Source organism: Hemitrygon akajei, unplaced genomic scaffold (assembly GCF_048418815.1).
Source record: "Hemitrygon akajei unplaced genomic scaffold, sHemAka1.3 Scf000047, whole genome shotgun sequence".
Classification (NCBI taxonomy): domain Eukaryota; kingdom Metazoa; phylum Chordata; class Chondrichthyes; order Myliobatiformes; family Dasyatidae; genus Hemitrygon; species Hemitrygon akajei.
Window position 1 is genome coordinate 3633279 of NW_027331933.1, and position 72089 is coordinate 3705367.

General features: G+C 45.1%; 1 non-coding gene across 1 annotated transcript; it reads left to right on the plus strand.

Moving 5' to 3' along the window:
• The first annotated feature begins 1281 nt into the window (after positions 1-1281).
• trnai-uau (transfer RNA isoleucine (anticodon UAU)) lies at positions 1282-1375 on the plus strand. Its single transcript has 2 exons — positions 1282-1319; positions 1340-1375. It is a non-coding gene; the product is annotated as a tRNA-Ile (tRNA).
• The last annotated feature ends 70714 nt before the right edge of the window (positions 1376-72089 follow it).

Below are 72089 nucleotides of genomic sequence, written 5' to 3' on the forward strand. Positions count from 1 at the left end.
CACGTGTGGAGTTTGGGAAATTATTTTTTTCTCAATCTTACTGAACCGATCTACCAAGGCAGACTGACTGTCCTGATCCATTAGCCAGCGGGTCGGTGACTAGCAATCTCTCACTTGGTGCCCCAGATTTAACAACATTGATGATATATTATTGAAGGGACCTCGAGTGCAAAAGGTAAGAGAAGGTTCACATGATCTGGCTGTGAAAATGAAGCACTGCGAGCGGATAATCAACTATAATGAAAATTCAAATGTTCAGCCGTAATCTGGCGTCTGGACAGACAGAGTAACAACGCACAGAGAAAGATTCAAGAGAGGATGCAGATTAACATCAAGTACCCTTCAGAGCTCCAGCGTCATTTTTCCAACATAACAAAGACTGCCAGCCAAGTCTCGACACTACATTCCACCGGAGAATGGATAGATTCCACGGTTCCTTCAAGAATCAGACTGCAATTGTCCCCTGTCACCTTCGCTCATGGAAAGTCTGTACTTAAAGTTCGCCTACTGAGTACTGAGTGCTCACTTGTTCTCCCCATCCATAGCTCTCATCCGCATGATCATATAGTTCCTCATCTCCCCATCTCCCCATCTCCCCATCTCCCCATCTCTACATCCGGCAGAGTAGCGACACGTCCCTGCCCATACCAGACGTGATGCAGCCTGTCAGAATGCTCTCCAGAAGTTGTTTGAGTCTATTCGTTAATCTCCTAATGAAGTACTGGATAGCCGCTGTCTTGCCTTCTTTATAACTGCATCGATATGTCGGGAGCAGGTTAAGTCCTCAGAGATCTTAACACACAGGGACCTGAAACGGCTCACTCTCTCCACTTCTGATCCCTCTATGAGGATTGGTATCTCTCTCCTTCCTGAAGTACACAATAAGCTCTTTCGTCTTACCGACGTTCAGTGCAAGGTTTTTGCTGCGACACCACTCAACTACTTGACATACCTCTCCCCTGTTCGCCCTCTCGTCTCCATCTGAGATTCGACCAACAATGTTTGCATTATCAGTAAATTTATAGGTGGTATTTGATGTGTACATTTGTTGACTCGATATGCACACGGATGTAAGGAAGATCGAGTGACATTGACAGGGTAGGAAGCCAGATTAGAGTTTGAGTGCATTTGATTTGCTTTTTAGCTGGAATGAAAATACATTGTGGGCCGAACGGCCTTTTCACGGGCTGTATATTTTTAGGTTCTATGCACGATGATATCTGTAATTTTCTTCTAGATTTTCTTTCTATATGGAAAAAAAACACGCGTTTGCAGCTCTGGGCTCTCGTGGCGCAATTGGTTAGCGCGCGGTACTTATATGGCAGTACGCGGCGGAGAAATGCCGAGGCTGTGAGTTCGATCCTCACCTAGAGCACTCGTGATTTTTAATGCTTGCTGTGTCCGGGTGACTAGGCGTCTCTCAAGCTGAGCATTCCACTGGAATGTTACATTTGATTTTGTGCCTCTGAGACACCCCGCTTATTATTGTAATTAACTTCGAATCGATGCACCTTTGATTTTGATCTGAGCAGGAGAGTGTGAGTTTACACCCAGGGCTGAGTGCTCAGTCCACTGCTGTTCACTCTGCCGTCCCATGACTGTGCTGCAACACACAGCTCGAATCATATCATCAAGTTCGCCGATGACACGACCATGGTGGGTCGCATCACAAAGAACGACGAGTCAGCTTACAGAGAGGAGTTGCAACGGCTAACGGTCTGGTGCAGAGCCAACAACCTGTCTCTGAGTGTGAACAAAACAAAAGAGATAGTTGTTGACTTCAGGAGGGCACAGAGTGACCACTTCCCGCTGAACATTAACGGCTCCTCGGTAGAGATCGTGAAGAGCACCAAATTTCTTGGTGTTCACCTGACGGAGAATCTCACCTGGTCCCTCAACACCAGCTTCATAGCAAAGAAAGCCCAGCAGCATCTCTACTTTCTGCGAAGGCTGAGAAAAGTCCATATCCCACCATCCATCATTATCACATTCTACAGGGGTTGTATTGAGAGCATCCTGAGCAGCTGCATCACTGCCCGGTTCGGAAATTGCACCATCTCGAATCGCAAGACCCTGCACCGGATAGTGAGATCAGCTGAGAAGATCATCGGGGTCTCTCTTCCCGCCATTACGGACACTTACACCACACGCTGCATCCGCAAATCAAACAACATTATGAAGGACCCCAAGCACCCCTCATACAAACTCTTCTCCCTCCTGCCGTCTGGGAAAAGACAGCGAAGCCTACGGGCTCTCATGATCAGACTGTGTAACAGTTTCCTCCCCCAAGGCAATACCCGGAGCCTGGACTGACACCAACCTACTGCTCCCTACTGTGCGTACTTTCTTGTTTATTATTTATTGTACTGCCTGCACTGGTTTGTGCACTTTATGCAGTCCTGGGTAGGTCTGTAGTCTCGTGTAGCTTTCGAGTTTTTTTACGTAGTTCAGTGTAGTTTTTGTGTTGTTTCATGTTGCAACATGGTCCAAGAAAACGCTGTCTCGTTTTTACTGTGTACTGTACCAGCAGTTATGGTCGAAATGGCAATAAAAAGTGACCTGACTTCAATTGACAACATACACATTAATTTAAGAAACCCACCCTGACAATCTGGTTCCTCACTTCTCCCTCTGTTGTCTGTTTCTCTCTATCCACACGCACGGTCCGCTACTGAACAGAATAAAACTCAATGCAGTACGTAGGAACATATATTTACTGATAATAAATGTACGTTGAACTTTGAAGAACCAAAGCAACAGGAAAATGTATTCGATATTTTTTTCTCTCCCTGTGGATCTAACTGGATTCTGTCTGGCAGTGTAATCGATATTTGAAAATAAAAATGACAGTGGAAAGCCGAATAAAAAAGAGGCGGCTGTAATGACCGTTCATCACGAGGGGAGTAAAGAATGGACCATGGAGACAGGAGGAACTTCAGATACGAATATCTGAAATAAAAAAAAAAATGCTGCAGGAGCTCAGCGGGTCAGGCAGTTAACGTGTGCGAGGGTAATGGACAGTGAATGACAGTGAACGAGGGTAATGACAGTGAAGAGTCCAAACTCTTCCCAGAAGTTTTTAAATCTAAACTGAGGTGAAAGAGGGACGATGGCCTGTGGGAGGAGTGAATTCCCTCTGGATATCGCTGCTGCCCAACCCTGTTCACTTTATCATCCTGAAGGTAAATCCCCCAAAACTTCCCTCCAAGTCTCTGTTTTCTGAGGATATACCTGAGGTCCCTCTTTCACTTTAGACAGGAACATCAAAAAATAAGTGCAGCTGTTGGTTATTCAGCCCATCAAACCTGTCCTGCCAGTCGATACTACTAATGAATGTTTGCTCTCTCACAACTTCTCTCGTGTTCCAGGTCCACATTCTTGTAAATCCCCCAGTCTTTGAAAATGTATCGCCTTCCTCATTATGTACCGCCAGTGATCTAATCACAGCAAACCTCTAAGGGACAGAAATCCAGCCATTCACAGTTTTCTGTGGGAAGAAATTGCGATCGCTGTCAGTTGCAAATCAGCCCCATTATGTCCACTTGTTGAAAGCTCTCTTGCAAATGGAAACATATCCCTTGGGTGGGGTAAGTGGAGATTACACGGAATCCGCGTGATCGCAGGTGTTTAACCTGGATGTCCCAGTTTCCCACAACATCCCAGTATATATGTGTGATTTAGGTTTATTTTAATGTCTCTTTACATGTAGGTGAGCGGTAGAATGCGGATGAGAGCAAGTGGTAACTTCAGGGGAATATAAATGGCTGGGGCACATTTTGCTTAAAATAGTCCTTGATGGCTAGCATGGAGTTAATGTGTTGAAAAGCCAATTTCCACGCTGTTTATTTCTCTGACTCCCTCTCAACATTAACCCTGTTGTGTCCTCTCAGCTTTTGTCTGGTTCAAATAGATCACACCTCATTCTTTAATCTCTAGCTATTCATGATAGGGCAGCACCTTTGATCCAGGAATTCGCTGAGCTAATATCTTCTGGACTGTCAACATGTACATATTCTCTCTGAAATAAGGGATTCAGAACTGTACACAGTGGTCGAGGTGTGGCTGTGCGAACACTTGGCACCGTTGTATTTCTAATCTCCAGCCCTGTTGTAATAAATACCATTGTGCCATTTGCCGCTTGATGCACCATCACACTAACTATTCTATATCTCACACGCAGGAACATCTTACGTGTAAACTCCTGGAGACGATTCCTCTTCCCTCACATTTTCCACCATTGACCTCCATGTGCAGACTTTCCATTTACTCTTTCTATCTATCAGTGTGCAAGTCCAAATTTGTGCATTGCAACCGGCCCTTTCGAGTTATCAGCAAACTTGGAAACAAACGTTGACACACGCTTACAAGTGGGAAAACAGACGATGACTGTGTCGGGTACGGGCCGACTCGAAGCGAAGAGACCCGAGCTCGAGTGCGTATGGAAGTAACAGAGTGAGGAGTGACCCAAGGTTTTGAAGATTTATGAAACAGGGCAGATAGAAATGGCCTGTTGTCGGAGCCGTGGGCAAGAGAGTGCCCGGCTCTGTTTGCTGCTCCGCGGGGTTTGCACGTCTCTGTGCTGGCCTGAGACTGTGACCTGCAGCTTGTGTACTTCTCGCCCTGGTGCAGTGATGCCTGACTTTCCAACCTTTAGTTTTGCATATTGTGTGCGTGTTTTTATTTTTGTTCGAGATCTCTCTCTCTCTCTCTCTCTCTCTCTCTCTCCATAGTCGGTGTTTGACACTCTCAATGAGCTTTATTGCGTTTCTTTGCCCCGTGGCTGCCCGTGAGGAGACGAATCTCAAGGTTGTATCGAGTCTGAACAATTTGATAATAAATCTACTTTGAACTCTGTTGTGCGCACCAGACAGAATTTGGACAGATTGGTTAAATTCGATCTCACAGAACTAAATCAAAGTGCATTTGCTTTAACTTTTAGTGTGGAAGAAATTAATCTGTAATATACACAAGAGGCTGGAGGAACTCAGCACATCAGGCAAGATCTATGAAAGTGAACCAACACTCTTCAGCTTTCCTTTTCCGATCCACGTTGTCTGCCGGACAGCTGAGCGCCCAGTTCAGCCCGGGTCAGTAGGACGGTCTGGACTATTACACCTACCACGAGGTGTTGCGCTGAGTCACACATTCCTGTGCAGTAACCTATGTAATTCCTTCTCGGCAATGAACCCATTACCCTTCTAATGGAAGCTCCCTGCGGGATAACTCTGCCGTTCTGTCTCATTCTGCTGACAAGAAAGGCGAACACTGAGAGCAAATGACATTTCAAACATTACTGCAGATAATCTTGTGTGGTCATTTCTGTGGGATGTAATCTTACCGAGTAGTCGCTTGTTTTTGCTGAGAAGCTGCAAGACTTCAATAGATCTCTGGGACTTCCTTGCGGGCTTCTACCGTCGCGATTTATTAAGAACTTCAGGAAGGACATTAAAAAAGATAAAGTTCGGTTTAAGCGGAACAGCCACTGTGGGAGCGGCCGGTTTTGGCGTAGAGAGCGTCAGAGATGCTTGGCTCAGTGTTTGACACCAGAGTCGTGAGCGAGAAGGGGCGGAGTCTCCAGGCAAGTTTCTGGAAGGCTTCGTTATTTCTTTGACTATCAGTGCAGATACAGTGCAATGTGAATGCGTCCAGAGTCAATGGTGTATTCCTCGTGTTCTTCATGAGACCTCCAGCCTCCCTGATAATAAGGTTTTCACGTACAGCACCCAGGTACAGCTCACTGCAAACCGTGTTAGGAGACCGAACGGCAAATCGTTTCGGGGAAGTGGGAGGGGGTTGTGACTCTGCTGGCAAAGGAAATGAAAGCAAAACCTTTGACTAGACTAGGATTGGAAGATGTAGAAGCCATCTGGATATATTTATGAAATAGCAAGTATTAAATTACATTATCGATGTTACATACATGCCTCCGGTCAGTGGCAAGGATATGACAATTACAGATTGAAAAGCCATGTTAAACGATCAATTTTACCATAATGACGGGAGATTTCAATATACAGGTTGACTCGGGAAAACAGGCTGGTGATGGGACGCCAGAGAAAGAATTTGTGGAATGCCGACGAGATGGATGTTAGAGCAGCTTGTGGTTGAGCAGGCTAAAGAACAGGCTGCTGTGGGTTGGATATTGCGTAATGAACCAGATTTGATCAGGGATGTTGAGGTTACTTCCTGAGGAGGCAGTGATCATAATAGCAATTCACCCTACATATTGAGAGGGAAAGCCTGACATTAGATATTATCAGCTTTTCAATGGTGTAAACGGAACTACAGACACATGAGAGCGAGTTGTCCAAAGTTAATTGCAAGGAGGGACGTGCGAGGATGACGGCAGAGCGACGATGCCTGGTGTTTCTGGGAGGAATTCTGAAGGTGCGGGGCAGATAAAGCCCAAGGGAGAGGTATTCTAAAGCAACCAGAGCTGACAGGGGATGTCAACGACAGCGCGAAAGCAAAAGATAATTCACAGAATGTCACAAAAAGTGGTGGGAATCTAGACGATCGGGGAGACATTAAAACCCAAAGTGGTGGCATCCGTCAGTCTTGTGGGACCATAGATCTGCGCCTGGAAAGTCTTGCTTCAGTCGTGCCGTCGCGGTGAGGCGACGCTGGAGTGTCCTCTCCAGGGCGCAGGGCTGGGCAAGGTTGAATGGAAGACCGTCAGTTGCCCAAGCTGCAGGTCTCCCCTCTCCACGCCACCGGTGTTGTCCAAGGGATGGGCAAAGGACGATGCAGCTTGGCACCGGTATCGTCACTGGAGTTGCCAGAACGAGGCTGAAGGCAACGTCGGATTGCCTTAGGTTCTCCAGCTCCGGATTTGTCCTCAGGTTTACCCTCGAAGCCTTTCCCATGAGCGGGTATGTCCGCAAGACAGCGGAGGTTTGAAATAAGTGTTTTCCCTCTCTTAGATGGGCTGCCTTCCCAGGCTGACGAGCTCCATCTACCTGTGAACCAAAAGAAGGCTTCTAAAAATGCAATAAGGAGAGGTAAATAAGATCAAATAAGAAGATACGCTAGTGATAATATATAAAAAGTATGCATTTTTCAGAAATATAAATATTACAATAGATGAGACAATGCACATCGGAACGCTGGAGAATGACTGGAGAGGTAGCAATGAGGGATTAAGAAATGGTTGACAAGCTTCAGTATCAGCGTTGTTCCTCACTTTGGTAGACACGGGCAAATGTAAGAGTCCTGAACGGTTGGAGGAAGTGGGGACAGTAAATGCTATTTCTAAGGTGAAAGACCTTGGAAGGCGGGTTGGTCTGTAGATGAGTAAGTCGCATACCAGATAGACTACATCCCATGGTTCGAAAGAGCTACTTGAAGGGATTGTAGCGATCCTTACGCAGATTGTAAGATTCTGAAATGTTTCTGGAGAACCGGAAAATCACAACTCTCATTCCACTCTTCAAGAAGGGATGGATCAAAAGACGGAAAATCTATACATTATTTGGCGGCCGACATGCAAATACTTGTTTGACAATCTGTTGGAATTCTGTAGGAAATAACAGTGAAGGTAGAAAAAGTAGAGTCAATGGATGTTGTACCCTTGGATTTTCATAAGGCCTTTGATAGGGTGCTGCATATGAGACCGCTAAACCAGAATAGAAACGTGGTCTTATAAGAAAGGTGATATGCTGAACGGCAGGGCACAAAGAGTGGGAATAAATGGGACTTTTCCTCTGATTGGTTGCCAGTAACTAGGAGTTATTCTGCACGGGATAGTGCAGGAAATATTTCTTTTCATGTTATAAGGCGATAAGACCATAAGATATAACAGCACAAGTAGGCCAATCGACCCATTAAGTCTGCTCCGCCATTCAATCTTGGGCTGACCTACTTCTTCCAGACATCTCCACTCCCGTGCCTTCTCCCCATACCCATTGATGCCTTGTATAATTAAGAAGCGATCAATCTCTGCCTTAAATACACCCAATGACTTGGCCTCCACACCCGCACGTGGCAACGAATTCCATAGATCTACCATTCTCTGCCTAAAGTAATTTCTCCGCATCTCTATTCTCAATGGACGTCCTTCAACCTTTAAGTCGTGCACTCGTCTTACCCTCCCCTACCATGGGAAATAACGTTGCAATATCTAATCTGGTCAGGCCATTTAGCATTGGGAAAGTTTCTATCAGATATCCCCCTTGTTTTCCTGAGCTCCGGGGAATACAGACCAAGAGCTGCCAGACGTTCCTCATACCTGGAATCATTCTCGTGAATCTTCTCTGAAACCTCTCGAATGTCAATATATCCTTTCTAAAATAATGACGCCAAAACTGCACACAATACCCCAAGTATGGTCTCACGAGTGAGACCATAAATCCGCAACATCACGTCTCTGCTATTATATTCTGCACCTCTAGAAATTCTATACCGTCATCTTCAAAACCGACTCAACCTAGAGAACCTTCAGGGTATCCTGCAGAAGGACACCAAAGTCCCGTTAAATCTCTGCGTTTTAAATGCTCTCCCCATCTGAATAATAGTCTGCGTATTTATCTCTTCCACCAAAGTGCAGGAACATACAATTACCAACGTTGTATTTCATTTGCCATTTTTCTGCCCATTCCCCTAAACTATCTAAGTCTCTCAGCAGGCTCTCTGTTCCTTCAGCACTACTCGCTACTTTACTCATCTTTCTTTCATTTGCAAATTTAGACACAAATCCATTAACCAATAGTCCAATTCATTGACATACATCGTCAAAAGCAGTGGTCCCAGCACTGACCTCTGTGGTTCTCCACTAGTAACCGGCAGCCAGTCAGAATAGGATCCTTTCATTCCCACTCTCTGTTTTCTGCCGATCAGTCAATGCTCCACCCATGCAGAAAACTTCCCTGTAATTCCATGGGCTCGTATCGTGCTAAGCAGCTTCATGTGCGCACCTTGTCAAAGGCCTTCTGGAAATCCAAGTACACCACATCTACTAAGTCTCCTTTGTCTACCGTGCTTGTCACTTTCTCAAAAGTTTGCGGTTTGTACATTAGACAGGATTTTCCCTTCAAGAAGCTCTGCTGGCTTTGGCCTGTCTTGTCATGTGCCTCCAGGTACTCCTGTAAGGTCATCCCTACCATGAGTTTCCAACCACTTCTCAACAACTGATGACAGGCTAACAGGTCTTTAGTTTCCTTTCTGCTGCCCCCACCCTTCTTAAAAAGCTGAGTAACATTTGCAATTTTCCGGTCACCTGGTACAGTGCCGGAATCTGTCGATTCTTGAAAAATCATCGTTAATGCTCCTGCAATCTCTCCACATGAAAGTATATTCCATCAAGTCCAGGAGAGTTATCCGCCCTCAAATCATTAAGGTTCCTGAGCATCTTCTCAGACATAATTTTCCCTGCACGTACATCACTTCCCTGAAACTCTTTAATGCCCGATATACCGTAGATGTCTTCTACTGAGAAGACTGATGCAAAATGAGCATTAGGTTGCTCTGACATCTCAGCGTCTCCCATTGCATTATCTCCAAAGTCAATTTCTATTGGTCCAATGTCTACCCACGAATCTCGTTTACCTTTAAAAAATATTTTAGAATCTTCTTGTATAATAATCCCAGCTTGTATTCATAATTCATCTTTCTTTCGTAATGATACTCTTACGTTCTCTCTGCAAGTTTTTAAAATCTCCCCAATCCTCTACCTTCCCAATAGCTCTGGCTTCCTTCTATGCCTTCTTTTGCTTTTAATTTAGCTCTGACTTCACTTGTCATCTTCTTCAATATGAAATTTTTTTCTTACTTGGAATACATCTGCTTTGCACTTCCGTCAACATTCGCAGAAACTCCAGCCATTGCTGCTCTGTTGTCCTTCCTGCTAGTGACACGATTTCTCTATCAACTGCTGTAAGTTGAAATCCACATTCCCGTTGCTGTTTAGAGGAGGTATGCAAATGCCATTAGGGTCTTTTTACCCTTTCCATTTCTTACCTCAACCCATAGAGTTTCCAATCCTACGTCATCCCTTTCTAATGCTTTAATATTATTTCTTATACACATTGTCACACGACCCATTTACCTACTAACCTAACTTTCCGATGCACCGTATATCCCTGGACGTTCAGCTCCCAATGGCGGCCACGCTTTTGCCAAATTTCAGGGATGGACACTGCGTCATACTTGCCAATCTGTAGCTGAATTTCAAGATCGTCCATTTAATTTCTTATGTTGCGTGCATTCAAATGTAACATTTTCAGTCCCGTATTTGTTGCTTTCTGTTTTAAATACCACGCCTCTATTGCCCTGTAACTCACAGTACCAGCTGTTATTATACCTCATCTCCTGCCTGTCCTATCTATCTTCTCTTTTACACGATTTCTTTGATTTATTTCTGTTTTCCCCTTCCTCTGCCTATCACTCTCGTTCCCATTCCCCTGCCAAATTAGTTTAAACCCTCCCGAACAGTTCTATTAAATCTGCCTGCAAGGATGTTGGACCCCTTTGGGGTCAGGTGTAGACCCTCCTTTACCTCCCCCAGAAGAACACACAGTGATCCAGGAAACCGAAGCCCTACCCCCTACATCACTTTCTCAGCCACGCATTAATTTGCCTAATCATGCTATCCTTGACTCGTTAGCAATCCTGAGATTACTACCCTGGTGTTCCTACTTTACAGCTTCCTACCCAACTCCCCGAATTCTGTCTTCAGGACTTCCTCCACTCTTTCTAGCTATGTCATTGGTACCGACGTGTACCAGGACTTCTGGCTGTTCGCCCTCTCCCTTCGTAATAGTCTGCACCCGATCGGAGACATCCCGTACCCTGGCACCTGGGAGGCAACACACCATGCGGGTATCTCTATCGGGCTGACAGAACCTCCTGACTGTCTCCCCCACCATGGAATCCCCTATGACTACCGCGTTTCTCATTTCCTTCTTTCCTTTCTGCACCATATGTCAATGATATCGGTGACGGACTTTGTGATTTTGTGATTTTGGACGATGCATTGTTCTGAGGAAGCAAGGAGTCTGTAGACGGACTAACACAGGAGAGGAGAACAGGCAAAGTAAGTGACAGATGGAATATAGAGCAGAGAAGTGTGTTGCCATGCTCTTTAATACAAAGAATAAAAGTGTAGATTTTTTTAAACAAGAATCAAATTAAGAAATCAGAAAAGCAAAAGGGCTGGAAATGAGAATATCTAAGAGTATCGATCACAAGTCCTGCACATTAATGCAATCGAGAGAGCTTGCCAGGAGTCCTACGGCACTAGTTGCTTCATTAAGTACAGTACATCATGTATGTCCAAAAACAGTGTAGCTGCCTCGACACTGTCCAGTCACACACTCTCCCGGGGCCAGACACAGAGTATAGCTCCTACCTCACCGTACTGTCACACTCCATGAAAATTCAGGACATATTACAGACCAGTCTCACTTGAAGTTGAAATGAATATTATATTATTTATGAATGGGATGCTGGAATGAATTGATACTGATGCACATGGTGGAAGGGATATCAATACAAACATAAATGTGCACAGATAGATAGACAGATAGATAGATAGATAGATAGATAGATAGATAGATAGATAGATACTTTATTCATCCCCATGGGGAAATTCAACTTTTTTCCAATGTCCCATACACTTGTTGTAGCAAAACTAATTACATACAATACTTAACTCAGTAAAAAATATGATATGCATCTAAATCACTATCTCAAAAAGCATTAATAATAGCTTTTAAAAAAGTTCTTAAGTCCTGGCGGTAGAATTGTAAAGCCTAATGGCATTGGGGAGTATTGACCTCTTCATCTGTCTGAGGAGCATTGCATCGATAGTAATCTGTCGCTGAAACTGCTTCTCTGTCTCTGGATGGTGCTATGTAGAGGATGTTCAGAGTTATCCATAATTGACCGTAGCCTACTCAGCGCCCTTCGCTCAGCTACCGATGTTAAACTCTCCAGTACTTTGCCCACGACAGAGCCCGCCTTCCTTACCAGCTTATTAAGACGTCAGGCGTCCCTCTTCTTAATGCTTCCTCCCCAACATGCCACCGCAAAGAAGAGGGCGCTCTCCACAACTGACCTATAGAACATCTTCAGCATCTCACTACAGACATTGAATGACGCCAACCTTCTAAGGAAGTACAGTCGACTCTGTGCCTTCCTGCACAAGGCATCTGTGTTGGCAGTCCAGTCTAGCTTCTCGTCTAACTGTACTCCCAGATACTTGTAGGTCTTAACCTGCTCCACACATTCTCCATTAATGATCACTGGCTCCATATGAGGCCTAGATCTCCTAAAGTCCACCACCATCTGCTTGGTCTTGGTGATATTGAGACGCAGGTAGTTTGAGTTGCACCATATCACAAAGTCCTGTATCAGTTTCCTATACTCCTCCTCCTGTCCATTCCTGACACACCCCACTATGGCCGTGTCATCAGCGAACTTTTGCACATGGCAGGACTCCGAGTTATATTGGAAGTCTGATGTGTACAGGGTGAACAGGACCGGAGAGAGTACGGTTCCCTGCGGCGCTCCTGTGCTGCTGACCACCGTGTCAGACCTACAGTCTCCCAACCGCACATACTGAGGTCTATCTGTCAAGTAGTCCACTATCCAGTCCACCATGTGAGAGACTACTCCCATCTCCGTTAGTTTGTGCCTTAAGATCTTGGGCTGGATGGTGTTAAAGGCACTAGAGAAGTCAAGGAATGTAATCCTCACAGCACAACTGACCCCATCTAGGTGAGAGAGTGATTTGTGCAGCAAATACGTGATAGCATCCTCCACTCCCACCTTCTCCTTATACGCAAACTGAAGAGGATCCTGGGCGTGCCTGGTTTGTGGCCTCAGATTCTGTATTATCAGCCGCTCCATGGTCTTCATCACGTGCGACGTCAAGGCAACAGGTCTGAAGTCATTCAACTCCTTTGGTTGTGGTTTCATCGGTACCGGGACAATACAGGATGTTTTCCACTGTCTGGGTACTCTTCTCTGCTCCAGGCCCATGTTGAAGATGCGCTGTAGTGGTTCTCCCAGCTCAGTCGCACAGGTGATACACGGTGAAGGTAGCGACACAGAGTTGCTGAGAGGAATGCATTCATGTAAATGCTGCTGGAACATAAAGGCGCTGTTTCTGAGTTTTATTTCGATCAGATTATGAATTTACGCAGTTATTCATTTAAATTAATCAATTTCATTATTTTTTTTATTTTCATTCAACATTTAAGCAGTTCTGTTGCCAAGCCACAGAAAGATACAGATCAGGTGCTTCTCAATTGTCTCTTTGTGGTTGAGCAACGAATAGCGTGCAGAATGAAGTCAGGCCGAACGGTCTGTTTGACATATGACTCTATTCCGAAGGATGTACTGCTCCATATAACCGTCATCATTCATCAGTGCACTGTCCATCTCAAAAAAATTAATATAAACCAACTGCAGACGACTCTTGTTCTAATAATACATCAGGAATACAAAAACTATTTTAAGAATATTTACTAGATTTGAGTAACAGCGGGAAAAATATAGAAAACAATATACACGGTCAGAAAGAATCAGAGTTTCACAGGTAAAGGACTGATACGATACACTGAACGCACGATCAGAGACTGCTGATACAGAATGAACCCCACACTCTCACACTGAACCAGAGAGTCACACCGACAGAAGCCCACACTCTCAGTCTGTATCAGGGACTGATTTCTACAAAAAGAACCCCACAACTCTCATATTGCACCCGAGACTTGTGGATAAAAATGAAAACGACTGGCAGATACAGAACGAAACCCATATTCTCACTCTGTAACAGAGACTGACAGATACAGAATGAAACCCACACTCTCACACTGTAACAGAGACTGACAGATACAGAATGAAACCCACTCTCTCACACTGTAACAGAGACTGACAGATACAGAATGAAACCCACACTCTCACACTGTATCAGAGACTGACAGATACAGAATGAAACCCACACTCTCACACTGTAGCAGAGACTGACAGACACAGAATTAAACCCACACTCTCACACTGTATCACAGACTGACAGATACAGAATGAAACCCACACTCTCACACTGTAACAGAGACTGACCGATACAGAATGAAACCCACACTCTCACCCTGTAGCACAGACTGGCAGATACAGAATGAAACCCGCACTCTCACACTGTAACAGAGACTGACAGATACAGAATGAAAACCACAGTCGAACAGTGTGTGTATCTGTGTGTGTGAGAGATTCAGTGTATCTGTGTTTGCATGTTTGTGTGCGAAAGGGTGCATCTGTGTGCGCGTGCGTGTATGTATGTATGTGTTTATGTGAGGGAGAGTGTATCTTTGCGTGTGTGTGTGTGTGTGTGTGTGTGTGTGTGTGTGTGTGTGTGTGTGTGTGTGTGTGTGTGTGTGTGTGTGTGTGTGTGTGTGTGCATGTGCGTGTGTGTGTGTGTACTGATAATACTTTTTAATATGGCTTTATTTGATGACGTGGCTTGATTTGACGGTCCTGCGAAAGGCACTCCAAAAGATATGCCAAAGCTTCGGACATTTTTATGTTATGAATGGAATCCGTACAGGGCAGAAAATATTTTATTAAATCATGCCGGCATTTGCACCATGGAGAAACCTGTTGATGGTGGGGTTGTAACCCACAGGACAGTGAATGGCAGCATTATCAGCCCATTATATTCCTACAGCTAACTGAACTCCATAGTATTTCAGTATCTAACTGTTCCTCAGGCGGATTCAACAGCGGCTTTGTCCGTCACTTCACCGTGTCATAATCCACAGCACGAAGAAGATTTTTTTATGCATATACATTATAAGATATACAGGAGTTACACACAGAGATACACATGCGCACACATAGATTAGAACCAAACACATAAACACACACACACACACACACACACACACACACACACACACACACACACACACACACACACACACACACACACACACACACACACACACACACATACTACAGATGTGGAGAAGGTAGTTTAAGAGATGGAGGGAACCGTGGACAGTTCTGAACATCGAAGGTGTCGAAAATAATCATTATACCGGGAAGGTGATCAAAATGACGTAAACATAGATGTCGTCCAGGGCTGAAGGAGAACTGGACAGAGTGTCTGTTTACACAACAAGTATGTTTTACATTTGGTGATACATAGTCGGACGGGGTGGGATGGGTTTGGTGTCTGAGCGGCCAAAGTGGAACCCCTGAAACAAGAAATGTGAAAGATATAAAATGAAAGTCTGCAGGAGGAGACTGAGAGGAGTTTTCATGTGTCCCTGGATCCAGAGCACACTGAGGGGAAACCGGATCTATTTGTAGATGAAACCGCAGGCGTGACAGGGAAAAAGTGCAGAAAATGCTGGAAACATCGATTCCGGATTGCTTGTGGAAAGAGAACCACAGTGAAAGTTTCAGTTTGGAAAATGGGAACAGTCGTGACCGCTGCCAATACAACTGTGGAATGTTGTAAATGAAGCCGCTCATTGCTCACTTACTGGTTTCATTGCACATTTTGGTCAAATTACACAGAGGGATCTGACTGAGGTAGTGTCAATGGTATTGACGTGTTGATGTTACACCCCCATAGCATTTGCACCTGAGACACTGCTGGTGATGTAATTTGTTTGTTCACTAACAATGGTGAGAGGTGGGATCTTACCACTGGAGATCGATCCCCTGTATAAATCAGAGCCTGTTGCTGTACGTCAGCCCAGAGTGTCTTGCCGAGCTGTGGAATTCAGAGCAATAGCGTTCACTGCGTCACTCAAATGGGATATCCAGTAATCTGGCGGTTGGAAGACATTTACTACCCTGTTATTTCAGCCGTTGGAATTCCCGGTAAGCAGCTGTCACTGCTGTAAACGGCAGAAACAGAGTTAATTCCGATATTCTAAAGAGTTTCTCTCGCTACCTGTTTCCACAGCCACCCGCCCAGTCCCCGCATTTCAGTCATGGGCGGAAGGAGCTGACAGTATTAATCCCATTGCTTTCGCAGCCGACAGCGCTCTATATTGGAGCCGAGATGCTGCCTTTGACTGAAATCCTCTCCGCTGTCTCGATATCATGTAATAATTGTGAATCGAAATGTCTACACAGGAGGACACCGGGCTACACTGCATCCGTGGGGAGCCAGCCGACCTTCTGTTCTGTCCGTATGAATCAACTGTGAATTGCCTGACTGGGTGATGGAACAACGCGAATGTCTCATTTATGTTAGAAATATGAGCAGAGGGAACCGCCGATGTGGATTTCATTTCATTCCTGTGCCGCTCAGACCAGTGACGTTGGTGTATCAGACCCATTCCTTACTTCGGTCAGGAAGCGTTTAACCAGCTGTCATCTGGTCGGTTTGGGAATTCACCCAGATTGAACCCATTTACAAAACTCGCGGAGAGTTCTCAGTCACGCCGATATTGCACACTGTCAGCGGGTTCATATGTTCTGGGTCCACTTTCCACCATTTGTAGCAGAGAAAAAACACAAGATGAAGTCTAATAATAATAATTTTGATCTATTGCCCTGACAGGTCAGTAATTTCGCTGCTCCTTTCCCTCTCTCTTACAGTTAACCTGGTGGCGATTATTATCTTGTCCCGAGGAAAGTGCGGTCTTTCCAAATGCATCACTCGCTACCTGCTGGGAATGGCAGCGGCCGATCTCCTGGTCGTTATCTCTGACCCTCTGCTGAAGTGGACTGTTTTCATATATTTTCGGTCTTCCTTCCTCTATTGGACTCCCATTTGTAGGGTTGTTCGTTGCCTGCTTTTATCAAGCACCGGGGTCTCTGTCTGGCTGACAGTCGCGTTCACCTGTGACAGATTTGTGGCCATTTGTTGTGAAAAGCTGAAAACAAAATATTGCACCGAAAGAACGGCGTCTGTGTTTATCGGGACAGTGAGTGTTCTGGGCTGTTCAGAAAGTGTCCCTTTCTACTTTACATTGGAGCCTTTGGTGATAATTGATGACGTTTTCTATGGCTGTGTCAGCAAAGAGAATTTCTATAGGTCCCCGTGGTGGGCCGCACTTCGTATGATTCATCGTATTTACATGCCTTGTCTCCCGTTTGTTCTGATTTTATTGTTCAATGCTCTGACAGTTAGACGGATTTTTTCCGCTAATAAAGTTCGGATGGGGCTCCGGGGCCGCAACAACGGAAAGAATGACAAGGACTCGGAGATGGAGAACCGAAGGAAATCGGTCGTTTTACTATTGAGTACAACCGGTAGGTTTATATTTCTGTGGTTGACAGTAGTGGTTTTTGATATCTACGTGCTGATTGCAAACATCCCTCGTTACTCGGACACGGATCCGATTTATATCGCAGAATCCACGGCGACGATGCTGCAGATCCTCAGCTCCTGCACCAACACATGTATTTACGCCGTGACTCAGAGCAAGTCCAGAGAGGAGCTCAAGAACGCGGTGAAATACCCGCTAAAACTGTTAACCAAATGCCTTTAAACATAGAGCCACTTGTTGGTTTCTGCCGGAGATTTCAGTCAAACACCATGTTTCCTCCATAATCTATCCACTTGCCGATATGTAGAACCAGGATAACAACTGAGCGCTCTGAAATACGCATGCGTTTTGTGATGATATATTTCACTCGATGTTTACCCCGTACGGGTGAAATGTGTCCTTCATCAAATATGTAATATGTAGCGCTCACCTCAGCTGTAATTCACCCCGATGGAGGGTCTATAGTCAGATCCTGCCCGTTTGATTTTAATAAACTCCCTTACATCTGACAGTGTTTTACTCTGGGTTGGTCCAGTTAGGAAGAATCCTCTCCCTTTTCTCCATTCTCTCCGTTGTTTCTGATTCTTCCTTTTCAGTGACGCTCACGGTGTTTTACTCCCAATATCTCTCACGTTGTCCTCGCTCACTCCTTTCCCCACGCCGGTGAGGGGAGCGTGATCAGACTGAAACATAGCGGAGGTGTGTGTGCGTGTGTGTGTGTGTGTGTGTGTGTGTGTGTGTGTGTGTGTGTGTGTGTGTGTGTGTGTGTGTGTGTGTGTGTGTGTGTGTGTGTGTGTGTGTGTGTGTGTGTGTGTGTGTGTGTGTGTGTGTGATCCCCGGACTGCTCCGCTTTGTCCTTTCCTTTCTGCCTCTTTATCTCCGTTCACATTCTGTGGTCCCGTGAAAATCTGTTTCCTCTGTTCCCTGTTTCTCTCTGTCCACAAGTCCGGTCCCGTTCTGAACAAAATCTAATCTCATTGCAGACGAGTGAGTTTCACCGTGAGGGAGACATGATCGGGCTGGAACAGAGTGTGTGTGCGTTCTTTTCCTTCTTTTTCAACTCCATCTCCATCTCCGACCTGCTCCCTCGTTGTCCCCGCATCTCTCCGGCTTTATATCTGTCCACATCCCGAGGCCCCGTCACAGTCTGATTCTTTCCCTCTGTTTCCCTCTGTTCTCTTTCTCTCTGACCACAACTTCCATCCGGTCGCGTACTGAGCAGAGGGAATCTCATTGCAGAAACATATATTTATATCGATCATCAATGTACGCTGAAATTTAATGAACGTCAAGAGCAACAGGAAAAAGTTTTTTGTTTATTTTTTTCTCTCTCGACTAACTAAGCTCCACCTGGAAGTTTTATCGATGTATGAAAAATAAATGAATGATACCGGAAATCCGAATTAAAATTACTTTAAAAGATGTTTTACCGCTTTCTGACGGAACATTACTCACTCTGTTCCATTTCCAGTTCCGTCTCACTGATGTCTGTCCTGCCACCGATCAGCGTTATACAACACTGGTGATTCTCCTCGCCCGGGGTTGACGGAAGCAAGATTCGACACGACAGATACCTTTTCGAGCGCAGAATAGATTTATGCATCTCACGCCAGTCAATACTAACTCAACGCTTTATCAGAAATAATGTTTCAAGTGATACGTAAGGATTATGTCCAATCTCTGGCCACCGTTAGCACAAAAGCAGCGTGAATCCCAAGCGACGTCATTCTAGTCTTGTCCAATTTATCTCCCAATCAGATTGAGTGGCTTAAAGACTACGACATAAATGCTTGGCAAGATTAAATGACAAGAGCTTCGCATTCCGGAGTTGGTAATGACCCGGGGTTAATTTTGCCTCGTGAAGGCAGCGCAGTTTCCAATGTTGTTGACTGTTGTCCAAGTCTAATCGCAAACTGGAGAACATCTGCAGACGCTGGAAATCAAAGTAATACCCACACAATCCTAAGGAGCTCAGCAAGCCGGGCAGAATCTATGCAAAAGAGTAAACAGTCAATGTTCCGGGCCGACACACTTCATCAGGGAGTTCCCATTTAATAGGATCGGACCTTTCTACCATAATTATATGCATAAGATGATGAGCGGCACTGATCGTGTGGATAACCAGAGGCAAAATGACTAACACGCGGGGTATACTTTTAAGGTGCTTGGAAATAGGTACCGAGGGAATGTCAGAGTTCAGTTTTCACACAGAGAGTGTTGGGTGCGTGGAAAACACTGCCGGCGGCGGTGATGGAAGCTAATACAATAGGGTCTTAAGAGCCTCTTAGTCGGGTACATGGAACTTTGAAAAGTAGAGGTCTATGCACCAGGGAAATCCAAGGCAGTTTCTAGAGTGGGTTTCATGGTGGGCACAACATTGTGGGCCGAAGGGCCTGTAATGGGCTGTAGGTTTCTATGTTCTATGTTTTTTAATTGTAGTGTAGGTGACAGATTTTAGACACCCAGACATGCCTCTTACAACTGCTGGTAATTGTGCAGAGCACTGTGCAATGGGTTGTCTGCGGTCCCGTGTCGTTCTGATAAATAGCCATCTGTAAACCCTTGACATGCTATCCTGCTAATCGCTCTTAAGTATTGCAAAAAAAAGTCACTCATTATCACGACCTGGTTTTGGAACTGGTAAACTAAGAGGATTACCGGGACTGCAGGTTGGTACAAGCCCTTCCTGATCGAATAGTGCTTTATGACAGGTTTCATGCTTTACATTGCCTCCAGTGACAAATCATGTAGCCGTATACATGATTTGTCGTGTATATAAAAGCACGAGGAAAGACATTCTTGCCATAGAGGTTCTACTGCAGTTGTACAAGGCCTTGGTGAGACCGCACCTGGAATATTGTACGCAGTTTTGGTCCCCTAATCTGAGTAAAGACATTCTTGCCATAGAGGGAGTACAGAGAAGGTTCACCAGATTGATTCCTGGGATGGCAGGACTTTCATATGAAGAAAGACTGGATCGACTAGGCTTATACTCGCTGGAATTTAGAAGACTGAGGGGGGATCTTATTGAAACCTATAAAATTCTAAAGGGATTGGACAGGCTAGATGTAGGAAGATTGTTTCCGATGTTGGAGAAGTCCAGAACGAGGGGATCACAGATTAAGGATAAAGGGGAAGACTTTTAGGACCGAGATGAGTAAAAACCTGTTCACACAGAGAGTGGTGAATCTGTGGAATTCTCTGCCACAGGAAACAGTTGTGGCCGGTTCATTGGCTATATTTGAGGAAGTTAGATATGGCCATTGTGGCTAAAGGGATCAGGGGGTATGGAGAGAAAGCAGGTACAGGGTTCTGAGTTGGATGATCAGCCGTGATCAGACTGAATGGCGGTGCAGGCTCGTCGGGCCGAATGGCCTACTCCTGCACCTATTTTCTATGTTTCTATGTATAGAGTCTTCGTGTGGTGGGGCGGAATGTACAAGTCCCTCGTGATGTGTGTTTATCGCCCACCGAGAGGGAGGTGCCGGCGAAAGCCACGCGTGTACGACATGCTCAGGCAAAGCGGGCGGAGCAAAGATGACAAACTTTGTTTTAACGATGAAGAAGGAAATATTGTGCATCCAGCCTGAGCGGAATGGAGTTGTAGAGCAGCGTTAGTATTAGGCAGAGTTAGACACTGTGTGCGGTTTAACTCCTGTAAAGTCTGAAGCACGGGTCCGAGTAGTTGAGAAGTTGCAGTCTTTTCTGACTATAGTGACATGAGGGGTTGAGTTTGGCAATTCAACTCGTTGATTCTGTTGTTCACTCAAAAACCCTACTGCCACTTTGTCCATTGGACCATAATAGATGAGTCCGGTTACAGAAAGAGTTTCTGCTCTGTTACGCACAGAAAGGAGCTTCTGGTGATCGCTCGGCTGAGATGTTTCGGTGTATCGGGCGGTGCGATGGAAATGCTTCAGAGGTCGGCATGTCAGGATAAGCTGTCGTTGGTTAACATCTTAGTCCAAGTGTTTTTTTGAATTCTGTGTTTGGCAGCGCAGAGTTGTTCTGCAATTCTATCATGTGTCAGGGAAACGGGAAATGAAGTCAGTTATATTGTCTTCTGATTTTTGCCTGCACCAGGTTCCCTCTCCAAAATCACTCTGCTGACGGATTGCCCCACTCGGGTAGGTTCCCTCTCCAAAATCACTCTGCTGACCGATTGTCCCACACGGGCAGCCGAGCACGGTCCCCTTTAACCACGTCCCCATGGTAACGGAATATCCATCATTATCGTTTTCCCCCTCCATTCCTCTGGGGAATTCAAACGCGCTTTGTACTTCAGGCCAAGTGGGTTCCGCACATAAGTTTTCAGAACATCTCAACATTTCCAGGCAAGGAGTTATAAATTTCACAAATTGACGGTATCTGGTTGAGTGAGAAATGGCATGCAGAATGATTAAACGCCATCTGCCAAGTATCTGCCCACTCACGCAGCCTATCCAAGTCACCCTGAATTCTCCTAACATCCTCATCACATGTCACACTGCCACCCAGCTTAGTATCATCAGCAAATGTGCTGATGTTATTTTTTATGCCTTCATCCAAATCGTTAACGTAAATGGTAAACAGCTGTGGTCCCAATACCAAGCCATGTGGCACCCCACTAGTCACCACCTGCCATTCCGATAAACACCCATTCACCGCTACCCTTTGCTTTCTATCTGCCAACCAGTTTTCTATCCATGTCAATGACTTCCCCCCGATGCCCTGAGCTTTGATTTTACCCACCAATCTTCTATGTGGGACCTTATCAAATGCCTTCTGAAAATTCCGCAAAAAAATTAGTTCATCCATCGAGAACAGGAGAGAGAGAGAGAGAGAGAGAGTGAGAGAGAGAGAGAGAGAGAGAGAGAGAGAGAGAGAGAGAGAGAGAGAGAGAGAGAGAGAGAGAGAGAGAGAGAGAGAGAGAGAGAGAGAGAGAGAGAGAGAGAGAGAGAGAGAGAGGAGAGAGAGAGAGAGAGAGAGAGAGAGACGGGGGGAGAGAGAAAGAGGGAGACAGTGAGATAGAGAGACAGATGGAGGAAGAGCGTGTGAGCGAGAGATATAGAGAAAGTGTGGGAGTGTGTGTGTGCGTGTGTGAGTGTGTGTCTGTGTGGTAAAAAAAGGGGTTCTAAATTGAATTGATTTGGTGTGTGACATTATATGGTGACCCTGCATTTATTTCTATCAGGGCACTGCGCAGGTAATCCGAAATACATAGATATTTTATGTTAAGGCAGGAGATGAAGATATCTGTTTATGGAATTTAATCTATAAATGACAACAAATATCATGCCAGTATTCACACCAGAGTCAAACGCATTGACGGCTTTGCACGTAACCCACAGAGATTATCAGGCCATTATATTTCTATAGGCAATTGACGTTCAAAGTATTTCAGCATCTAACTGTTCGTCAGGTGGATTCAACAGCGGCTTTTTTCCGTTATCTTACTGTTTAAAAAACTACAGCACGAGTAGGAAATGTTATCCATATCCTTTATAAGACATATAAGAGGTATATCAGCACACACGCTCGCATATAAATACACGCTCCCACACACACACACATGCACGCACGAACAAACAAATAAACACACAGACACACACAAATACACGTAACCACGCACACACACACACACACACACACACACACACACACACACACACACACACACACACACACACACACACACACACACACAGATACTACAAATGTGGAGAAGATAATTTAAGAGATGGAGAGATCCGTGCACAGCTAAAGACTTCAAGGAATTGAAAATAAATACTACACAGGGGAGGCGAATCAAAATGAAGTAAACATTGATGTCGTCCAGGGCTGATGGAGAACTCGACAGAGTGTCTGTGTGCACAGCGTGGATGCTTTATATCTGGTGGCATATAGTGGGGCGGGCTGGGGTGTTTTTCTTTTTGCCTGAGCGATGACAGCAGTCTCTTAGCATTTCATCAGTGAGCCGCATGTTGCAATGTGAAGCATTGGATTATTCCAAATGTGAAACCTGAGTTTCCCTCACATTCCTACCCACAAACTCTCTCAGTACCACATAGAAAAAGGCTGACTATTTTATCAAGAAAACATGGATGGCTCGATACAGACCAGTCTGAAGCTCACATAAGAAAATCAAAATGAATAGTACATTATTTACGAGTGGGACATCACTGGAACAAACTCACACAGTTGTGCACATTGGGGAACAGATAAAATAATCGACAAAACTTAAGAGATCAGAGATACTCGGTGAAGGAAGCAATTTAGAATTGTTGAGGGACATCTATTGATATACATGCTGCTAGAACATGAAACATTCTGCCTCTGTGGGTTTTATCGCTATCAATTCATGATTTTACTTACGCACTTATATATTAAATTACAACATTTATCTAAAGTGTTTAATTTCATTCACCATTGAAGTAACTGCGTTGCCAAGCCATAGAAAATTACAGATCAGGTGCTGTTCGATTGACGGTATCTGGTTGAGTGAGAAATGGCATGCAGAATGATGCCTGGCCGAATGGTCTCTCTGCCCTATGACTCTATTATCCGGAATGTACTGCTCAATACAACCGCCATTATCCATCAGTGATCTCTCTATCAGAAAATTATAACATGAAACAACTGCAGGAGAGACTTGTTCCAAGAAGAGCTCAGGGAAGACAGCAGCTATTTCAAGAGCAGTTACTAGATTTGAGAAAGTAGGAAAAAAAATACACCCGCTCCCACTTAATCAGTGGTTTCCGAGTACAGGACTGAGAGGACACACTTAATGTTCGATCAGAGACTGACAGATACAAAATGAACCCGACACTCTCACAATGTAGCAGAGGATGTGAGATACAGAAATAAATCCACACTCTCACACTATAGCAGAGACTGACAGATACAGAATGAAACCCACACTCTCACACTGTAGCAGAGACTGACAGGTACAGAATGAAACCCACACTCTCACACTGTAGTAGAGACTGACAGATACAGAATGAACTCCACACTCTCATACTGTAACAGAGACTGACAGATACAATGAAACTCACACTCACACACTGTAAGAGAGACTGACAGATACAGAATGAAACCCACACTCACACACTGTAGCAGAGACTGAGAGATACAGAATGAAACCCACACTCTCACACTGTAACAGAGACTGACAGACACAGAATGAAACCCACACTCTCACACTGTAGCAGAGACTGACAGATACAGAATGAACTCCACACTGTCACACTGTAACAGAGACTGACAGATACAATAAAACTCACACACACACACTATAAGAGAGACTGACAGATACAGAATGAAACATTCACTCTCACACTGTAACAGAGACTGAGCAATACAGAATGAAACCCACACTCTCAACCTGTAGGAGAAACTGGTAGGTACAGAATGAAATGCATCGGCTCACACTGTGTGTGTGTGTGTGTGTGTGTGTGTGTGTGTGTGTGTGTGTGTGTGTGTGTGTGTGTGTGTGTGTGTGTGAACGAGAGAGGGTCTGTGTGTGTGTGAGTGTGAGTGCACCTGTGTGTATGTGTGTGAGAAAGAGTGTATCTGTTCATGTGTAGGTTTGTTGATGTGAGAGATTTCATCTGTGTGCAGCTGTGTGTGCATGTGAGAGAGTGTGTCTGTGTGTGTGCGTGGAAGTGTACCTGTGTGTGTGTGTGTATACTTGTGTATGATTGTTTGTGTCTAAGAGTGTCTCTGTGTATTTGTATGTGTGTGTGTGTCTGTCTGTCTGTGTGTGTGTGTGTGTGTGTGTGCGTGTGTGTGTGTGTGTGTGTGTGTGTGTGCGCGCGCGCGTGTGTGCGTGTTTGTGTGTAAGTGTGTGCGTGTGTTTATAATAAACTGATAATACTTTTTAATATGTCCTTATATGAGTGTCCTGCGAAAGGGACTTCAAAGGAAATGCCAAGGACACGGGCATTTGTATTTAAAACCATGATCAAATAGGAATGAAATCTTTACATGAGAGAAAGTATTTTATTAAAATATGCCGGTAATGACGCCAAGGAGAAACATGTCGATGGTTGTTCTCGTAACGCACAGGGCAGTGAATGGCAGCCTTATAAGCCCATTATATTCCTACAGCTAAGTGAATGCCACAGTATATCAGAATCTAACTTTTCCTCAGGAGGTTTCAAACTCTACGGCACGCGTAGGGAATTTTATACATATCATTATAAAATATATAAATGGTACACACACACACCGACTCACACACACGCACACACACACACACACACACACACACACACACACACACACACACACACACACACACACACACACACACACACACACACACACACACACATACACAGATACTACTGATGTGGATAAAATAGTTTGAGAGATTGAGAGGACCGCGAAAATCTCCAAGCTTCAGAGTTTCAGAGATAAACATTATCCAGGGGAAGCTGATCAAAATGAAGTAAACATGGATGTTTTCCAGGGCTGATGGAGAACTGGACAGAGTGTCTGTGTATACAGCGGTTATGCTTTATATTTGGTAGCAGTTTGTGGGAAGGGATGGGGTGGGTATGGTGACTGGTTTGCCAAAGTGGATCTGCTGAACAAAGAAAATGTGAATATCATTACAGTAAAGTCTGCAGGAGGAGACTGGGAGGGGTTTTCATGTGTCCCTGGATCCAGAGCACACTGAGCGGAAACCGGATCTATTTGTAGCCGAAACAACAGAAGTGACAGCGAAAAGTGCCGAAAATGCGGGAAACCTCGATTCCGGAATGCTTGTGGAAAAAGAATCACAGTGTAAGTTTCAGGTTGGAAAATGGGGACAGTCGTGACCGCTGACAATACAACTGTGGAATGTTCTAAATGAAGCTGTTCATTACTCACTTACTGGTCTCATTGCACAATTTGGTTAAATTACACAGAAGGATCTGACTGAGGTAATGTCAATGATATTGACGTGTTCGTGTTACATACCCACAGCATTCACACCTGAGACACTGCCGGTGATGTAATTTGTTTGTTCAATAACAATGGTCAGAGGTGGGACCTTGTCACTGGAGATCGATCCCCTGTATAAATCAGAGCCTGTTGCAGTACGTCAGCCCAGAGTGTCTTGCCGAGCTGTGGAATTCAGAGCAATCGCGTTCACTACGTCACTCAAATGGGATATCCAGTAATCTGGCGGATAGAAGAAATTTACTACCCTGTTATTTCAGCCGTTGGAATTCCCGGTAAGCCGCTGTCACACCTGCAAACGGCAGAAACTGAGAATTAATTCCGATGTTCTGAAGTGTTTCTCTCGCTACTTGTTTCCACAGCCACCCGCCCAGTCCCCGCATTTCAGTCATGGGCGGAAGGCGCTGACAATATTAATACCATTGCTTTCGCAGCAGGAAGCGCTCCATATTGGCGCCGAGATGCTGCCTTTGACTGAAATCCTCTCCGCTGGCTCGATATCATGGAATAATTGTGAATCGAAATGTCTGCACAGGAGGACACCGGGCTACACTGCATCCGTGGGAGCCAGCCGACCTTCTGTTCTGTCAGTATGAATCGACTGTGAATTGCCTGACTGGGTGATGGAACAACGCGAATGGCTCATTTATGTTAGAAATATGAGCAGAGGGAACCGCCGATGTGGATTTCATTTCATTCCTGTGCGGCTCAGACCAGTGACGTTGGTGTATCATACCCATTCCTTACTGCGGTCAGGAAGCGTTTAACCAGATGTCATCTGGTCGGTTTGGGAATTCACCCAGATTGAACCCATTTACAAAACTCGCGGAGAGTTCTCTGTCATGCCGATATTGCACACTGTCAGCGGGTTCATATGTTCTGGGTCCAGTTCCCACCATTTGAAGCAAAGAAAAAACACAAGAAGAAGTCTAATAATAATAATGTTGTTCTTGTGCCCTGGCAGGTCAGTAATTTCTTTGTTTCCCTCCCTCTCTCTTGCAGTGAACCTGGTGGCGATTGTTATCCTGTCCCGAGGAAAGTGCGGTCTCTCCAAATGCATCACACGCTACCTGCTGGGAATGGCAGCGGCCGATCTCCTGGTCGTTATCTCTGACCCTCTGCTGAAGTGGACTGCTCTCATGTACTTTTGGACTTCCTTCCTCCATCGAACTCCCGTTTGCAGGGTCTCCCGTTGCCTGCTCATAGGAAGCACCGGGGTCTCTGTCTGGCTGACAGTCGCGTTCACCTGTGACAGATTTGTGGCCATTTGTTGTGAAAAGCTGAAAACAAAATATTGCACCGAAAGAACGGCGGCTGTGGTTATCGGGACAGTGAGTGTTCTGGGCTGTTTAGAAAGTGTCCCTTTCTACTTCACATTGGAGTCTTTGGCGATAATTGATGGAGTTTCCTATGGCTGTGTCACCAAAGAGAGCTACATTACGTCTCCCTCGTGGGTTGTACTTCTTATGATACATCGCATTTTCATGCCATGTCTCCCGTTTGTTCTGATGTTATTGTTCAATACTCTGACGGTCAGACGAATTTTATCCGCCAATAAAGTCCGGATGGGGCTCCGGGGCCGCAGCATCGGAAAGAATTACAAGGACCCGGAGATGGAGAACCGAAGGAAATCGGTGGTTTTACTATTCAGTATAACCGGTAGTTTTATATTTCTGTGGTTCACATTGCTGGTTTTTGATATCTACGTACTGATTGTAAATATCCCTCGTTACTCGGACACTGATCCGATTTATATCGCAGACTCCACGGCGACGATGCTGCAGATCCTCAGCTCCTGCACCAACACATGTATTTACGCCGTGACTCAGAGCAAGTTCAGAGAGGAGCTGAAGAACGCGGTGAAATACCCGCTGAAACTGTTACCCAAATTCCTTAAATCATAGAGCGACTCGTTGGTTTCTGCCGGAGATATCAATCAAACACCATGTTTCCTTCATAATCTATCCACGTGCCGATATGTGGAACCACGGGTAACAACTGAGCGCTCTGAAATACGCATGCGTTTTGTGATGATATATTTCACTCGCTGTTTACCCCTTACGGGTGAAATGTGTCCTTCATCAAATATGTAATATGTAGCGGTCACCTCAGCTGTAATTCACCCCGATGGAGGGTCTATAGTCAGGTACCGCCCGCTTTATTTTAATAATCTCCATTACATCTGACAGCGTTTTACTCTGGGTTGGTCCAGTTAGGAAGCATCCTCTCCCTTTTCTCCATTCTCTCCGTTGTTTCTGATTCATCCTTTTCAGTGACGCTCACGGTGTTTTATCCCAATATCTCTCACGTTGTCCTCGCTCACTCATTCCCCCACGCCGGTGAGGGGAACGTGATCAGACTGCTCCGCTTTGTCCTTTCGTTTCTACCTCTTTATCTCCGTTCACATCCTGAGGTCCCGTGAAATTCTGTTTCCTCTGTTCCCTGTTTCTCTCTGTCCACACGTCCGATCCCATTCGGAATAAAATTTAATCTCATTGCAGACGAGTGATTTTCACCGCGAGGGAGACATCATCGGGCTGAAACATACCGTGTGTTTTTTTTTTCCTCTTTATTCAACTCCATCTCCATCTCCGTCCTGCTCCCTCGTTGTCCTCGCATGTCTCCGGCTTTATCTCTGTTTACATGCCAGGACCCCGTGACGGTTTGTTTGTTTCCCTCTGTTTCCCTCTGTTCTCAGTTTCTCCCTGACCACAACGTCCGTCCGGTCGCGTAAAGTAAATCTCATAGCAGGAACATATATTTATATTGATAATAAATGCACGCTGAAATTTAATGAACTTTCAAAACAACAGGAGAAAATTATTTCTTTTTTATCTCTCTCTCGAACTAACTGAGCTCTACCTGGAAGGTTTTATCGCCGTATGAAAAATAAAAGAATGATACTGGAAATACAAATTAAAATTACTTTTAAAGATGTTTTACCACAATCTGAAGGAACACTAGTCGAACTGTTGCATTTCCAGTTCCGTCTCACTGATGTCTGTCCTGCTACCGATCAGCGTTATACAGCACTGGTGATTCTCCTCGCCCGGAGTTGACGGAAGTAAGAGTCGACACAACAGATATCTTTTCCAGCGCACAATAGATTTATGCACCTCGTGCCAGACAATGGACAATAGACAGTATGTGCCGGAGTAGGCCATTTGGCCCTTCTAGCCAGCACTGCCATTCACTGTGATCATGGCTGATCATACACAATCAGTACCCCGTTCCTGCCTTCTCCCCATATCCCTTGACCCCGCTATCTATAAGAGCTCTATCTGACCCTCTCTTGAAAGCATCCAGAGTCTTGGCCTCCACTGCGTTCTGGGGCAGAGCATTCCACATATCCACACATACCTGGGTGAAAAACTTTTTCCGCATCACTGTTCTAAATGGCCTACCCCAAATTCATAAACTGTGGCCTCGAGTTCTGGACTCACCCATCAGCGGGAACATGCTTCCTGCCTCCAGCGTGACCAATCCCTTAATAATATTATATGTTTCAATCCGATCCCCTCTCATCCTTCTAAATTCCAGTGTATACAAGCACAGTCGCTCCAATCTTTCAACACATGACAGTCCCGCCATTCCGGGAATTAACCTTGTGAACCTACGCTGCACTCCCTCAATAGCAAGAATGTCCTTCCTCACGTTTGGACAGCAAAACTGCACACAATACTCCAGGTAGGGTCTCAGAGGGGCCCTGTACAACTGCAGAAGGACCTCTTTACTCCTATACTCAATTCCTCTTGTTATAAAGGCCAGCATGCCATTTGCTTTCTTCACTGCCTGTTGTACCTGCATGCTTGCTTTCATTGATCGATGTACAAGAACACCTAGATCTCGTTGTACTTCCTCTTTTCCTAACTTGACTCCATTTAGATAGTAATCTACCTTCCGGTTCTTGTCAGGTATTACAAACTCAACGCTTTATCATAAATAATGTTTCTAGTGATAATTAAGGATTTTGTCCCATCTCCGGCCACCGTGAACACCAGAGCAGCGTGAATCCCAAGCGACGTCATTCTAGTCTTGGCCAATTTAACTCCCAATCAGACTGAGTGGCTTAAAGACTACAACATAAATGCCTAGCAAGATTAAATGACAAGACCATCGCATTCCGGAGTTGGTAATAAACTGAGGATAATTTTTCCTCGTGTCTCAGCGCAGGTTGTCCCAGTCTAATCGCAAACTGGAGAACATCTGCAGACGCTGGAAATCAAAGTAATACCCACACAATCCTAAGGAGCTCAGCAAGCCGGGCAGAATCTATGCCAAAGAGTAAACAGTCAATGTTCCGGGCCGACACACTTCATCAGGGAGATCCCATTTAATAGGATCGGACGTTTCTACCATAATTATATGTATAAGGGGATGAGCGGCATTGATCGTGTCGATAACCCGTGGCTTTTTTTCCCAGGGACAAAATGACTAATACGCGGGGTATACTTTTAAGGTGCTTGGGAATAGGTACCGAGGGAATGTCAGAGTTCAGTTTTCACACAGAGAGTGTTGGGTGCGTGGAATACACTGCCGGCGGCGGTGATGGAAGCGAATACAATAGGGTGTTTAAGAGCCTCTCGGACAGGTACATGGAACTTTGAAAAGTAGAGGTCTGTGCACCAGGGAAATCCAAGGCAGTTTCTAGAGTGGGTTTCATGGTGGGCACAACATTGTGGGCCGAAGGGCCTGTAATGGGCTGTAGGTTTCTGTGTTCTATGTTTTTTAATTGTAGTGTCGGAGACAGGTGTTAGACACCCAGACATGCCTCTTACAACTGCTGGCAATTGTGCAGAGCACTATGCACTGGGTTGTCTGCGGCCCCGTGTCGCTCTGATAAATTGCCATCAGTAAACCGTTGGCATGCTATCTTGTTAATCGGCCTTGAGTATTGCAAAAAAAAGTCACTCATTATAACGTCCTGGTTTCGGAACTGGTAAAACAAGAGAATTACAGGGACTGCAGGTTGGTACAAACCCTTTCTGATCGAAAAGCGCTTTTATGACAGGGTTTCCTGCCTTCCAGTGCCTCGACTGGCAAATCGTATTGCCGTTTAGAGGGTAGAATAGCATTGGTCTTCGTATGGTAGGGCGGAAAGTACAAGTCTCTCGTGATTTTTGTTTATCGCCCACAGGGAGGGAGGTAAATCTGCGAAAGCAACACGTGCACGACATGCTCAGGCAAAGCAGGAGGAGCAAACAGGTCAAACTTTCTTTAAACGATGAAGAAGGAAATATTATACACCCAGCCTGAGCGGAATGAAGTTCTCGAGTAGCGTTAGTATTAGGCGGAGTTATACACTGTGTGCGGTTTAACTCCTGTAAAGTCTGAAGCACGGGTCCGAGTAGTTCAGGAGTTGCAGGGGGTTTGATGGCTGTGGTGACATGAGGGGTTACGTTTGGCAGTTTAAATCGCTCATTCTGATATTCTCTCAAAAACCCTCCTGTCGCTTTGTCCTTTGGACCATAATAGATATGTTCAGTTACAGAAAGAGTTTCTGCTCTGTTACTCACGGAAAGGTGATTGCTCGGCTGAGATGTTTCAGTGTATCAGGCGGTGCAGTGTAAATGCATCAGAGTTTGGCATGTCAGGATAAGCTGTCGTTGGTTAACATCTTAGTCCAAATGTATTTTCAATTCTCTGTATGGCAGAGCAGAGCTTCTCTGCAAGTCTACTCTACCATGTGTCAGGGAAAAGGGAAATGAAATCAGTTATATTGTCTCCTGATTTTTGCCTGCACCTGGTTCCCTCTCCAAAATCACCCTGCTGACGCTGCCCCACACGGGCAGTCGAACACGGTCCCCTTTAACCACGTCTCCATGGTAACGGAATATCCACCATTATCGTTTCCCCCTCTATTCCCCTGGGGAATTCAAACGCGCTTTGTACTTCAGGCCAAGTGGATTCCGCACATCAACTTTCAGAACATCTGAACATTTCCAGGCACGGAGTTATAAATTTCACAAATTTGTCCCAGAGCCCGAACTTCATACAGAGTCTACAGCCCAGTTACCGCGGTGGTGCCAAACATAATCTTTTAGACATGATGTAACAGGATCGAGTTCTGAATTCGCTTCTTTTTATTTCTCCCCGTTTCCTGTTCTAATACGCAAATTAGTCATATCCATTTTTTAAGACACATCGACGGTTCAGAAGCGGCCCTAAAAATGGGCTCATCTTTCCTTGCATAGTTCTTTGTCTTGCCGTTTGTCCCCCTCCTGCCCCTCTGCTTCGGTTGCCTAAGAGTTATCAGGCGGGGTCGGGGTGTTTGATTCTGTCGTGTAGCTTCTGCTGACATGAAAACCTTTCCCAGACCTGATTCCGGCCTGGGCACAGGCTGTCTAGGTGAGGATAGAGACTTTGAGATTCCTCACCTTTCTTTTGTTTGGACGTGGTTTGGACAGTCAGTCTATTTTTTTTGTTGTTGTTGTTGTTTCGTAGGTTGGTGTCGCTCAGCTGCCTCCAGCACTTATTCAACTCAAGTCGACTTTACTGTCATTTAACAACACACATGCTCACCGACAAACACGACAATGTTTCTCCGACCCAGAGTGTAAAGTACAGCACACACACACACAACACACACAACATACAACCACGTATGACAGAAAGGACAGCATCCACCGATGAGCTGCGCACAAATAAACAAAGTTGCATAAATCAAAACGTTATTATATAATCATAATCCCACGTAGGGTCTCCGTCTCCGCTACCAGTTTCTTGTTTAAAATATTTATTTATTTTTTATCTCAAAAGGCCCCGATAGTGCCACCGCCCTTGTGTCCAACCGCACACGCTACTTGTAAAAGGAATCACATACCTACAATACAAACACGAGGAAATCTGCAGATGCTGGAAATTCAAGCAAAACACACAAAATACTTTTGGAACACAGCTTCTCCTGTCATTGGCCAGGGTCATGACGAACTCGTTCTTGTCTTTGCTGCCCTCAGTTTATCTATCGTTCGACCGTTATGTCGGAATCCTGCTCAACTACGCCAATTTGCCAAAAAATATTTCAAAATGAAATTCAGTACCAGACTTCAATTGGCGAATCTTTCATGTCGTGGAGAATCCGCGTCTGTGGAACTTTGAGGTACAATTGGAAAGCTTGTCTTTATAGCTAGTAGCAAAAAGCGCGCCAGACCTTCCCAGAACAGTGGAATTAGTTCATAATGTTCTTCTCGCGATTTGTGGCTCATCCGATTACACTCATCGCACTTGTGTAGCTCTGTTATCATTCTAAGGAGTAGCAGTGCCAAGCACGATATTCACCTGGAAAGTCTGCAATATCACTGAGTTACAGCAACATACAGCCCTGTAAAACTTATATTCGGAATTTTCATCCACGTGCAGGGAGGTTGGAGGTCAGACAGTGAGGGAGAGTGATGGTGGCGAAGAAGGCTTGGAGGGAGGGAGATTGTGGATGCGAGTTGGAAGGAGAGAGGTCGAGGGAAAGAGTCACCGAGACGGGAAGGTTTGTATGTTTTGGCAGCCCTTTACAGTGGGGGAACAGTAATCCCAAAATGCAATGCGTGAAGGAAAGCCCTCTAGCTCCTCACTGTACATTTTTTTTTCCTGGATTTTGACACACTTCCCCACACACCCTCTTCCCAAGCACCCCGGCTACGGAGTCTTTCTCTGCCCCGTTTCTCTGCCTGTCTCATTCTCGGAACAGTCTCTTTCGGTACACCCCGTCTATCTCTTCCCCAGGCTCTATTTCCCATCCCGCCGCACACTGAGTGCCCTCTCTTCACAGTGTCTCTTTCCCAACTCACCGTATCGATACCGTTCCTATCTCTCTCCTCCATCCACCGGTGTCTCCTCAATCCTATCCTCGGCCCCTCCCCCACTCAGATCTCTCTACCCATCCGAAATCTCTCTCATAACCCTGGCCATCGCTCTCCACCAAATAATCCTCTCTCTCGATCTTTTCTCTGACCTCCAACTTCCTTCCCTGTGGATGAAATTTCCGAATATGTATGTTACAGGGCTGAATGTCTCTGTAGCTCAGTGACATTGTGGACTTCTGTGTTTTCCACCGGAATATTGTGCTTGGCACTACAACTCCTCAGAACGATAACACGGCTGTACAAATGAAGTGTATGCAATCGGATGAGCCACAGATCAGGAAAACAACATTATGAACTATCTCCATTGTTCTGGGAAGGTCTGGCACGCTCTTTGCTACTAGACATAAAGACAAACCTTTTGCTTGTATCTCAGAGTTCCACACAAGTGGACTCTCCATGATATCATAATCAAATAAAAGATTCGCCAATTGACGTCTGGTATTGAACTTTATATTAAAAACAATTTCTACCCTTGGCGTAGTTCAGGAGGATTCCTACAAAAGGAGGTGGAACGATGGAGTATCTGAGGGTCGTAAAGGCAACTTCCAGTTCGCTCCTGTTTGAGCCTTCCTGAACCTGGACCACGGCCGGGAAGAAAGGATTGGATAAGTGCTGGAGGTACAAAAACGACATCAACATTCGTGACAGATAAAAATAGACTGACTGACCAAACGAAGTCCAAACAAAAGAAAGGGGAGGCGTCTCAATTCTTCTATCCTCACCTAGAGAGCCTGAGCCCAGGCCGGATTCAGGTCTGGACAAAGATTTATTGTTAGCAGAAGCTATACGACAGAATCAAACACCCCGACCCTGCCTTATTACACTCAGGCAACCGAAGCAGAGGAGCAGGAGGGAAACAAACGGCAAGGCAAAGATCTATCGAAGGAAAGGTGAACCTTTTTTTTCGGGTCGCTTCTGCACAGGTCGAGGGGACTGAAAATTGGGACGACTATAATTTGCGTATTAGAACAGGAAACGGGGAGAAAGAAAAAGACGTGAAATCAGAAGTCGGTCCAGTTACACAATACCCCAAAAAAAAATTATGATTGGCACCTCCGCGGTAATCGGGCTGTGGACTGTTTCTGGAGTTCGGGCTAGGGGACAAATCTGTGACATTTGTAACACCTTGTCTGTGGACGTTTTGAAAAGTGTGTAGAGCTCACTTGGCCTGCAACACAAAGCGCGTTTGGATTCCCCAGAGGGATCGAGGGAGAAACGACAATGACGGATATAACGTCACCATGGGGACGTGGTTAAAGGTGACCGTGCTCGGCTGCCGATATGTGGCAGTCCGTCCGCAGAGTGATTTTGGAGAGGGAACCAAGTGCAGGCAAAAATCAGGAGACAATCTCACTGACTTTATTTCCCGTTTCCCTGATACATGATGGAGTAGAGTTGCAGAACAACTCTGCGCTACCGTTCACATAGTACAGACACTGTTAAACTGCCCAACGACGCTTCACTATCTACGACAGCTGATTCTAACCTGCCAGCGCCTGATGTATTTACATTGCACCGCCCGATACACTGAAACATCTCAGATCCGGAGATGCAGAGTCGGAGACAATCCATCATTCTGCTCTTCAGCCTGTCGGCGAGTTTCCTTCTCTGTTGGGCGACAACCACTCTGGTCTTCATTCTCATGCGATGCCTCTACACAGACCTGGAAATGTCTATTCGACTTTTTCAGGCACAGTTTTGGGGTTCTGTCATTCAGAATTTCAGCAGCTGCACGAATACATTTATCTACGGAGTCACCCAGACCAGATTCAGAGAGCAGTTGGAAGTTCTTTTGATCTCCCCCGCTACTTTTGTTTTGAAACATTTTAGAAGTCTCTACCGCTCGGTCGAAAGGGTCAAGTAATTTTGACATTCCGAAAATAAATCCACACCTGCTCTACAAGCAGTTGTTGTTGAAAAACGTTGTTGTTCCCAGCAGTTCAGCCTTTCCATTAATTCAGTAAATGAGGTATTGTTATTTATATATAAGTTGTGGGGATAATCAGGTAAGGAGTTGTGAAAGGGAGACATGAATGCGGAATGGTGAAGAGGTTGTGGGGGTGAGTGTGGGTAGTGACCAGACGTTAGAGAAATCGATGTTCATGCCATAATATTGGAGGCTCCCCTGACGGAATACAAGGAGTCAGTACTCGAACCTGTGTGTCGCCGCCTTGGCAGTAGAGGAGGCCGCGGATGGGCATGTCAGAATGGGAACGGGAAGTAGAATTGAAATGGGAGGCAACCGCTTTTCGTGGCAGGTGCTCGACGAGGAGGAGGGGTCTTCCGATCTACGTTGGGTCTCACTGATATATAAGAGTTTTCAACGACCGAATACAGTAGATGACCGCAACAGACACGCAGGTGAAGTGTCGCCACACCTGGAAGGACTGTTTGGGGCCTGAGGGAGGGGGTGTAAGGGCAGATGTTGTGCTTGTTCCAGTTGTAATGATAAGTGCCAGGAGGAAGATCAGTGGGGAGGGACAAGGGAGTCACATAGGGAGTCATCCCTGCAGAAAGCAGAAATGGTCGGGAGTTGTATGAGGATGGGAAGATGTGCTCGGTGGTGGGATCCCGTTGGAGGTGGTGGAAGCTATGTGTAATTATGTGCAGAATGTGCATTGTGGTGCGGTAAGTGAGGACAAGAGGAACTCTATCCGTGATGGGGCGGCGGGAGGATGGTGTAAGGGCAGATGTGTGTGAAATGGAAGAGATGCGGGTGAGGCAGCGTTCATGTTGGGGGAGAGGAAGCCCCTTTCTTTGAAGAAGGAGGACATCTCAGTTGCTCTGGAATGAAAAGCTTCAACCTGAGAGCAGACACAGAGGGGACGGAGGAGCTGAAAGAAGGGGTGGCTTTATTTACCAATGACAGGGTGGAAAGAGGGACCGTCCGGACTGCGGTGAGGCAGTAGGTTTATAAAATATACCAGCGTATAGACTGTCTCCGGAGATGGAGGCAGAGATGGAGAAAGGGAAGAGAGGAGTCGGAAATGGACCAGGTAAATTTGAGGGCAGGGTGGAAGTTGGAGGCAAAGTTGAATAAATGGACGAGCTCAGCACGAGTGCGGGAAGCAGCAACTATGCAATCGTCGATGTAGCGTTGGATGATTTCGGGAACGTTGCTGCTGTAGGCCTTGAACAGTCCGGGTGACTGATCCAACTTGATGCTTTCCAAATGCTCCATCACATCACCTTCCTTAATATTTACATGCTCAGGCTTTTCAGTCCGCTGTAGCTTATCCCTACATTCGTCAAGATCCTTTCTCCGTAGTGAATACTGAAGCAACGTACTCATTAAGTACCTCCCCTATCTCCCCGGTTCCATATACTCTTTTCCACGGTCACAATTGATTGGTTCTATTCTCTCATTTCTTATCCTCTTACTCTTCACATACTTGCAGAATGCCTTGGGTTTTCCTTAATCCTGTCCATCAAGGCCTTCTCATGGCCCCTTCCGGCTCTCCTAATTTCTTTCTTGAACTCCTTCCTGCTAACGTTATAATCTTCCAGCTCTCTATCATTACTTAGATTTTTGAACCTTTCGTAAGCTCTTCCTTTCTTCTTGACTAGATTTACCACAGCCTTTGTACACCTTTTCGGCTTCTCTGCTCCAGGACGAGTGAAAACAGCTTTTCCAGTCTAACCTGCATCTGAGGTCCCTTACCGGTGGAAATATTGCCAGGAATATTCTCGGCTACATGACGGAGACGTCCACATCCATCCTAAATTGACGGGACCAGAATTGGGAGCCACAGTCCAGCTGTGCCCAGCCCTGCTCCAACATCTTCCTGCTTCTGCCTCTGGGCTTCGAAGTGCCCGATGTCCCTCACTCCCCATTCTCTTAACGAAGTAGTGAAGCTGTCCAACGCATCACAAGCACATCACTTCTCGGAGTCAGCAATATCTACAGGAGGCCCCTCCTCAAGAAAGTGAGGTCGTCATCAAAGGTCCCGTCACTCAGGTCATTCCGTCTGTCACAGCTGCAGTCAGACAGGACCCATATGCGCGTCACGTGCTTTTGTCGTCATGCGGTAACCGCGCATTGTATTACAGAATAACGCAGCTATAAATTACAATAACTACAGTATCTGCAGAAATAAATTAAATATACCGTGCAGAACGAAATAGAAAAATACAGAGGAAGATTTCATCAGCGGATCGATCTCCATTCTCAATTCTGATTGCGGATGGAAGAAGCTGCTCCTGAAACGCTGAGTGTGTGTGGTCGGGTCCCTGTGCCCTCTGGGCGAGCGAGGGGAGTGGGGAGAGCTCTTTACTGATGGATACAGCTTTTTGAGGCATCGCCCTTTGAAGGTGTCTTGGGTGCTTGGGAGGCTGGTGCCTATGATGCAGCCTTCCGAGAAAAGATTTTCAGCAGACTGATCTGATCCTGTGCAGCGGCCCAGACTTTAGCAAGGACTGGATTCTAAGACTTGCAACTCAGAGCTCAGCTAAATTTTATGAGCATTCATAAGCGATTAGGTTAACCTCTGCATATCCAAAGAGTCTTAAGTTCTTCCACACCAAGGTGGAAATATCAAGTGGGCGATGGTCTGTATTTAACGCGAGAGGAGAGTAGCTTAGAGGAGATGCGCGGGGCACGTTTGTTTGTTTCACAGATAATGGTGGGTGCCTGGAAAATCTGTCAAGTGTGGCAGTCGGTAATACATTGTTGTTTACGACGTTGTTGGCGTAGCACACGAACACGCAGTGAATGAATGGAGATGGGTGATGTACAGTCAACAGAGTTTAGTCTCATTCGGTATCGTGTTCAGCGCAGGAGCAGTGAGTTACAGGGCTTGTTCCTGTTCTCTGCTGTCCATGATCCCAACACGTCCAGGTGATGTGTGCACATTGTAATATCAGTCTGTTCATCATCTTCTGTCCATTCACCCCCATTCATCTCGTTATTCTGCACTGATGGGTATAACATAGAACACTGTATCCTGCAACACAGGAGCAACTCTTCCGCGCATCATGTCCCTGACGGGGGGAACATTCCCGGCTGTGCAGTGACGTAATCAGTGACGCCAAATTCTCAGGATTCTTCCATCAACCGCGTGCTGCAGTGAGCAGCTTTGGATGATTCCAAATGAGAAACTTGATCTCCCCTCGCATTCCCACTCACAAACGCTTTCAGTGCTGCACGGAACAAGGCTGTCACAACTTTATCAATGAAAAATGCATGGCATACTGCAGAGCAGTCTGAAGTTGTCATAAGAAAATCGAAATGAATATTATATTATTTATGAGTGGGAAATAACTCTAGTTAATTCATGGACAGGTGCACATTCCGGAATATGTGACAGAATCGGCAAACATAAGAGTGCGGAATACACGGCGGAGGGCGCAATTTAGAACTGTGAGAGAAATGTCTATACCCGGTGGGGGGGGCGTCGTGATTGATAAGTTCGTGGCCGGAGGTAGACGGAGTCAACATTAGAGAACTGGTGCATTTATTTTTCAATGAGTTATGATGAGTTATTAACTTCAAACTTTCTGCATAATCACAAAGTGCTGAAATGCACGTGCATGTAACGCGAACTGTGTAATTCATCTCCTTCGAACTTATCAATCACCCCTGCTGTGGACAACTTCTGGAGGTCCAAGACGGCGACTTCTACAAAGAAGGAATCCATACGCTTCACGACCGCTGGACTAAGTGTGCAAATGTAGCCGGGGATTATGTTGAAAAATAGATGTGTTTGTTTTTCTAAAATTGCTTCCTTCTACCTTAGCCCACGAACTTATCAATCACCCCTCGTAAATCCTGCTCAAACATGAAACTCGGTGCCTCTATGGGTTTTATTTCGATCAGTTTATTAATTTAGTTATGCACTTGTTTGATTAAATTAAATAAAATATTTATTTTCCTTATTTTCATTGGACATTTCAGAGATTGTTTTGTCAAACCACAGAAATATTACGGATCGACTGCTGTTCAAATGGCTCCATGTGTTTTAGCAAGAATCGCATGCAGTATAATAACGGGACGAATGGTATGTATGCCATGTGATTCTATTACACAGGATGTACCGCTCCACACAACCGTCATCATCATCAGTGCACTGTCTCTCTCACAGTTTTAACATAAACCAACTGCAGGAGACTCTTGTTCTAAAAATAGCTCAGGGAATACAGAATCTATTTTAAGAGTATTTTCTGAATTTGAGGAACAGCGGCAAAGACCGAGAAAGATACACCCGCTCACACTGAATCAGAAGCTCACAGGCACAGGACTGAGACGACACCCGTAATACTCTAGAAGAGACGAACAGATAAAGAATGACACCCAAAATCCCCACTTTCACACTGTAGTAGAGACGGACAGATACAGAATGAACCCCACACTCTCACACTGTAGCAGAGACGGACAGATACAGAATGAAACCCACACTCTCACACTGTAGCAGACACTGACAGATACAGAATGAACCCCGCACTCTCACACTGTAGCAGAGACTGACAGATACAGAATGAACCCCGCACTCTCACACTGTAGCAGAGACTGACAGATACAGAATGAAACCCGCACTCTCACACTGTAACAGAGACGGACAGATACAGAATGAAATCCGCACTCTCACACTGTAGCGGAGACTGACAGATACAAAATGAAACCCGCACTCTCACACTGTAGCAGAGACTGACAGATACAGAATGGACCCCACACTCTCACACTGTAGCAGAGACTGACAGATACAGAATGAAACCCGCACTCTCACACTGTAACAGAGACGGACAGATACAGAATGAAACCCGCACTCTCACACTGTAGCAGAGACTGACAGATACAAAATGAAACCTGCACTCTCACACTGTAACAGAGACTGACAGATACAGAATGAACCCCGCACTCTCACACTGTAGCAGAGACTGACAGATACAGAATGAAACCCGCACTCTCACAGTGTAACAGAGACGGACAGATACAGAATGAAACCCGCATTCCCACACTGTAGTAGAGACGGACAAATACAGAATGAATCCCACACGCTCACACTGTAACAGAGACTGACAGATACAGAATGAAACCCACACTCTCACACTGTAGCAGAGACTGACAGATACAGAATGAAACCCACACACTCACACTGTAACAGAGACGGACAGATACAGAATGAAACCCGCACTCTCACACTGTAGCAGAGACTGACAGATACAAAATGAAACCTGCACTCTCACACTGTAACAGAGACTGACAGATACAGAATGAAACCCACACTCTCACACTGTAGCAGAGACTGACGGATACAGAATGAACCCCACACTCTCACACTGTAACAGAGTCTGACAGATACAGAATGAACCCCACACTCTCACACTGTAGCAGAGACTGACGGATACAGAATGAACCCCGTACTCTCACTTTGCACCGGAGACAAGTGGGTATAAAATGAACTAGCCTTCAGCACCATACCGGCAACAATCAAGTAGATATTTAAACCAACAATCTCATATTATCCCTCTGAATGTCTCCCGTTAGTTGACTGTCTCTGCATTGCTGTCGTACTGTCTCACTAGTTATTTATTTCATGTGAAATGCATCTAAACTCTCTCTTCATTTTCAGCTTGAAGCCTACTGCATAATAAGTACTTTGCTCTCCAGCAGACTGAGTAATTACGCTATATTCTTCCAACTCACTATTCATTTTTTCTCTTGTTCCTGCAACGTGGTACTGCGGCTGTTTAAATATCTCTTCTGTTTCTTCTGTCCCTATACCGATGATATGATGGAATTGCAAAATAACCTGTTTCACGGGTACAGCAAGGGCAGAGAAAGGAACGGCAGGGAAATAAGCAAATAATTTAATACATGCACGTGTGTGTGTGTGTGTGTGTGTGTGTGTGTGTGTGTGTGTGTGTGTGTGTGTGTGTGTGTGTGTGTGTGTGTGTGTGTGTGTGTGTGTGTGTGTGTGTGTGTGTGTGTGTGTGTGTGTGATTATGATGGTTTCTGATATGACCTTATCTGATGATGTGACCTTACCTGGCGATCCTGCATTTATTTCTACAAGGGCACCTCTGAGTAAATGACAAGGAAACTGGTATTTTTATGTTAAAGCAGCAGATGAAGACCTCTGTGTACCGAGTGGAATCTATACTCGGCAGAGAATATCCTGTTCAATGATGCCGGTATTTACACCAGAGACAAACGTGTTTATGTTTGCGCTCGTAACCCACAGGGCAGTGAATGGTCTTATCCGCCCATTATATTCCAACAGCTAACTGATCGCCACAGCATTTCAGCCTCTCACTGTTCCTCAGGTAGATTCAACAGAGAAGACAGTTTAAGAGATCGGGGGTGGGGGGGGGGTATACATGGACAGATCTGGACTTCAAGATAACGGAAATAATCATAATCATGGAGCAGCTGATCACAATGACGAGAACATCGATGTCCCTCAAGTCTGATGGGGAACTGGACAGGGTGTCTCTGTACACAGCGGGTATGTTTTATATCTGATGGCACATAGTGGGACGGGGGGGGGTGGGTTTGGTGTCTGATGGAGGACTGGACAGAGTTTCTCTGTACACAGCGGGTATGTTTTATATCTGATGGCACATAGTGGGACGGGGGTGGGGTGGGTTTGGTGTCTGATGGAGGACTGGGCAGAGTTTCCCTGTACACAGCGGGTATGTTTTATATCTGATGGCACATAGTGGGACGGGGTGGGGAGGGTTTGGTGTCTGATGGGGAACTGGACAGGGTGTCTCTGTACACAGCGGGTATGTTTTATGTCTGATGGCACATAGTGGGACGTGGTGGGGAGGGTTTGGTGTTTGATGGGGAACTGCACAGGGTATCTCTGTACACAGCGGATATGTTTTATATCTGATGACACATAGTGGGACAGGGTGGGGTGGGTTTGGTGTCTGATGTGGAACTGGACAGGGTGTCTCTGTACACAGCGGGTATGTTTTATATCTGATGACACATAGTGGGACGGGGTGGGGTGGGTTTGGTGTCTGATGGGGAACTGGACAGGGTGTCTCTGTACACAGCGGGTATGTTTTATATCTGATGGCACATAGTGGGACGAGGTGGGGAGGGTTTGGTGTCTGAACGGACAAAGTGGAGCTGCTGTGTAAAAATAAAATGAATGTCTGCAGGAGGAGACAGGGAGGGGTTTTCATGCGTCCCTGGTTCCAGAACACACTGAGGGGAAACCGGGTCTATTTGTAGATGAAACAGCAGGCGTGACAGTGAAAACTGCAGAAAATGCTGGAAACATCGATTCCGGAATGTTTGTGGAAAGAGAACCACAGTGAAAGTTTCAGGCTGGAAAATGGGAACAGTCGTCAATACACCTGTGGAATGTTGGAAATAGAGCCGCTCATTGCTCACTTATTGGTCTCATTGCACATTTTGGTCTAATTGCACAGAGGGATCTGACTGAGGTAATACCAATGATACTGACGTGTTAATGTTACATTCCCACAGCATTCACACCTGAGACACTGCCGGTGATGTAATTTGATTGTTCAATAACAATGGTGGGAGGTGGGACCTTGTCACTGGAGATCGATCTCCTGTATAAATCAGAGCCTGTTGCAGTACGTCAGCCCAGAGTGTCTTGCCGAGCTGTGGAATTCAGAGCAATCGCGTTCACTGCGTCACTCAAATGGGATATCCAGTAATCTGGCGGATTGAAGACATTTACTACCCTGTTATTTCAGCCGTTGGAATTCCCGGTAAGCCGCTGTCACACCTGTAAACGGCAGAAACTGAGAATTAATTCCGATGTTCTGAAGTGTTTCTGTCGCTACTTGTTTCCACAGCCACCTGCCCAGTCCCCGCATTTCAGTCATGGGCGGAAGGCGCTGACAATATTAATCCCATTGCTTTCGTAGCAGGCAGCGCTCCATATTGGAGCCGAGATGCTGCCTTTGACTGAAATCCTCTCCGCTATCTCGATATCATGTAATAATTGTGAATCGAAATGTCTGCACAGGAGGACACCGGGCTACACTGCATCCGTGGGAGCCAGCCGACCTTCTGTTCTGTCAGTATGAATCGACTGTGAATTGCCTGACTGGGTGATGGAACAACGCGAGTGGCTCATTTATGTTAGAAATATGAGCAGAGGGAACCGCCGATGTGGATTTCATTTCATTCCTGTGCGTCTCAGAGCCAGTGATGCTGATATTTAATGTCCATCCCTTACTGCCGCCGTGAAAGCATTTAAACAGCCGTCCTCTCGTCGGTTTGGGAATTCTTCCAAATTTAACGCATTTACGAAACTCCCGGCAAGTTTTCTGTCAGGCGTCTTCATATGTTCAGCGTCCGGTATCGAGCCTTTGAGGCAAAAAAAAAACATTATAAGATCTAATCTGATTCTATCACATTGCTGTTCTATTTCCCCGACGAGTCAGTAATCTGTCTGCTCCTTTCCCTCTCTCTTGCAGTTAACCTGGTGGCGATTGTTATCCTGTCCCGAGGAAAGTGCGGTCTCTCCAAATGCATCACTCGCTACCTGCTGGGAATGGCAGCGGCCGATCTCCTGGTCGTTATCTCTGACCCTCTGCTGAAGTGGACTGTTCTCATATACTTCTGGTCTTCCTTCCTCCATCGAACTCCCGTTTGCAGGGTCGGTCATTGCCTGCTTATAGGAAGCACCGGGGTCTCTGTCTGGCTGACAGTTGCGTTCACCTGTGACAGATTTGTGGCCATTTGTTGTGAAAAGCTGAAAACAAAATATTGCACCGAAAGAACGGCGGCTGTGGTTATCGGGGCAGTGAGTGTTCTGGGCTGTTTAGAAAGTGTCCCTTTCTACTTTACATTGGAGCCTAAGATGCTAATTAATGGAGTTTTCTATGGCTGCTTGACCAAAGAGAACTTCTCTACGTCCCCCACGTGGGTCGCACTTCGCATGATACATCGCATTTTCATGCCTTGTCTCCCGTTTGTTCTGATTTTATTGTTCAATACTCTGACAGTCAGACGGATTTTTTCCGCCAATAAAGTCCGGATGGGGTTCCGGGGCCGCAGTAACGGAAAGAATGACAAGGACCCGGAGATGGAGAACCGAAGGAAATCGGTCGTTTTACTATTCAGTATAACTGGTAGTTTTATATTTCTGTGGTTAACACTGCTGGTTTCTGATATTTACGTACTGATTGCAAACATCCCTCGTTACTCGGCCACGGATCCGATTTATATCGCAGACTCCACGGCGACGATGCTGCAGATCCTCAGCTCCTGCACCAACACATGTATTTACGCCGTGACGCAGAGCAAGTTCAGAGAGGAGCTGAAGAACGCGGTGAAATACCCGCAGAAACTGTTAACTAAATTCCTTAAATCATAGAGCGACTTGTTGGTTTCTGCCGGAGATTTAAGTCAAACACCATGTTTCCTGCATAATCTATCCACTTGCCGATATGTAGAACCATGGGTAACAACTGAGCGCTGTGAAATACGCATGCGTTTTGTGATGATATATTTCACTCGCTGTTTACCCCGGACGGGTGAAATGTGTCCTTCATCAAATATGTAATATGTAGCGGTCACCACAGTTGTAATTCACCCCGATGGAGGGTCTATAGTCGGTCCCGCCCGTTTTATTTTAATAATCTCCATCGCATCTGATAGAGTTTTGCTCTGGGTTGGTCCAGTGAGGAAGAATCCTCTCCCTTTTCTTCATTCTCTCCGTTGTTTCTGATTCACCCTTTTCAGTGACGCTCACAGTGTTTTACTCCCAATATCCCTCACGTTGTCCTCGCTCACTCCTTCCCCCACGCCGGTGAGGGGAACGTGATCAGACTGAAACATAGCGGAGGTGTGTGTGTGTGTGTGTGTGTGTGTGTGTGTGTGTGTGTGTGTGTGTGTGTGTGTGTGTGTGTGTGTGTGTGTGTGTGTGTGTGTGTGTGTGTGTGTGTGTGTGTGTGTGTTCCTTTCCATTTCCAACTCCTTTTCCATCTCCGGACTGCGTCCGGTCCCGTTCTGAACAAAATTTAATCTCATTGCAGAGTAATGATTTTCACCGTGAGGGAGACATGATCGAGCTTGAACAGAGCGTGTGTGCGTTATTTTCCTTCTTTTCCAACTCCATCTCCATCTCCGACCTGCTCCCTCGTTGTCCCCGCAAATCTCCGGCTTTATCTCTGTTCACATCCCGAGGCTCCGTCACAGTCTGTTTCTTTCCCTCTGTTTCCCCCTGTTCTCTTTTTCTCTCTGACCACAACTTCCGTCCGGTCGCGTACAGAGCAAAGCAAATGTCATTGCAGGAACGTATGTTTATATTGATCATCAATGTACGCTTAAATTTAATCAATTTCCAGAGCCACGGGAAAAAGTTATTTGTTTATTTTTTCTCTCTCGAACTAACTGAGCTCTATCTGGAAGTTTTATCGATGCATGAAAAATAAAAGAATGATACTGGAAATCCGAATTGAAATTACTTAAATTGATGTTGTACCGCTTTCTGACGGAACATTAGTCACTCTGTTGCATTTCCAGTTCCGTCTCACTGATGTCTGTCCTGCCACCGATCAGCGTTACACAACACCGGTGATTCTCCTCGCCCGGGGTTGACGGAAGTAAGAGTCGACACGACAGATATCTTTCCGAGCGCAGGATAGATTTATGCGCCTCGCGTCAGGTATTACCAACTCAACGCTTTATCATAAATAATGCTTCCAGTGATACTTAAGGATTGTGTCCCATCTCCGGCCACCGTGAACACAAAAGCAGCGTGAATCCCAAGCGACGTCATTCTAGTCTTGTCCAATTTAACTCCCAATCAGATTGACTGGCTTAAAGACTACGACATAAATGCTTGGCAAGATTAAATGACAAGAGCTTCGCGTTCCGGAGTTGGTAATGACCTGGGGTTAATTTTTTCTCGTGTAGGCAGCGCAGTTTCTAATGTTGTTGACTGTTGTCCAAGTGTAATCGCAAACTGGAGAACATCTGCAGACGCTGGAAATCAAAGTAATACCCACACAATCCTAAGGAGCTCAGCAAGCCGGGCAGAATCTGTGCAAAAGAGTAAACAGTCAATGTTCCGGGCCGACACACTTCATCAGGGAGATCCCATTTAATAGGATCGGACGTTTCTACCATAATTATATGTATAAGACGATGAGCGGCATTGATCGTGTGGATAACCCGTGGCTTTTTCCCCCGGGACAAAATGACTAACACGCGGGGTATGCTTTTAAGGTGCTTGGAAATTGGTACCGGGGGAATGTCAGAGTTCAGTTTTCACACAGGGAGTGTTGGATGCGTGGAATACACTGCCGGCGGCGGTGATTGAAGTGAATACAATAGGGTCTTTAAGAGCCTCTCGGACAGGTACATGGAACTTTGAAAAGTAGAGGTCTATGCACCAGGGAAATCCAAGGCAGTTTCTAGAGTGGGTTTCATGGTGGGCATAACATTGTGGGCCGAAGGGCCTGTAATTGACTGTAGGTTTCTATGTTCTATGTTTTTTTAATTGTAGTATCGGCGACAGATGATGATGTTAGACACCCAGGCATGCCTCTCACAACTGCTGGTAATTGTGCAGAGCACTATGCACTGGGTTCTCTGCGGTCCCGTGTCGTTCTGATAAATTGCCATTAGTAAACCCTTCACATGCCATCCTGCTAATCGCCCTTAAGTATTGCTAAAAAAGTCACTCATTATCACGACCTGTTTTTGGAACTGGTAAACTAAGAGAATTACCGGGACTGCAGGTTGGTACAGCCCTTCCTGATCGAATAGTGCTTTATGACAGGTTTCATGCTTTACATTGCCTCCAGTGACAAATCATGTAGCCGTATACATGATCTGTCGTGTATATAAAAGCACGAGGAAAGACATTCTTGCCATAGAGGGAGTACAAAGAAGGTTCACCAGATTGATTCCTGGGATGGCAGGACTTTCATATGAAGAAAGACTGAATCGACTAGGCTTATACTCGCTGGAATTTAGAAGATTGAGGGGGGATCTTATTGAAACATATAAAATTCTAAAGGGATTGGACAGGCTAGATGCAGGAAGATTGTTTCCGATGTTGGGGAGTCCAGAACGAGGGGATCACAGTTTAAGGATAAAGGGGAAGACTTTTAGAACCGAGATGAGTAAAAACTACTTCACACAGAGAGTGATGTATCTGTGGAATTCTCTGCCACAGGAAACAGTTGAGGCCGGTTCATTGGCTATATTTGAGGAAGTTAGATATGGCCCTTGTTGCTACAGGGATCGGGGGTATGGAGAGAAACCAGGTACGGGGTTCTGAGTTGGATGATCAGCCATGATCAGACTGAATGGCGGTGCAGGCTCGCCGGGCCGAATGGCCTATTCCTGGACCTATTTTCTATGTTTCTATGTATAGAGTCTTCGTGTGGTGGGGCGGAATGTACAAGTCCCTCCTGATGTTTGTTTATCGCCCACCGAGAGGGAGGTGCCTCCGAAAGCCACGCGTGTACGACATGCTCAGGCAAAGGAGGGGGAGCAAAGATGACAAACTTTGTTTTAACGATGAAGAAGGAAATATTGTACATCCAGCCTGAGCGGAATGGAGTTGTAGAGCAGCGTTAGTATTAGGCAGAGTTAGACACTGTGTGCGGTTTAACTCCTGTAACGTCTGAAGCACGGGTCCGAGTAGTTGAGAAGTTGCAGTCTTTTCTGACTATAGTGACATGAGTGGTTGAGTTTGGCAATTCAACTCGTCGATTCTGTTGTTCACTCAAAAACCCTACTGCCACTTTGTCCATTGGACCATAATAGATGTGTCCGGTTAAAAAAAGAGTTTCTGCTCTGTTACGCACAGAAAGGAGCTTCTGGTGATCGCTCGGCTGAGATGTTTCGGTGTATCGGGCGGTGCGATGGAAATGCATCAGAGGTCGGCATGTCAGGATAAGCTGTCGTTGGTTAACATCTTAGTCCAAGTGTATTTTTGAATTCTGTGTTTGGCAGCGCAGAGTTGTTCTGCAATTCTATCATGTGTCAGGGAAACGGGAAATGAAGTCAGTTATATTGTCTTCTGATTTTTGCCTGCACCAGGTTCCCTCTCCAAAATCACACTGCTGACGGATTACCCCACTCGGGCAGTCGAACACGGTCCCCTTTAACCACCTTCCCATGGTAACGGAATATCCATCATTATCGTTTCCCCCTCTATTCCTCTGGGGAATTCAAACGCGCTTTGTACTTCAGGCCAAGTGGGTTCCACACACCACTTTTCAGAACATCTGAACATTTCCAGGCAAGGAGTTATAAATTTCACAAATTTGTCCCATAGCCCGAACTTCATAGCCCAATTACTGCGACGGTGCCAATAATACTTTTTTTGGATATTATGTAACAGGATCGAGTTCTGAACTCGCTTCTTTCTTATTTCTCCCCGTTTCCTGTTCAAATACGTGAATTATAGACATGTCCTTTTTTTTGAGACCCCTCGACCGTTCAGAAGCGACCTTAAAACTGGGCTCATCTTTCCTTGCATAGTTCTTTGTCTTGCTGTTTGTCCCCTCCGGTCCCCCTGCTTCGTTTGACTGAGCGGGGTCGGGGTGTTTGATTCTGTAGTATCGCATCTGCTGACATGAAAACTTTGTCCAGACCTGAATCCGGCCTGGTCACAGGCTGTCTAGGTGAGGATATAAACATTGAGACGCCTCCACTTTCTTTTGTTTGGACACTGTTTGGTCAGTCAGTCTATTTTGTTGTTGTTGTTGTTGTTTCGGAGTTTGGTGTCTCTTAGATGACTCCAGCACTTATTCAACTCAAGTCCAGTTTATTGTCATTTAACCACGCACACGCACACCGACAAACGAGACAACGTTTCTCCGACCCAGGGTGTGAAGCACAGCAGCGCACACAGAACATACACAACACAGCAACACTTCTCAAAGCAAGGACAACATCCTCCAATGAGACAGGCACCAATAAACAAAGTTAAGTGCATAAGTCAAAGCACGTTTTTATATAATCATAATCCCACGTAGGATCTCCGTCTCCGCTACCAGTTTACTGTTGAAACTATTTGATATACTTTAACTAAAATGATCCCCATAGAGCCACCGTCCTTTGGTCCAACTACACAAGCCACTAGTAAAAGGAATCACAATGGCTAGTATACCCACTTTCCAACCAGACCTCATCAGCCGGGAGACACCAGCGGATGTCCCAGTGGTTTCTTTCCTCGTTCAACCTTCGGATGCTTCTTTCTCGTTTTCTTCTTTACCTTTACAGATAAAAATCTCCCCGCATTACACTCATCAACATTACTATCATTACTTATCATCTTCCTTCAATCTACTTACCTTGTTGTCATCTTTATCTTTACAGGGAATTCTCTCAACTCCTCCGCATTCCTGATCAACGTTACTGTACTACTTCCCATCCTACTTCAATCTACTTACCTGGTCCTGCAAAGGAAAGACAGTCAGTCGCAGGCACAAGCGCGAAAGTAATTTCGTTACATTCCTCTCTTCAAATCTTATTTATATTTATTGGTTTTATTTCCTAATTGGAGAACATCTTGGGTGGGACTAGGATCCGGTTCCGGATCTCCTTAGTTCACACAACACTTCACATAATACTGCCGTCTTTCCTACTTGGTTCCGCTGATCCCATCCTTTCTACCCGCTCATGGGCCAGGATCAGGAAGGCTCAAAGCTGAACACCCAACGGGGGGCGAACTCGAAATTGCCTCTGCGACTCTCAGTTACTCCATCGTTCCACCCCGTTTTGTCGGGATCCTGCGGGACTACAGCAATTTGTCAAGAGATATTTCAAAATGAAATTCGGCACCAGATTTCAATTGGAGAATATTTTATTTTAGCAAGATATCATGGAGAGTCCACATGTCTGGAACTCTGAGGTGCAAGTAAAAGGCTTGCCTTTAGATCTAGTAGCAGGGAAGCGTGCGAATCCGTAGAACAATAGAATCTGGTCATAATGTTGTTTTCTTGAATTGTGGTTCATCCTTTCCACCCATCTGACTTGTGCGGCCGCGTTATCGTTCCGAGGAGTATTGGTGAGGAGAGGATATTCTTGAGTGGAAAACGCAGAAGTCTTCAATTTCACAAACTAAAGCAACATCAGGTAAAACACCGGGATAATGAACGATACAAAGTCCTGCACCGCTTGATTCAGAGAACATGTAAGGAAGCGAAAGAGAATTGGATGAATGAACAGTGCGGTGAAATTGAGCAGTATGAACGAAGTCATGATTATAGAGGCCTTCACCAACAGGCAAAGGATATGAGGAAATGAAGGAGGACTGTGTCATCAGCTGGGTGTATGGAAGACGGTAGTGGTAATCCATGCCATGATAAAGAAGAGATCACGGACAGATGAGTTGAGTACATCTCGGAATTATTTGAAGATAGCAGGATTGAGGATTTACCACAATCAAATCAAATGACTAATCAGCAGAAAAACAATTGATGTCAGAGATGGAAAGTGCGATTTGGAGTCTAAAAGTCAGAAAGGCGGCCGGTGAAGATAAGATTTCCACTCAAGTTCTGAAATCACTTGGTCCGAAGGGAAAACGAACCTTTCAGCGATACTAAACAACAGTTATATGACAGGAAATCTTCTGGAGGACTTTCTCAAATAGGTATTTATCGCCTTACCAAAAAAGCCAAGGACGATAAAATGTAACGAACACAGGACGATAAGCAAAATGTCTCACTGCGTCAAGTTACTGTTGAAAATAGTGTTCGGCAGAATGAAAGTTACAATCCGCGGTGAAATTGGAAATACACAGTTTAGTTTTCGTAAAGGCTAAGGAACAAGGAAAGGAATATTTGTGATAAGAAATTTCATGGACAGATGCGCTGAGGCACAAAAGACCATGAACTTATGCTTTATTGACAATTAAAAGGCTTTTGATAAAGAAAAACATGAGAAAGTAACAGAAATGCTGAACAAGTACGATCTGGGATGGGAGCATTTGCAAATAATAAGGAAATTGTATTGGAAACAGAAAGCGGCGGTCAGGGCAGAAAATGAGCTATCACCATGGGCATGTATTAAACCAGGCGCAAGGCTCTCCGGATTTGTTCAACCTCTACGGAGAATGGATATTTTGGGAATGCGACCATCAGGAGACAGGTATTCCAATGGGAGGCCGGAAGGTGGAAAACATCAGGTATGTGGACGACACCGCGTTGTCAGCTGACAGAACTGCAAATTATGCTGAATAAAGTGAATGAGAAAAGCCTTGAATACGGACTAAAAATCAACCGTAAGAAAACAAATTCGATGGTGGGAAGCAAAAGAAACACTGAAGATTCACTCATGATGGTATCGTTACAAGTGAATGGACAAGACATTGATCAGGTGCGAAAGTTTGAGTATCTTGGCAGCTGTCTGACAGATGACGGGAGATGTGAAGTTGAGATCAGAAGGGGAATAGGTATTGGCTAAGACCCAGTTCACGAAGCTAAAAGATCTACTATGCAATCAGAAGGTAGACAACCAAAATTAGAATCCACTTCCTCGAGTGTTACGTGCGGTCAGTGCTGAGGTAAGGATCAGAAACATGAACCCTGAGGAATGATGACATGAAACGAATTGAGGCTTTTGAAACGTGATGCTGTCAACGAATGTTGAAGATCAGCTGGGTGGAGAAAGTTTCAAATGAGAGGGTTTCCTCCGAAGTTGATGACCACGGATATTGCTGGAGAAGATCTTGAAGTTAAAAGTTGCTTATTGTGGACATATCGTGGAGAGATAACATCTTGTCGGACTTGCTATAAGGAAAGATGGAGGGAAAGAAAGGAAGAGGAAGGGAACGAACAACGTGGCTGGATAACATCAAGAATTGGACCAAGCTGGACAGGACTATGGATGTTGTGGACCGAGCGGCATGTGGGAAATCGTCCACCAACTGGAAATTCCAGATACGACCTAACGACGCCGACGAAAGCAACGCACATCACTAAAAACGTTATATTCGTAAATGTCGTCCAAAAGGAGAGAGGTTGGAGATGAGAGAGAGAGAGAGAGAGAGAGAGAGAGAGAGAGAGAGAGAGAGAGAGAGAGAGCGAGAGAGAGAGAGAGAGAGAGAGAGAGAGAGAGAGAGAGAGAGAGAGAGAGAGAGAGAGAGAGAGAGAGAGAGAGAGAGAGACAGGGAATAAATTGATGAGGGAGGGAGAACGCCGATGCGGGTTGGAAGGAGTCGGGTCAGGGGCACGAGTCCCTGAGATTGGTTGGATGATTCGGCAGCACCTTACAATGGTGGCACTGCAGTCGCAGAATGCTGTGCGTGACGGAAACCCCTCCGGACCCTTACGGTACATTTTTCTTGATTTTGACTCACTCTTCTCCACACACCCTCATCCAAGACTTACCACGTCCGCGCACTCTCCCACGTCTCTCTGCCCAGACTCGGTGTCTTTCTCGCCCCAGTGTCTCTCCGTACACCACAACATCCGTCTCGGTCTCTCCCAGGCTCCGATCTCTTCAGCCATTCAAAATCTCTCTCGTCACCCTGCCTCTCTCTCTCCACACGGTCTCTCTCCTGTCTCTGTTCTCCACTGTCCCTTCCAGTCTCTCTCTCTCTCTCTCTCTCTCTCTCTCTCTCTCTCTCTCTCTCTCTCTCTCTCTCTCTCTCTCTCTCTCTCTCTCCATTGCTCTGTCGTACCTCACTTCCAGGTTCTTTCTACCCCCAAATCCCCCTCTCTCCACAATCGCTTTCTACCCAGTCTCTCACTCCCTCTCCCCCTCCCCCTCTCTCACTCACTCTATCTATCTCTATCTCTCCTTGGCTCTCTCTCCCCTGTCTTTCACCTCAATCTCGCCCTCCCACACACTCTTTCTACCCCAGTTACGCTCACGTTTTATGTCTGTCATTAATTTAGATCACGTTTTAGAGATCTGTTTTCACTTTGACATGGAGAGATTTTTTTCCGTTTATTGGTGTTAAAAAAGTCAAAACTAAATCCGCTGTGATACAATGCTGTACAACAATAAAACGAAAACTTTCAAAGGGGCGTATACTTTTCATAGGCACTGTATGGGTATTTGAAAGAAAGGTTAAACTCTTAAAATTGTTTATTTATTGACACAGTGGCGAAAAAAAATAGAGATGTGGATCTGGGTTGATACGTTGCTGCTGCGAAGCAAAAATCGATTCGGTCTGGATTGGAAAGCTCAGGAGCGAGCCTGGGATTATCTCTTTGGAGGATGAGAGGTGACTTGATTGAGTTATGCACGATCGTAAGATGCATAGATACACTCAACCGCTTGTATCTTTCTTCCAGGACGGAAATGACCAATAGGAGTGGGAAAATACGGCGGGAGGATGGTGATAGGTTTTCTGTACAAGAAGAGGTAGGGGCGTAGAAAATGCTGATGATGATGATGGACGCTGACATATTGTGGCGATAAAACAGACATTGACATTACAGGCTTTCAGTTTGATGTATGATTTCTGTGCTTCTGCTTTTCACAGTGACGTGGTGACGATTGTCATACCATCGCGGGGAAAGAGAGCAACCTCTAAAACTGTCATCCGCTATCTGTCGGCCAAGTCAGCGGCAGAGCTGGCGGTCGTTTTTCTCGACGTTATATTGATGAAAATTTCAAAAATTTCAAAACAACCCAATAAACCTCACTCATAACATACAACTCGTCAGTGGGATAGTCACAAATCGGAACCATGAAACTGATAAATAAATTCAACTCTGTAGACCTACAAATCTACTAATGTTTCATCAGATTAATGACCATCTCAGAATCACATCGTGTGAGCAATGGCAGCTTGATGTTTCTGAGAGTAACTCGTTCCACATGTTTGTAGCCGCAAGGATGGAAAGCTCCTGGACTTTAAAGCGCTTTATCTGAGTACAGGTTTTCAGAGTCATTAATAACCTGAACAGTATGGGTCACCCAGTTTTTAATTCAACTCCATTATTGAAATGCAGTGAGGCATCAATGGCTCGAAAGCATTGCAATAACGCATTTGAATTGCACCCTTCGTCACGGTGTCTCACAACAAAAATATTAAACACAACACAAACAAACTACGAGATGAACTCCGCAGGTCAGTCAGCATCTTTTGGAATGAATAAACAGCCGAAGTGTCGGGCCGAGACCCTTCTCCAGGACCGGAAACGAAGTGGTGAGACGCCAGAATGAAAAGGTAGCCGAGGGGGAGAGGGATAGGTGGACGGTGATAGATCAAGCCTAGTGAACAGGAAAACGAAAAGGATCGAGAGGAATAAATCTGATTAAACTGGAGAATGGACCCGAGGAGAAAGGGAAGCTGGTGAGGACTAACGAGGAGGTGATAGGCAGCTGAGAAGAGGTCAAAAGCCGGACTGGCGGATAGAACAAAAGGAAAAGGGTGATCATTCTGCTACCGAAAGGAGATTCGATATTCATGCCGTCAGGATGTTAGGCTACCCAGACAACATATAGGCTGTTGCTCCTCCACCCGGAGGGTGGTCTCATCATGAACAAGAGGAAGCTGCGGAACGACATGTCCGAACAGAAACAGAAATCGGAATTAAAATGTTTGGCCTGCAGGAAGATCTGTTTTGGCGGATGGAGCTGAGCTGTTCGATGAAATGTTCCCCCGATTAACGCTGGATCTCGCCAATGTAGAGAAAGCCGCATCGGGAACAGTGGACTCACAGACTACCCCAATGCATTCGTAGGTAAATTGTTGCCTCGCCTGGAAGGGCTGCTTGGAGGTAAAGACCGCGGTGAGGTTGGAGGTGGATGGGCAGGTGTAGCGCTGTGGCCACTTGCAGGGGTAAGCGTCGGGAGGGAGATGAACGGTGAGGGACGGAAGGGAAACGGAATAACGGAGGAAGCGATCCCTGTGGAAAGCGAAGTGTGGTTGGGGGCGGGGGAGAGGGGTAAAAATAAGTTTGTTTGTACGATCTATTTGGAGATGGTGGAAGTGCCAAAATGTGATTTTTGGGTCCGGATCGTCATGTAGGTTACAGCAAGAGGAACTCCATCGCCGATAAACTGATGGAAGACTTGGTGAGCGCGGACGGGCTGATCCCACTTTTAAAGCGATGCTCCCAACAAAGATACCACCACCTTCCGTCCCCATCTCTCTGCTTTCCGCTGTTTCATTCAGCCCTCCGCACCTATCTCCCTCGCGGTGCATATCCCTGCAAGCACCCAAAGCGCTACAACCGCACTTTCATCTCCTCCCTCACCATCAGTCCGGGCCCAAACAGTCTGCCAGGTAAGGAAACAATTCAGCTGCGAATCTGCTGTGATCGTCCATGGTGTCTGGTGCTCCAGGTGCGGCCTTCTCTACATTGGAGAGACCCGGGATAAACTGGGGCTGATTTCCTCGAGCACCACCGCTCCATCCGTGAAAAGCAGAGCTTCCCGGCGTCCAAACATTTTAATTCTGATTCCCATTCCCGATCCGACATGTTCAGCCCATCGCTTCCTCTTGTGCCACAGTGAGGCTGACCTCAAGAGGGAGGAGCGACAACTTATTTTCCGTCTAGGTGGCCTCCAACCTGGAGTCATGAATGCCGATAAAAAGATCCCTCCCCCTCCCCTCTTCTTCTATTCACCATTCTGGTTCATGCCGATTCTCACCCGCCTATCACCTCACTCGGCGTCCCTAAATATTTCCGGTTTCCCTGTACTCCACTGTCCTCTCTAATCAGATTCCATCTGCTCCAACCAATCGCCTATCACCTGGATTCATCCATCACCTTTCCCCTCCTCACGCCATTTTATTCTGGCGTCTTCCCCCTTACTCTCCAGACCTGAAGAAAGATTTCTACCCGATACATCAACCGCTTATTCATTTCCATGCATGTGGTAAACTATGTGTATACCTGTCTGGACACGCCCCTCTGCTGACTGCTCCTGTGGCTCCTCCCACAGACCCATGTATAAAGGCGATTGGAGGCACTGCTCCTCCTTCAGTCTGCAAGATGTTGTGGTCACGTTTGCAGCTAATAAAAGCCTATCTTTTGCCTCCCGTCTCCGAGAGTTATTGATGGTGCATCAATTAATGCTGCCCGCCCAGCTGCATTCATCCCGCAATTCCCTGTGTGTGTGTGTGCGTGTGTGCGCGCGTGTGTGTTGCCTTGGATTTTCAGCATCTGCTGAATTAGTTGTGTAATAAAATTTGAAATGGGTGAAGTCGCACACACGAGTGAATTATTCAGAAATAATTCACGCGGTTCGTGTTTTCGGAGAAAATGTAAAAAGAAGACAATCATCTCTACTCTCAATCTCTGCAGGAATAAAATTCAGCACAAAAATAAACAAAGGTGTATCGCGTGTTCTGCTCCTAACAGTGATGGATTTTATACGAACGACAAAATACCCTGTAATAACGCAATACCTCACAATGGAGGGGCACCTCAAAATAAAACAGAAGCTGTGACACTTTAACAGCCCAGGCTATTTCAGATTCCGAAGTGGTAAAGAAATATCGTAAGTAGTGTGCGAGGAAGCGGAGGCTAGGTGAGAGGGCAGGAGTCCGTACCAGGAAAAAAGTAAGCCCGAGCCAGCCGGCTCTCCCGTCCATTCCGCTCTCAAATGGACATTAAATTGACTACACCTGTGGCAACGAAATACTCCGCGGGAGTACAGAAACGGACAGAATCCGGGGCGCCGCCATTCAGCTGATTTTTCCGTTACAGATTTGCCCCCAAGCCATCCGACTACTAACCTACTGACCTCTGCTGTGCCTATTGTCTTGTTTATATTTATTGCAATGTCTGTACTGTTCTGTGTACTTTATGCTGTCCTGGGTAGGCCTGTAGTCTAGTGTAGTTTTTGTGTTGGCTTACGTACTTCAGTGTAGTTTTTGTATTGTTCATGTAGCACCATGGTCCTGAAAAACGTTGTACCGTTTTTACTATGCACTGTACCTGCAGTTATGGTCGAAACGACAATTAAAGAAAAACAACTTGAACTTGAACTTGCAATCTACCAATTTGTAATCTCTGTCCCACAGAGCAGAGTCATCAGATCCGAATGCAAACAAGATCAAAGGCGAATCAGCAATACATCCCGGCAAAGAAACAGCGCCCAGATGGAGCAATGCGAAACATGATTTCAGCATCTTAGGCTCCAGCACCGCGGGCCAAGAAAGCATCTGTGGTTATGGAGCATTTGAGTCTGGCTTTAACCACGACAATAATAAAGCTTCACGGATGCGGAAACAAAAATGTGTTGTGTTAAAGTGTTTCTCATTCATCCCCGTGCCGCTGAGAACTTGGATCAGATTCCCACATGGCGGATGGTTCTCTCCCTGCCACTGGCGAGAATTCGGATTCTCTCAATTCGGATGGCCCATTTAGAAACTAAATCATTTCGAAAGTGATACCTGGAATATGCGGGATTGTGTTCCACAGCTAGAAGTTTCAGCCAATTTTCCAAGTAGAGTGCGGGGAAATATTTTATAAATTATGGGCAAATCTACCTGAGTTTCGCATGTACAAGTTAACATAATTTGCATTCGAGGTGAAAATTGCAAATCACTGGACTAGTAAATTGGGCAGAGAACCAACTGGATTGTAAACGGCATAAACCGTGTCACGAGTACAGTTAATTTAACCACTTCCGCTGTAACGACGACAGATACAAGAAACAAGGGGCAAATGGAGGGGTTGCATTGGAACCAGTTGGACACAAACATAATACCTCAATGGCCAGACCAAGGGGGCCGTATTTTCATTACTTTAAATCATACGTCAAACTCAAGGCCAAATTGGCCCGCGAGATAATATCTAATTACTATTAAAGCTGGCCCCAGTAATCGAAGCGCCTATGGCGTATGATATGGCTAATGCTGAGTTTATTCAGGTACCAGGTTTTCAGGGTTTTTAGTGTTTATTCGGCAGTCTTCTTCATAAGAAACGGAATTTGTAAAGTGAAACACTTTGTAGTTATAGCAGAGACTGAGACACATGAGAGCAGGCTGAAAAAACGGAGGCAACGAAAGCTGCGTTCGCACGCGTCCGACTGATCCGGCCCGCATGAAGCTGCATTTTGCTCAATCCGGCCCGTGAACTAAAACGAGTTTGACACCCCTGCTTTAAATAGTCAGTCAGATATAGGTTTGAGTGGGAATCTCTTCACTGTGCCGCAGTAACGGGAGCACCATATTTCATACAGTATTCCTCACAAGGGGTCCAGAGATTTCTGTTTTACCCGATTAGTTGCGAGGGTGGAATTGTCCGCCCTCCAGACACCAATCACACTAGTTTCATCACGTGATGCCCGAACTCAGGCGCCCGATTCAATCACTGAGCTACTCTCCATGCGAAAAAGCATGGAGAGAGTTGGTCGAAAGCAAAGTTGGCGCATCATACCCACTTCCCCCCATGTCTATACATTTCAGAAGGTCGGTTGTTCCTCTGTGGCTTTACTTTCACATTCCGCAATCCCGTCTCCGAAGTGACAGGATTTCCTGAACCACTGGATCTGCAGGTCGATTCCTTATTTTCCTGGTCACAGCCTATAATTCAGACAGTATCCTGGTAAAGCACTCTTTCAAAAGCTACCACATACTCATTTCCCATAGGGGTAGAACCAGATGACTACAGGCTGACAAATGTGATTCCTCTGTTCAGGAAATGGGGAGAAGATAGCACTGAGAATCACAGACCAGAGTCTTACTTCAGCGTTGGCTGAATTATTGGTCAGACAGGATTTGGAGAAACATGGTCTGATTAAGGATTGTCAACACGGCTTTCTAAGGATCAAGTCATGAATCACGAGCCTGACGAATTCTGTGACGATGTGACGAAGTACATTTTTAATTTTTTTTTAGATTATGAGGACACTCAGTCCTCGTTTATTGTCATTTAGAAATGCATGCATGCTTTATGAAATGATACAATGTTCCTCCAGAGTGATATCACAAAATAAAAAAAAGGACAAACCGGGACTCACACACTGATGAAGGTACAACAGTGGATGTGTTGCAGGTGGACTTTAGTAAGGCGTTTGATAGGGTTCTGCATTGTAGGGTCAGCCATAAATTCTGGGGGCATACGAGCCAAAAAATGTGGCTGTATGAATACAGAATTAGCCTTCACAGAGAAGTCAGAGGATGGTAGTATTTGGCGAGTATTCCGCTTGGAGGTCTATGACCATTGGTGTCTCCAGGGGAATCTGGTCTGAAACCACTGTTGCTTGCGACTTTTAAAAATGGCTTGGTTGGGGTAGTGGGGGCGGGATTGAAAGTTTGCAGACGATGCGACAGTTGACTGAGTTGTTAGCGTGGAGGATTTTTTTTAGTTGGACCGGAACATTGCGGATTTGTTAAGAGCATCAACGGATATGGGGAGGAGTCAGGCGAATGGGGTTGAGTTGGATCTAGGATGAGCCATGATGGAATGGCAGGGTTCACGCAATGGGTTGAATGACTTGATTCTGCTCCCATGTCTTATGGTCTGTACGGGTTTGTTAGCGGCACGTTCGTTGTACAGAGAATGGTGGGTGCATGGAGCGCTCCGATAGAGGCGGATACACTGGGGGCATTCACAAACTCTTATTTAGGCACATTGGTGATATAAATAGCAGGCTGTGTTGTAGCGGATGGTTCGATTTATCTTAGGGTAGATTCAAAGGTCGGTACAACGTCGCCGGCCGTTGCTCCTGTGATGTGCTGTAATGGTCTATGTCCTATCCTCCCAGTAACTGTCATTGAATACAAAACTGTAAATGAAATCCTACCGAAGGTTTATATGAATTCCTGACTATTCCACTCACTCACCTTCCCACTGATAGCAAACATGCCACATGCGTTTATAACATCCTGCCGACGTGCTCGGTATTTCGGCGGACAGATTGCTCTGTAAAGCAATAGTGGACAATTCTGTTAGCGGTCTGTCATTGATCGCATACCTGCACTTACAGTAGAACTCCAAGTGTAGCCCCCGCGCTTACTTGGATTCAACTCCATCAGACAAGTCCATATATGATCTTTATTGTCCAAATGCTACACAACTGGCTTAGCATTTTGTAACCCCTGTTTTCCATCACACAACATTTATTAACCAAGTTTGTCTTTCATTTCAGAAATTCCGCTGACATTTTTTTAATCAATTTGACGTCATTCACATATTCTGTGCGCTCCTGTATATCAGCTCTCCACTTTCATCTGTGACTATGAATGACGAATGCGTGTGACTACAGGCAGAGCAGAAGAAGAGTGCACGAGCAGTGTGTCTAAAGGCGTCACAAGCCTGCTTTGGCATTCGTTTCAGTAATGACTGATTTTTGCCGGCATGCATAGTCTTTCGATGCCAGTTCGGAAAAGCTTGCTATAGCTCTAACTTCAGGTTTTGTTTTCAATGTGCACGGGCTGTTTCTGACGATCTGCCCCTCGGAGAACGCGGTGTCAATGCAATTCAATTAAAAGCAGGTTTTAGTCAAAATGTCCCTTGTTCACGAGTGGCAGACAATTGAAAACATTCAACATATTTTCTACTCAATTCAAAGCTACCTTTTGAATACTATCGCCCTGACTCTTCAAAGCCCAAAACAAATACAGATATAAAGGGATTACCCTTGAACAAGAAGAACTTACAGCCTGCGGTATCAATTAAATTAGCGAGGTGGTTGTGTTCTGCAAAGACGTCGGCGCTGCCGGGTCGGTTCCCCGGTAAGAGGAGAACACTGCTACTGAAGTACAGAATGATAGGAATTTAGTTTATCCCGGAGCCAGAGAATAACACCCGTACAGAGAAAGCCGCAAAGCCATGCGCTTGAAATGGCCACTCTCAGTGATAAATGATTGCGTACAGATGATTGCTAACAAAATTATACAATTATAATGCCGATTAGATCTTAAATATAAGAGATTACAAATATAACTGAAATGTAGCGAAATTCACTCAAAATTTTGGAGCTGAATAAACAATCGATGTTTCTGATCGAGCCCCTTCTTTAGGATTCGTCCGGGGTCTTTATAGCCGGAGTAATTGTTTCGGATATGGAAGGACAGTTTGTTCGGAAGTGGAAGGACACATGGTTCGGATGTGGAAGGACAGTTTGTTCGGATGTGGAAGGTCACTTTGTTCGGATGTGGAAGGTCACTTTGTTCGGATATGGAAGGACACTTTGTTCGGTTGTGGAAGGACAGTTTGTTCGGATATGGAAGGACACTTGGTTCGGATATGGAAGGATAGTTTGTTCGGATGTGGAAGGACAGTTTGTTCGGATATGGAAGGACACTTGGTTCGGGTGTAGAAGGACACTGTTCGGATGTGGAAGGACAGTTGGTTCGGATGTGGAAGGACAGTTTTCCTTCAGGTGCTGCTACACAATACTGGCACCAGTTTCAATTATAAAAAGAGATCGGGAAAATACGCACAATGTTTTCTCCTGGTCCTCAGTTGTTGAAATTATATGTTGTAACTATGTGGTTTTGTGCAGGTCTTGAGGCTTTAGTCCGTGGTCTTGTTTTGTCTAGTAGGGTTGGATCTCCTTTCCGGGGAACGTGCTAAGACAGTAGCGCAGTATTAATAAGCAGCAGCCTCTCCGGACTCTGGATTGGGGATTGTCAAACGTTATGTGGATTTTCTGGTGTAGTCTATTTTGTCATATGCTTTTGTGATATCATTCTGGAGGAACGTTGTCTCATTTTTTAACTGCATTGTATTTGTGGTTTCTAAATGACAATAAACTGAATCTGAATCTGAATCTGATATGTGACAAAGCTACTGCGGTCACATGGGCAATGAAAGAATGCTTCCGTCCCTTGCTCACGAAAATGTAAAAGGGAACATGCCCTGCTTTGAAAACTAGTGAACATAATGCAAGATTCAGCAGGAATATTTTCTGTTGCAATAGAGGCTCCATTCTGGGATTCACGGACCGCTCTGTTAATGGTAGGAGTCCATGGCATTAAAAGTTTCGGAAACTCCTGGGCTACAACATAGTTGGAACTACAGCATAGTTAGATCTGATTTAATGGAAGGAAACTAAATTACACAGTACTATATTCCCAATGAGTTTGTATAAACGCGGGTAACGAAAGGCACTGTGTAGCGATCCTGCAGGTGCCTGAAACTCATACATGGTCATGAATTCCTGCCGTGCTTATGATGTGTTTGTGAAGGGAATGTGATGTCACAATCAAACCCCACAACCACAGTAAGCATATATGTTGACGTCACAACACAGAAGTTTAGCACGTGAAAAAGACATCATTAATACCTGCACATGCGTAATAGACGCTGACGTCCAGCACGCATTTTGGATTCAGCCGAGGTTTTATACACGCAGCAAAAAGATAAGCAATTCAGGCAGAATCTATGGAGGGAAATTCGCAGTTGTGACTCCCGACCTCATTCGGACTGGAATGAACAGTCAGGTGGTGCGCAAAGATAATAATCAGATTGTTGCTGCTTAATCAAAAAATACAAAAAACTCTACGTATTTATGGCAAAAGTCAATTATGGATAATTTCAGTTACATTTCATTTACAGAGCTTCCCATTTAGCGTAAACAGATATGTCGCCCCATTCTTCAGCTCCTCCCTGAACTTCCTCTGTGTCAGTCCATAGATACACGTGTTGGTGCAGGAACTGAGCAACATCAAAGTATACTCAAATTCTTGTAGGATAAATGTAGGCGTGTTGTAATATTTGTCTGTGAAAAACACGTTTACCGCTGCCCAAGTCATGGAGTGTACAATGTTGGTTATCCACAATAAAATGAAATTGGCGGATAGAGCGAACAACAAAACCATTGACTTTCTCCGGTTCTTAACCTCTGGATCACTTTTGTTGTCAGTATTGCTCCGAAATCCACGGCGAACTATATTCGCTGCTATAATAGATCTGGCGGTTAAAACATTGAACAGCAGAATTAAACCAACTGGTAATAACGGGGTAATGATGGTGTCAAATAACTCGTAACCTCTCCACAGGGATGATGTTAGGTACTCGGGTTTGGGAATGCACTTCCCTGGCTCTCCTGCCAAGTAAAATGGAAATGACTGAACACAGCCACCTACGGCCACGGCCACGATCACCACGGTCGCTGTTCTCTCCGTACAATATCGGGGCCGCAACTTCTGAAGGCAGATCGCGATGTAGCGATCGAGAGTGAAAGCGACAGTCAGCCAAACGGAACAATCCAATGCTGCAATCGTCAGAATAGGTCCCACAACACACAGCGGGGGTTTCACGACAAAAACAGCATACTGATAGAGAGCATTGATTTTCTCCAATACAACACCAAAGAGAACGACCATCAGATCTGCTGCCGCCATGGCCACGAGGTAGCGAGTGATACATTTGGAGAGCCCACAATTTCTGCGACACAGGATCGCAATCGCCGCTAAATTAACTGAGAAAAGAGAGATAGAAAGAGACAGTAATTTCTCAATGTGTCTCGATTGCTCAGTGTGACGTTGCTTGCATGGTAAAACTGGTAGTCCATATCGCGCCGTTTAGGTAACAGTCCACACTATTGTTCGTTTTACCAAAATGCATTACCGTACATTTCCCAATACTGTATTCCATCTGTCACTTTTGTGCCCATTCTTCCAATATGTCTAAGCACCGCTGCAATCGCATTGCTTCCTCAGCAATACCTACCTATCCACCCATCATTCGTATCATCCGCACACTTTGCCACAAAGCCGTCAGTCCCATCATGGTAATCCTTGGTGGTGGGGAGAAGAAATCCATGGTGGAATTTTGTGTCTGGGATCGCAGGTCAGCGAATAGTGATTTGTTCAGCGATTGTTACCGGGCCAATTGTCATGCGTCATCTATATCGAAGATTTGGATATCAATGTGCAAAACCCGGGGAATAAATTTACAGACGACAATAAAATAGATTGTCCAGTGGAGAGCGGGGTCAGCTATCAAACGTTAGGTTGTTATCTTCATCAGTTCAGTAAGTTGGTCAAAGAATGGAATGGTGGAGCTTAATTGGGACACGTGGAGGGTTTTACTTTTGAAAAGATAAGAAAGGTAGGAGATTCTCAACTAACATTAGGGCTCCGTGGAGTCTCGAGAATAGAGGGATCTTGTATTTCAAGAACATGATTCACTGAAAGTTGAACATAAGGCGGTCAGGGTGGTTATGAAGCTAGGATCAATAGGCTTCATCAGTGAAGGAACTGAGCAAAAAAAAAAGGATGGAAATGGAAATGCACACGTCTGTGTTACGCCTGTACACAAACAACTGTGAGCATTGTGGCCACCTTCTAGTTGGAAAGGCTCACACTGAATTAGTCCAGAAACAATTTACCAGAATGTTTCCAGGATTTTAGAAACTGCTTTGCAGAGAGAGATTGATCAGAGCCGGACATTATTCGCTGCAGCGCAGGTAGATGGGAGTTAATCACACAGAAGCACAGAAAGCCATAAGGGACAGAGACAGTGTAAATTCACCCAGTCTATTCTTACAGGGTTGCGGAATCCTGGTCCTGACGGCGCTGGTATAAATTGAGTGGGGAAGGTTCAATAGGTATTTGAGGGGCAACGTTTATACAAATGTGGCAATTAGGTGAAACATGCTGCGCGATGACGTGGCTGCAGGAGATCCAATAATAAAAGGCAGTTGGACGGGTAAATGGTTATTAAGCGTTTGAAAGGTTGTGAGGCGAACGCTGAAACATCACGCAGCATCTTATTTGACATGGGATCTTTGGATGAAATAACTCTTTCTGTGCTGCATAGCTCTACCCCTCTAGAATAAACTGGGTTCTCGTTAATCCTAAATTCGAGGTATTTCCATAGAACACTTTTCCCTCTGGATTAATTTTGCTTTTCTCTTGTATCCCTTATGAACTTCCGTTAACCCTTCAGATATCAGTTTCCGATGGACTGACAACCAGGACAGCACATATCCTTTGGCTGAATACACAGGACAGTCACCATAACTATTCCAGACAGAGGACATCATGAATCAAACACAATCACTGTGTATTAGAATCTGAACCAGACTCAGGTTTAATATCAGCGGCAAATTCATTACATCCAAAACAAAAATGTTATGATTATACAGAAAAGGTCATGATTCAGTACATTAAAACAAACAAGAAAAAAAACAGTAAAGATATCAAAGTCACGCAAATCAAATTTAAACAAATCGATGTAAAGTCTTTCTGTTTTCATTATTTCCTGTGATTTTATATGAAAAGACTTCAACAGCAAAACACGTCCGCTCTAAATTGCAGCGCATAATTTAAAAACTACAGTATGTCGCACATCTCGGCATTTCCGAGACCTTACCTGGAATACCAACGGCTGCCAGTACGGGATAGTAAATTGAGACGATATAATAAATTGCTGGATATCCCTTTTTCTGCCAGAAGCGTCGATCAGTTGTACGAAAAGTGCCAACTTGCCCAGATGCGGTGGTTCGGTGAGCCCTTATACACCAGGAGGAATGTCCCTTAAGCCAATTAATGCCCCCTTAGTTACATTAGCTACAGGACAGTGAATAAAGAAACAAAGTTTTTTTTCGGTCTATTTTTACTCATTGTGACATTGGGTAACACACTGAACTCTTGGCGGTGCATGACAAACAATGGGTTCGATGTTCATTCAATGTATTTCAGAGGAGCCAGTGAAATAGTGTACCACAGCACAAAAAAACTGGACCCATCCAGTCCGTGTCAAACTCTGCCTCGACTTCCGTACCGTTATATTCACGGACTTACCCAAATCTGTCTTAAATGTTACATCAAGCCTACGTCCACCACTGCCGCTGGCAGCTAGTTGCACACTCTCCCCACTCTTAAAATAGAGCTCCCCATCAGTTTCCATTAAATATTTTACTTTTCATCCTTAACCTATGAGCGGTAGTTTTAGTCTCACTCAAATAGTGAGAAAAAGCTGCTTCCATTTACCCCTCATGATTTATATGCCTCTGTGCAATCTCCCCAAATTCTCCTGTGCTCAGGATATGGAAAACAAAATCAATTTCCGAACCTATTCAAGCATTCCCTATAAATCAGGTCTTCAAGCTTCAAAGAAGGCCTTGTAAACTTTCTCTGTATTTGTTCACTCTCAGTGATTTATTTGTGCAGGTAGTTGATCAGAACTCCACACAATACTCCAAACTGAGTCTTGCCAACGTACAATTCAACTTCAGAATTACATCCTCAGCTAAATAGTCTGATTTGTCAATGCCTAACTGCCCAAACCCGCTTTACGACCCAATCTCCCTCAGACACCACTATCAATGAATAATGGCTCTGTACTCACAGACCCCTTTGTTCACTGCACTACTCAGTGCCGTACTATTCCATGTGTACGTCCCACGCTGGTCAGTCCTCCCAGTGTGCAACATCCCACACGTCCGCATTAACAACAGAGCCAGCGGTGATCACTGCGGCTCTCCACTATTGTCAGGCCTCCATTCAGAGTGGCAACCATATAACTTCACTCTCTGGCTTCTACCGTAGTCATGTTGAATCCGGTTTACTACATCCCACGGAAAGAAAGGGACTGAACAGTCTGGACTAACCTCTTATGTGAGCTTTGTCAAAAGCCTTCTTGATGTCTAAATGAACGAGATCCGCTGACACGTCTTCATTAGATTTTCTAGTAACTCCTAGAAAAAGAAGTCTCTAAGATTGCTTAGATATGACGTACCACTCACAAAGCCACGTTGAATTTCAACAATAATGCCATGTCTATCGAAATACCTACCATATATATACCGTCCCTTCGAGTACCTTGAAATAATTTACACACTACCGGCTTCAGACTCACTGACCTGTAATTTCCCGACATAATCCGAGCCCTTCCCGAGCACGAATGTAAGGACAATACCTGGTCCCCAGTCACCTGGCCTCTTCACCGCGATTAAAGATCTTTTAAATATCTCAGCCGAGACCCCAAAAATTAATGGACGCCTCCCACAAGATTCGCGTGGACAACTTTTCAAGGATCTGGACATTAGCCACCCTAACTTGACTCAAGACAAATTTATCCGTCTATCTGTCTATATGCTATTTATCTGTCTATCTATCAATCTGTCTTTCTATCTATCTATCTTACTTTCTATCTATATCTCTGTCTATCTGTCTTTCTTCCCAAGTCCCCTTCAGGTTTACTGCTAGAGCAACATCAGGACAGATTCTAAACCTGCTGATTTCCCTCTTGTGTTCTCTTAAATGGTGTTTATTCCTCACGTTTGTTATACAGACCGTCTGCCTAACAAAATTAAATCTACCCCTTGAAAAGCAAGCTTCTGTAAGAATGGTGGACTTTGGATTTTGTTCTAACAGGAATATAGGAGCAATGTACACTCAATACCGCTTCTGAAGGCCTCCCACTTAACCAGCATTCATTTGAACAGATTTGGTAAATTCTATCCCATCCATTTCTTTACAGAATCAAAGTCCCAGTCATTGTGTTGAAAGTTAAACTGAACTACGAACACAACCTTCACTTTTTGCAACGATATGAAGTTTCTGCAAATTTGCTCCTCTCATTTCCGCCGCTCCTCAATGAAGTCAGTGACGTGATCATCGGTTTGGTTTAATTCTGTCGTACTCATGCAGACTCATTGGAGGAGTCCTCCAGTCGGTCCTGCCCGAGCTCTGTTGTGACACCTTCCATGACTAGTAATGCCGCCCTTTCCTCTTTAATAACCACTTCACCTTTCTATCGTTTATGAAACAACTGAACCGCGGAACATTGAGCTGCCGGCGCTGCCACCCCGCATGCAATTGTTACCAATGGCTATAATAGCATAAACTCACGTGTTGATCCTTACCCAAATCACTCATTGTATTGAAATAGACGCGATTCAGATTATTAGTCCCACCATGCCCAACCTCTCAATCATTTCTTTTAATGCAGACATAATATCTACATTCCCCACAACTACTTCACTAGATGACCTGACACACTCACTTCCATATCACCACAACTTCATTTTGAACGTCTCGGAGCTGTACCAGGAAACCTCGACACAACGAAATTGGTTCCCGTGCAGTTGACGTGCAATCTGTTCCCGTTGTGAACGTCCTGTCTTCCGTGGAAGAGAGTCCAATGATCCACATTCTGCATCCTGTCTCCTTCCCCACGTGCTGAACTGTATCATGTTCATAGTTCAAGCGTCAGTGACATGTGGTATGGGTAGCAATCTCGATACCACCGACCTTGTGGTCCGGCCCTTTAACTTATCACCTAAATACCGAAACTCAGTTTGCAGGACATCGTTACTCGTCTTGTCCATGTAATTGATAAGCCTGCGGTTGACAACTTTGGTGGCTTTCCTCCCACATTAACAATGCTAAGGACATCATCCGAAATTTCACCGACCCTGCTACCTAGGGGCCATCCCATCTTGGAATCTCGCTCTATATCCAATGAATGCCCTGTTATTTCTATCAGTTTGCTCTCTAATCCCAGTCCGGTAGTGAGGTGGAGGACAATATGGACAAGGGAGGCACTGGAGCGTTTACAGGACTGGACTGTATTCAGGGATTCATCTTCGACTCTGGAGTCCACCATCTGTGCGGATTGGAAATAACATCTCCGCTCGCTGTCAATCAGCACTGACGCGCCACCAGGATGCCGCTGTTATCACCGACTGCAGCCCTGGGATTAAGTGTGGTTGAGGGTCGTCTTGTCAAGCTTCTCTGGCAAGATTCTCATGGAGCAAATGGCTGATGGAAGGCAGGTACGGCCATTTGCCATCTTTAGGCTGCGTTGGAGAACCATTGTTTCTTGGAGCCTTGCTGTCAGTAGTCGGGGCTGTCATTGCGGTATGGATTCTGCCGTTTCCCAGGCCAGCTGGGTGGCCGTCAGCCATTCCGAGCTAGGTAGGGATCCGGTTGTTTCCGTATCCAGCCAAGGTTGCTGGCTGTAATGGCTACTCGGAGCAGCCCCGATGTATAGATGGAACTGTCTTCGTTCTTCGGTGTTTGTCTCTCCCTGTCCTCGCCCCGTGGAGTAAGTCGGGACGTCCTGCCGTTGCCCTGCGGGATAGTCTGTCTTGTCTTGTCCTGGCCTCCTTGGGGTAAGTCAGGCCGTTCTGCCGTTACCTGACGGAAGGTCCTGCCCCACTTTGCTGTGGAGTGAAAGATGAGTCCCGGCTTGTCGAAGGAGAAGTCTCGGCTCTATGTTTATGTACAGTCCGTAGTCCGCCTCCAAGCTCCATCCAGGTCTCAAGCCTCCAGGCAAGCCTCGACCCCAGCCTCAAGCCTCAAGACCCCGTCTCTAGCCAAGCCTCAAGACCCCGTCTCTGGCCAAGCCTCAAGACCCCAAGTCTGTAGCCAAGCCTGAAGACCCCATCTCTAGCCAAGCCTCAAGACCCCATGTCTCTAGCCAAGCCTCGCCACGTCTTCGCCTGGTTTTGGGGGTCCGAGCCCGAGGCAAGACCCAGGTTCTGGGTCCTTGTCCAGTCTCGGGCTCGCACCTCACCCCAGGCGTCTTGTCCCGTCCTTTAGCTTCGTCCTGCCCTGTTCCTAGCACTGCATTGGCTGCGTCCTGCATCTGGGTCCTGATCCAACACCCCCGTATGACAACTAAAGGATTCATATTCAAAATAGTGTCCAACAAATCAGATTCTTGCATATATGGAAACTTAGATAAGTATTTTTGTAAAAAAAAATCTAAACTGAAGATATTGCAGAAAGTGTGAATGAGAGAGAGAGAGAGACAATATTTGCTAATTAACTCTTCAAAAGTCATCAATCGACATTCACAAAATAAATCTGCAAAAAAAAGAGAATAATGGGATCTGTTATTGAAGGTTTAATTTTTTTAAAAAATATCGATATAAAGAACTAGATAATTTAATTTAATAAAGACTGTTTAATAATAGGATAGAGATTTAAAATTGGAATTTAAAGGAGTTGTAAATGTAATGGAGCTCCTCATAATGAGGTTAAATGAAATTCCTAACATAGAGAATTATTGCGATAGGTGTCAAACTGAAGAAGCCACTTTGTCACATATGTTCTGGTCATTTTCTTCATTAAGATCTTTTTTGGAAATCTTTATTCCCTACAATTTCTAAAGCTCTGAAAATTAATTTACAACCTAGTAGACTAACTGTTCTATTTGGAACAGTTCCGCATCATAGTCAGGGTATTTCATCTTCAGACCAACATGTAATTGCATTTGTTTCATTGTTGGCAAGAAGTGCTATTTTATTGAAATGGAAAGATACCACAATCCCTGCATTAATTCAATGTTATTCTCAAGTAATTTTATGTCTTAGTTTAGAAAAAAAATAGAAGTAGAACTTTTGATCATCCATTCGATTTTGAGAGAAGATGGGTCTCTTATGCCAAGTATTATCATTTGATTTGAATTAATTTATATGGTTTCCTTCCAATTTTATGTTATATAAATGTGAATTGGCTGTTGATGATTTTTCTTCTTTATATGTATATATATATATATATATATATATATATATATATAGATGATGGTAAGACGTATTGCACCGGGAGTTGATTCCTAATGGTTTTTTTCTTCTTTTTCTTTCTTTTTCCATCTCTTGTGGTTAGTGGGGTTTCTTTCTTTTTTAGTTATTTGGGGTTCTCTTTTTTTCCCTTCTTTTCTTTAATTTTTTTCATCGTCATATTTTATTCTTTTTTGATGTTATTTTTCTTGAGCTTTATTAATTGTATATATATCAACTGGTTGAAGGCTTGTATATGTTTATAGCTGTAGAAGATTACGTATCAATAAAATGATTTTTAAAATGAAGTGAACCTCTTGAGCGCAGATACTATCTGCTACTATCCTCAAATTCTGGTACCCGCCGTTCTGTGTTAATAATTTGCCGCTCACAGATCTTTGTCCCTATAAACGTCAATGCATGCAATCGGATGATAGACGTTTATCCTTGCGAAACTTACTCCAACTCCCTGGTCAAACTATGCCGCTCATAATCTCATAAATTTAAAACATATCTGGAAATAATCTCATAATCTATAACATATCTCGTCACAGAAAGCAGATGCAAGGCACCCATTAAGTTCATCTGCAATTTCTTTGTCCCCAATTACGACCTCACCAGCATCATTCTCAAGTGATCCAATATTTACCCCACCTCCGTTCTACGCATTATGTGACAGAAAAGCGTTTTAGCTTCCTGCTTCATGTTGTTATTGCCTTGCTTGCTATCATTTCGTCTTTTTCTTTTTTAATATATCTTCTTAATTTCCTTTTGTTGGATATTAAAAGGTTCCTGATC